This window comes from Phallusia mammillata, chromosome 5 (genome assembly GCF_965637545.1).
Source record: "Phallusia mammillata chromosome 5, kaPhaMamm4.hap1.1, whole genome shotgun sequence".
Lineage (NCBI taxonomy): Eukaryota > Metazoa > Chordata > Ascidiacea > Phlebobranchia > Ascidiidae > Phallusia > Phallusia mammillata.
The window spans coordinates 22,200,712-22,271,579 of NC_137256.1; the positions used below are offsets into that span (position 1 = coordinate 22,200,712).

Genomic DNA, 70,868 nt, shown 5'->3' on the forward strand with positions numbered 1-70,868 from the left:
TACTGGAAATAGTTGCTTATAATTTATTGAATATTCATTACGAAAAAAGCTTATCAAAGTTATTTTCCATTTATTGTTAGCTTTCAGTTGTTTGATATCACTCTTAGAAATTCAGAATTGAAGGAATATATTTCAAGCCAATATACTTGTAGTGGATGCTTTCTTTTTCCTGACTTAACAATGGACTGGTCTACTACATTCATTTAATTTAACTGGTAATTCATGGCTTAAAACGAGTTGAGAACCACTGGTTTAAGTTGTGTGGAATTTAGGATAAAAATTAAAACTTTTTTGATTGTAACTCATGCTCCGTTTGAGTGAATAAACCAGGAATACCTTATCTCACTATTTGTTTGTATTTATAAAAAAAGTGCAGAAGAATATCACCAGATTCGTTACTGTCTCGAGAAAAATTCGTAACCCTAATTGTTGTTACTACTATAGTGGCCGTTTAGGCTCAAATCCGCCGTTAAATAATTTGCTTTAACATACGCACGAGGCTTCATACCCCTACGCGTAATTAACTGCAATAAACGGGTTAATTGGTCACGAAACGACGATGTTTGACGCGTTGACAACCATAGGTAATAAGCACGTTTCGATCCCAATCGGGTTGTAACGCAATTACTGTCAATTCGCCGATTTAAATAAAGTTTAGTAATATGCGCGGCGCCAATAGTCGATTGCTCTACACAGCCCTACACGATGTAATTACGACTTCTCTCTGCCCAACCCGTGTTTCATTAAGTCTGCGTGTTGTGGTTTTAATCAACTGCAAATAGTAGATGTATTATTGATCAAAATTGTCACAGAGCAGGACTTTTATTTGTACTTATTAAAAAAATGTTACACCTTACTTTTTTATTGGTTCTATTTGAATTAGCGATTCTTTTAGCGTGCGTTTATTGTAGGTCAAACTTGACCAGTAAAACAGCGACTTCGTAGCAATCAGGTGTTTCTCGTTTCTGTAGCGCAGAGCAGGGTGTCAATTGCCGGCAAATACTCATAATAACGTCCGCAAATGCGTTTCTCATAACACAGAACAACATGTGGTTGCCTGCATTGCATGGAGACCCAGCCGCCCACAATCAAACGTTTGTCAGACGTAAATATATTGCAACAATTGGTTTGTGTCTTTGTGAATCAGGTGTTATTGCGTAGGTTTTGGTATATTACCATGCCGAAATGCGTAATTTGTATGGTCGTGCGTTTTTTCGTGCAATTATCACCTAGCAACATGCTCTGTGGTCATTTATTCAAGTTAGTTGGCATAATTGATTAATCTTGTGAACATTTCTGGAACTTTTCATGAGGTGTGGATAAAGTTGTACTGTTTTGCTATGAATGGTATGACGTCTTGCATAGAGTAATTGCAGCAAACTGTTGATGAGGTAAAGTTTTGTTTATGATATGAAAATTGGACCTAATTTTCTGTGAATTGGGTAATTTTTCTATTCAAAAGTGTGTTACAATAAAAACTAAATGGAAATTTTAACAAGTAACTACAGTAAACTTCGTTTAAACCGATTTATTTATCTGGGCAAAACTTAAGGCACAAATGATTTGTGATGTGGTAAAGCTTTAACTAATCAACATAGATTAATCCAGATCTTTGCCTTAACAGACAATTTTTTTGTTTCAAATGGGTCTGGATTAACCAAGGTTTATAGTACTTAGCACTATGTTGTTGCTCCTGAACCTGGGTTTACACCTGCACAAGATATCTATTTATTTCTAGCACATTCTTGTTCTAACGAAAGTAATCATTTTTAATTTTTTACAGTTGTTTTTGTACTTGGCCCCATGTGCTTAGCATGTGTAACACTGGGGGCTGCTTGTTGATTGTAAATTTAATTAATCGTCGACCGCACTATGCTGCACTAATGTGATGGTGAACGACAAGCAAAAGAATATGCTGACAAAGAATCTTATTAGTAGCATGTACACCCAACCCCATCACCAGCGAACAATTGCGGAACCCACAGGACATGTTGGCCTTCCTCCCATCAAAAACCAAGTGGTAACAGGACTAGGAGATTTATCCAATGGCCTCCAGGTTAGTATTTTGCATAAGTGATTCTGACAGCAAAACCAGAGTATAAAATATACACAATTTTCGGCTAAATTTTCTCACGTCAAACCATTATCCAAATTTAGAACCTAAAAATAGCGTATTGAGTGGATTATGCAAAGGTCGTTTTGTTTGCAATTTCATTCTGCATGTAATTTGCTTTGATTATGCAGAACGTGCCCTTTTTCTGGCAGCGTTAAATTCTCAAAGGTAACATACGTCAGATCAAATTTGTCACAGTAGTGTGATATGTATGTAATCAATTTATTTTCAATCGACATGACCTAAACCGAATGGCAATGTCTTTTGCTCTGCTACACTTATTACCATGAATTATTTAGCATTCTTAATGATCTTGATATATTATGCATGGCGGCACAATGTGACCACCTGACAGTTGCCTGTGGCAGTTTTTCGCCTCCTATTATCTTGTGTTTCCTGGGCTAAGTCTGCATTGTCAGTTCGTAGAAGGTAGACTGCGTTACAGACGTTTGTAGGTGTGTCAGCATAGCACTAAGGATAATTCAGGATTAGCGATTTGGTCAATGTGGGAAATTTTATTGGTTAAACTCAGTTTACTGTGGTATGTTGTTAACACACGATTATACTTTGTTATGGCAACACGATTTTAACTGCATGCCTCTAAACAGATCACAATAACTTTATAGTATCAGATCGGAGGGCAGGAATAATTTGTTGTGTTAAATTTACACTTGCAATTTTTTCTGTACATTCTAGTACACATCTATAGTTTTTTTTACCCTGTTTATCTTTTTGTAAGCACTATTGGGCTAAAAAACAAAAATATTATATATATTACTTTTAAAATTGTGATATTGGTGCTACTATTATGTAAAGGAATACAATGTACAAGGTTTATTAAATATTTAGGTCCAGCAATTGTTTGAAAGTCACCATGGCGACGCATCTGGTGTTCGTACATTGCCGAACGGAAATTTAGCTTCAATGCAGATGAAAAAGAACTCTTCGGCGCCCTCGTCTGGCACTGTGAAGCGCAGATCATCATTACCCTCAGTCAAAGATGGCCATGTAAGTCATACAAATTCACTAAGCAGGTTTTCTCTTTGTTGAAACTGGTAATATGATGGTTTTGTACATAATAAATGGTTAAATGTTGTGGCGTTGTTTCCAGTTTAGGTACTGTTGTAAATGGAGTTGATATCAGTGGTGGGATTCAGCCGGTTCGCACCGTTTCTATAAAAGTTGTCACAAAATTTTTGTGAGATCAGCGAACCGGTTAGCATTACTGGTTACTGTCAAATGACTTTTTGTAACAGAAACGGCTGAAAATTATGACTTTTGTGGTAGAACCATTTGAACTCCACCTTTGGTTGATATAAATGTCTTTCACCAAGCGAAATAAACATAGTCAGACTATAAAATTGCAAATTTTTTAGTTGTTACCAAAGAATAGTAAAATAACTACTAAACCACAATAGTTTAATGTACAACTTTGGGAGAAGATGCTGTCATGAGACAGTCATTATCTTTAATCATCAGTTTTATTGCATAATTGTTTATGCTACGTTATGTTTATTTTGGGTTTTACTAATATACACCTATTAGCATTAGACCATTAAAATATCCCGACATATTATGTTTATATGGAGGGAAGTTGCAAGGTAAAACGCAAACCTATCTTTACAATTTGTGCCCAGTGACGCAGTGCATTCACAAACGCTAACAAGCTTAAAATTATTACTTAGTATCATGCAGACCAAAATGACTTTATAATTTAGTCTCTTAAAACGCCAGTGCTTTGTCAGGAAAGGTTTATGTTTCATAGTTTGCAGTGACAAAGTTTGAACATGTTTTTATGTTTGTAGCTATATGCAAACTTTTGCTTCGGCAGGAATTATATGTAAATTAGTATTCTAGAAATTTATTCACGCTAAAATCTACAGTTTGAGTTTTTTTCCATAAGTAAGTTTTTATACATATCTTGTTTTTAGTATTTTTTTGAGAGCCAACTTGATGTGCTGTTAAGCCAAGTTATAACAATATAATTTATGAAGTGGTAAAAGTATGGATGCCTGGAACATTGTTTGGCAAAAAAAATTGTTTTTCATATGCTCCAGTTTTGCCCTTTCGACCGTAACTTTTTTGAACTTTTTCCAAAACTAAATTTAAAAAAGAGTAAATTATTGCTCAAACTTTCAATATAGCTAATTTAAAACCCAATAAAATAAATATTTGTTGTATCTAGAGCCACATGGTCTGCAGAATATTGGATATTTTGTTAAGTTTGCATATTGTTAAAGCTGTTTTGGAGTGCCCCAAATGAGTTCTCTTACATCAACAACACAAGGTTTAGTTAAAAATATCAAAACGAGATTTTAGGTTCTGCCTAATTTGGCCCAAACCGTCAGTCGGGTTCGGTGCATCACTAGTAAAAAATAGAAAAAAAATATATATTTGTAATAAATTAGCTGTACTTTTAGGGTAAAGACGGCAGCCAAGGAGGCTACACCGCTACACACCACCATACATCCCCTGCTCGTCGCGCCCTCGCCCCACAGCAACACAGGCGCGGTTCAGGCTTTCACGAAAGCGGTTCTACTGGTACAGGAGGCTCTGCGAAGTCCAAAGGATCCGAGGGCCAAGCTTACATGACACCCGAAACAGCTATGAAGCAATTCATGCATAAACTGACCTCGTACGAGCACCACGAAGTCTTCAGCTTTCCGCATGTCTATTTCACCGGCGCAGCAGCTAAGAAACGGCAAGGTGTTGTCGGTGGCAGCAATAACAACGGTTACGACGATGACCAGTGTTCTTATATCGCCGTTCCTCACGATCACATCTCATACCGCTACGAAGTGTTAAGAGTAATCGGCAAGGGCAGTTTTGGACAGGTACGTTTTTAGGATATTTGTTTAGTTGCCAAATGCCACGTTACGTAGGTTTATTTTTGAGGGATATCACTTTGAATTGAAACATATTGCCAGATAGCTTATATGCAAACAACATATTTGCGTCCAAAATCCGTCTGGACATGCCCAAGTTATTTTCTGCACAGTAATATCAACTATACATAAAAACAACGGGAGATTTTCGAATACACATTTACTCAGTGGTTCCCAACCTTTATCGGCGAATTCCTCAACTTAAAAATTTAAAACATTTTCGTTCCTCCCCAATAGACTACATAGTAGATGCTAAAACATACAAAGATCGTTTAAAATTGAATCTTTAAACAACTATATAGGTTATATTCCCATAGCTAAAGCGTCTATTTACAAACCACACGTAAAAATTAGAATAAATTCCTCCCTTAAGTTTTAAAATTTCTTTCCAGTTGGGAACCTCTGATTTAACCAATGCGTTGCCGATAACACGTATTTGTTTTGCTTTGGCTGCGACCTTTTACATGCAAATGCCGGCGCGTCGGTTGGGCATTTGGCTCACGCTTGCGCTAACCTGATCAATGACTGCTCTTTCGCATTGTGACGCCACAAAAACCGCTGTGATGTAATATTTGCGTTTTTGCGGCCTCCGCTGTAGAAGACCACGGCCAATAAAACAACAGCATTTGTAGGAACCCACAGTTATCTTAAGGTATATTATTCTATGACGCATTTGTAAGACACTTAACCCAGTTTTATAATTTCGTTAATGCGGTTCGTATATATAGAGCAGTGTTGGCCAACCTATGGGTCGCTTGAAAATTCTGTTGGGTCGCCTTTTTTATGACAATAAGAGATATTTGATTTGATTTTCACAAGTGGCGCAGTAATTTTAAAAAGCTTTCCTAATTTATAGCTACAATTTATAGCCTATAGGCAAAAATACAACCAAAATAGTAAGAATGTATGTCCATGGGTCGCGAGAAACCACAAAACAAAGTTTTTGGGTCGTGTGAAAAAAGGTCGGGAATCACTTATGTAGAGTACAGAGTCACAAGCTAAGGCGAAATCGAAAACCTACAACAATTTTGCCTAAGGCTGCATGTACGAACTCTTATCGAACTCGCCAAAACAAGCAATGTTTCATGCTTTATCTTTTATAGGTCATGTTTTTTCACTACCTCAGCCTGTATTGAATCCAATCATTTGCTTAATTTTGGCACAACGGTTAAAAAGTTTTGTGGTGTTTAAAATGCTGTGATTTAATTATTATGGGTCCCCTTCCCTGAAGGGGACACATATTGTTTTTGTCCGTATTTTTTTTTTTTTTTCTTTTTTCTATCTAACGCTGGCTTGTGAGACGTGTTTGGTCAAGAAAGAGTGCTCCAAATTTATTCAAATTTACAGAGATGTTAGTTAATAATCCAAATTTGATCCTCCTGAAGTTTGACCCCGATTGACCCAGCGGTTCACCCACAGGCCCCCAAAACGTAAATTTTTTAAAACGGCTTTACTGACTAAAGTACAGCATCTTGGAGTTTCATGCTTTGTTGTTTGGTGCAATGTAAAGTTTTTTAAAGAATTTTGTATCTTTTTTTCGGATTCACCCATTTTTTACCCTTTAAACCCCGAAATAATCGGTTTTAGTTTTAAGGCAGAAATACATGCCCTATGGTTCAGAAATATTTGAAAAAGTTAACAATTGTTTAAGCAGGGTATTCGTTTAGTATTTAAAATTTTGCCATTTACCTTTACAACCCATAATATGTGTACGCTATCAGTCAGATATAAGTCCCAAGGGAGGAATTCACTGGTTTACGATTAAGGCGGCAGAGCGGGAGTGCTCAGCTTGACGTCTGGACAGACGTTTTACGAGACAGTCGTTTCGGTCATTAGTAATCAGCTGTTTTTTTTGTGCAGCAATGCTGTGTCGTTTTATTGAGTCATCACGCGCATTTTCAGTTTTGGCGCAGGTTTTACACCTAAGACGTAATTCGAACTCGATAAACGTACTTCGGTTTCGTTTATGTCAGGCAAAACATCGTTGATCAACATAAATATGAAATTTAATAAACTTAACTTTTTCGAACGCCCCGATAAATGGTCTTTAAATTCTCGTTGTCAGCTTGGCCGTCTCATAACCACGGGTCACTAAAGGTCAACTTGTAGGCATTACAACACCGTTACGAATTTTTCATCATAACGTATCTTCTTTATTTTTGACAAATCAATTCAAGAATCAGTACTTAAGTCATGTATAAATTCGGCTGAATGGTATTGTTGAACACTAAGGACTGCATGCTATTAAAAACAGTGTCAAAAGGTCATTAAACGGTCGTTTTTGCGAAACAAAGTTAAGTGAAAAACAAGTTGTTATGTATACCTTTGTAGCAAACGACTTTTTTTATATAGTGTCTAATACAACTTTCTAGGAATATTTGTGTTTAAAAACTGTACTTGAACCACAATATCAAGGTCAAAGCAAGAGATTAAATTGAATGTATTTTCCCCGTTCTTTTTTCACGGATTTTTTGTAATTATATGACAATAATGATGCTAAAAGAATACGGAAAGGAACTTTTAAAGTTAAGTTTATGCTTTGTGAAAAATTTGTCCTTAAGAATATAAAAATAACCGCCACATAGGTTTACCGTAAATCCGCATAAACACGCGTGTGGGGACCCATTCGTTTTTGCTTGCAAAAACAATCGTGTATGTAGATAAAATTGTGTATAGTGTAGCAAATTGGTAAATATCGTATAGAATATATAAAATGGAAGTATATCAGAAAGCCAATTTTTATAGTTTATATCTATAATTTATAGCCTATAGGCAAAAATACAACCAAAATAGTAAGAATGTATGTCCATGGGTCGCGAGAAACCACAAAACAAAGTTTTTGGGTCGCGTGAAAAAAGGTCGGGAATCACTTATGTAGAGTACAGAGTCACCAGCTAAGGCGAAATGGAAAACCTACATGAATTTTGCCTAAGGCTGCATGTACGAACTCTCATCTAAAGCCAAAACAAGCAATGTTTCATGCTTTATCTTTTACAAATTACAGGCCAAGTTTTTTACTACCGCAGCCTGTAGTAAATCCAATCATTTGCTTAATTTTTGCACAACGGTTAAAAAGTTTTGTGGTGTTTAAAATGCTGTGATTTAATTATAGGTTAGATTGCTTTCGTCCATTTTTTATGTCCAACTCTGGTTTGTTCCAAGCGTTTGGTCAAGAAAGAGTGCTTCGAACCTATTTAAATTTACACACATTTTAGTTAGTTATCCAAGTTTAATCCTTCCGAAGTTTGACCCCGAATAACCCAGCGGTTCGCTCACAGGCCCCCGAAACGTAAAAACTGCTACGAACGCAGTTTGTGGTTTTAAAGTTTAAAACAGCTGTCAGTTTTGACGACAAAACCGAAAAATGCAACGCTTTAATGGCGTTTCGCTTTTGCTATAGTTTCCATTATAGCATCTTTGCTTTGTTTCGTATTGGTTTTCCTATTCACTAATAAAGTTGCAACCAAAGTGTCACTAAGTTACAAGGAAGTATATACGAAACCATTGGCAACCGAAACATTGTGTCATGACATTATTGAGCCTACCATGGACTAACAAACCAAGCCTCATATCTATATTTGTCGAGACGGGCGTGCAAAGAAATTGGGTTACAAAGGGTTGTCTCATGGGTAGTATTTCCGTAATTACGCACTGTTTAAACATTCTCAAAACGCAAGAAAATCTATGGTGTGCGAAAAAATTAACAAAAACATTATGTAAGTCAATCAATTGGACCAATACCCTTGCTCACAATGGTCCTCATAGTTCAAGCTTGGTTGTGTGCCTACAATTGCAGAAAAAGTTGCCCATACGGTTTTATATCGAATGTATCTTTGACAAAGACGTATTTGATAGTCAATTGTAAGAAATGTATTCTCTTTTTAATGGAACAAAATTATCAATTGAAGTTACTGAAATACTGGGTTTGTTGTTTTATGTTTAAACGACGCGTTTTTTGTGACTACAGCCAAAGTTTTTCCAAGTCAAAATTGCAACTTGAGTAACCTCGGTTAACACAGGCCCGTTTGGACCCTAAAAAAATTGTCAGGATTATGCAAAGATCCGGATTAGCCGATGTCGATTAGTTAAAGCCTTACCACATTACAAATCATATGTACCTCAAGTTTTGTCCGCATTAGGCGAACATCCGGATTAACCGAATCCGCTTTAACCGAAATTTACTGTATACCTTGTTTGCTTTTGATATACAAGTCATACAGTCTTAATTGGCACAAAAATAGCATATTACCCGAACAGTATGCATTTAGGTACGGTTTAAAAAACAGCAGCAGTTTTTAGTGTCTTTTTACCTCCCGGCTAATCACGACCCAATGTTATGTGAATTGGCAGGTACTGAAGGTGTACGACCACAAAAGCCAACAACATGTCGCCCTGAAAATCGTGAGAAACGAAAAGAGATTTCATCGACAGGCTGCTGAAGAAATCAGAATTTTGGAGCACTTACGAAAACAAGACAAGGTAGGCTTGACAATTTTGTTGGTAAGAAGTATAACAATGAATCTTTCGCCTAATGTTAAATATAACAGCCCCAAATAGGTGAATAGGCTTGAAAATTTTGTTGGTGAGAATGAATGTTTACCTTAATGACTAATATAAAGGCCTAAATAGGCGTAAAAAGCGACATGCTTTATTACTTAAACGTTTCGGCAAGTGCTTATAATGCCATCGTCAGTGATATGAGGAGCCACATTGAAAAATGATATAAAGGTGCTTTTTTAAGCTTTTTATAACTTTTTAATTTGTTGAATCTCAACGCCAAGTCAAAAATAAGTAAGTGTTCAAAAACGATTTACCGAATACAGTAAACATCGGTTAATCCTGGCCCGGGATAAAAATTAACCGATGTCGATTAGTTCAAGCCTTACACATTACAAATCGTTTGTATCTCGAGTTTTGTCCAAAAAGTGGTTTAACCCAGGTTTACTGTACTAAAAAATGTTACATACTGTTTTTATTACTTTACATTTTCATGATTCCCTGAATAGATGTGTCGAAGTAAACATAGTCCAAGGCCTAATAAACGTTGGTCTAAAACGAAAAGCATCGCCTAAATTTTTACAATACCTTGGTTATGGGGAATAAAAGTCATTTGAAGGTTCGTAATGTCTAAATTACAAACACGAATTTCAGCGTCATATAGCACTGAACGCAAACAACAACAGCACGCCAGGGCTACATTAGGCGTTATACAGTATCCAATCGGCCTTCTGAGCACACGGAATAGGTCTTAGAAAAATGGCCTTTAGTGCTTATTTTTGTGAACAGAACCTTAGGCCTTTTGGCGCCTTTGTTGCTATTTTAAGACGTTAATGTACTTTACAAATTTCGACTCTCCAAATTCGCTTTTCTTATTTCAAACTGCTAATTTTATTAAATATGTACCTTTTTTAATTAAAACCACATTAATATTTAACGGCGCCATACATGATAATGTCATGACTTTTATTATACACCAAATTAAAATGAAAACTATTCTACATCAAAATTCGTTTGAATGTCAACATTAAAAAAACAGTGCATTGTGACTTAACAATCAAACTTATGCATTGCAGGACAACGCTATGAATATCATCCATATGTTGGAGAGCTTCACGTTTCGAAACCACATCTGCATGACCTTTGAACTCCTCAGCATCAACCTCTACGAGTTGATCAAGAAAAACAAGTTTCAAGGCTTCTCCCTTCAGGTCAGCACACGCTTATGGGATTTTTATGGCTTGACATTCGACTGACGCGAAGTACGGTTTCGTAGAGGTCAAGTGTAATGATGTTTTGGTTCTAAATATTGCGGAAACTTCGTTATGTCCAGGCGAACATTTTAACCTTTGCGCACATTTTGATGACCATTTAAGTGTTAACCTATGCCAGTGGTTCCCAAACTGTGGACCATGGCCCAGAACTGGGCCCCCAAGACATTTTCAATGGGCCACAGAGCTATTTGAACAGATTCTACTGTTTTGTTATAGTGTAGATATTATGCGCTTTGTTTCGAAAAACGTAATTTTAGCAAAGAATTCCGAATCTTGTAGCCAAATTTCAGGAGCATGTATCTCATTAAAATAAATTGCTAGAAACCATTTCGCCTGTTTTTCAGTTATTTTTTTGTTTGTGCCCAAATTAACAGCACATGGTGGGCCACGAATCGCTATTCAATAGACATTTGGGCCACAGACCAAAAAAGTTTGGGAACCCCTGACCTATGCTTTAGCTACAGTTTTGTAGCTTTTAAACAGTGGTTTCTGTCAAGGGGTCGCCAGGCATTTACAAGGGGTCGCAAATTCAAAGCCAAAAAAACAAATTTAATCCTAGTTTTGCAACCGAATGCATTGTTTGTGACCAAAGAACAAAGGAGTTTTAGAGAAATGAATATTATTACACAACACCTTATTAGCATGTAACAAACTTTAATTCCACACCCCCCGAGGTCATTTTTACAATGATAGCTTAACTATTTTTTGGAAGGCTGCAAAAAAGTTGAATATGATAATTGCAACGAACTTTAGAGCAGTCGCTTTACTAGCCAATACGGCCTATGCCTAGTCACCAGCTGCACTAGTGGGACCTTATAGGTCGAAACAATGTGTTGTGTCTGTAGAGCAGTGGTTTCAAAACTTTTTATACCCGCGTACCACATAGTCAGTAGAGAACTTTTTGTTGCCTCATAAACGTTTAAAATGTGACAAAAAGTAATTATGGCACAAACGTGCACATTTATTAGCACACAAGTTTAAAAGGCGTACTACAGTTTTAGAACCCTTGCCATAGAGTAGACCAGTGGTTCCCAAACTGTGGGCCATGGCCTAGTCTAGGCCACCAAGACATTTTCATTGGGCCACAGAGCCATTTGAACAGCTTCTACTGTTTTGTTATACTGTAGATATTATGCGCTTTGTATTAAAAAACGTAATATTTGCAAAGAATTCCGAATCTTGTAGCTAAATTTCGGGAGTGTATCTCATTAAAAATAAATTGCTAGAAAATTTCGCCTGTTTTTGAGTTATTTTTTTGTTTGTGCCCAAATTTCAGCACGTGGTGAGCCACGAATCGTTAATAAATAGACATTTGGGCCACATACCAAAAAAGTTTGGGAACCTCTGGAGTAGACCAAAACCACTTATTCGCAAAACTCGAAAATCGGTTTGTTGGCATTCAAACATGCTTGGCTAAAAAAATAACACAATCAAACTTTTGTTTGTAGCTGGTGCGAAAGTTTGCCCACTCTATCTTGCAATGCCTTGAAGCTTTACAACGCAACCGAATCATCCACTGCGATTTAAAGCCAGAGAACATATTGCTTAAACAACAAGGCCGAAGCGGAATCAAGGTATTTATTTTTCTACATCGATTGATTTTCGTAATAACACAGGAAACGGATAAAATGCAACCTATTAGCTTAGATAAACAATCGTTTGGTCTCATCGACCTATCGTTTTTCCAGATGACTGAAATTTAAGGAGAAAATTTTAGGGTCAATTATTGTCTATGATTCTACTGCTGTATTTATATTTTTTGCATCAAATACAGTAAACCACGGTTAATTCGGACCCGTTTGGGCCAAAAATTTGGATTAACCGATGTGGGTTAGTTAATGCCTCACCACGTTACAAATCATAGGTTTACTGCATGAGCATTAACGCAATTTTAATAAAAATCTTAAACTCCATCAAATAAATCGATTTTTTTCATTTTTATTTTCAATAAACGGTTTTAATAGCTCATAACAGCAGTATCATCAATTTACCTTATTAAAGCCCAATGTTTACGCTTTTTGTACAAAATCATAATCGGTTCAAATTCGCAGGTCATTGACTTCGGTTCCTCATGCTACGAACACCAGCGGGTTTACACTTACATTCAATCTCGGTTTTACCGCGCTCCTGAAGTGATTCTGGGCAGCAGATACGGAATGCCGATTGATATGTGGAGTTTTGGCTGTATCCTGGCCGAACTACTCACCGGCTATCCTTTGCTACCTGGAGAGGACGAAGGAGACCAACTTGCCTGCGCTATCGAGCTGCTAGGCATGCCTCCACGCAGGTTACTTGACCAAGCTAAGCGAGCTAAGAATTTCATTAGCTCCAAAGGCTACCCCCGTTACTGTCAAGTAACTACAGTATCCGACGGCAGCACCGTACTGGGGCCCGGTCGCTCCCGTAGGGGCAAGCTTAGGGGACCTCCAGGCCAAAAGGAGTGGGTCACTGCACTTAAGGGGTGCGACGACCCCCTGTTTACGGACTTCCTCAAGCGCTGTTTGGAGTGGGACCCAGCTGCAAGGATGAACCCCTCCCAGGCCCTGCGACATGCTTGGTTACGGCGGCGGCTTCCCAAGCCTCCCGGTGCCCAGCGAGGAGACAACGCAACTTCGGGCATGAAAACCACCTCGTACAACCGCCAGAGCTCAGGCAAAGCCAAAGACGTCCACGTTGCCGTAGCAACAGCGACACGCACCGTTCTGCCTAGGATCGTTGGATGAGCGATGTGTGACAAAAAAAGCACTTGCTGTATGTTTTGGTTTTTAATTTTTTTTTACTTTTCTGTCGATTTCGCCTACCCCCCTTTCTTGTTTTTAATTCGGTTTCCACTTTACCTGACGCTCGGCGCGTTTCAATGACGTAACAAGTTTCAACCTCTCCCAACTGTGACGTCACTATTTTATGTTTTTTTTGTTTGATTTTTATGGGGTCACCTTCGATGACCTCTCACCTTTTTTACGCCCGGAATGAAATTGTCCTGTTCACGCGTTTTCATCACCTCTTCTCCGTTGCCACGGCAACTCCGGTATCGGTCGCTATGACGACCATCCTCCGCGCAACCGCCCAAGCCTGACGACAGCGGCATAGAGATTCTCGACTTAGGTGCTTTACCCCGCTTGCATTTGTCCGAGAAAATTGTTGTTTGTCAAATTTCCAGTTGCAAGCCGTTCGTCGCTTCCTTGTCATTCACGTACAGTTTTGTCCAGTTTTTATTCAACAACCAAACTCTAGGAAACAACACATCATAATTACACCTCATTTGAAGGCGCCTTTTTCTCAACAGTGCCTGTTCGATGGTTTAAAATAAAATACACATAAATTGAACTTAACACGTTTGGCGACGTCACTTTATGACGTCACACTTTGTTTACGTCGACAGCATATTTTATAGAATCCTTTAACGTTGTTTGCCTTTCTACCGAACACGTATACCTTTTCGCGTTTTCGCAGGCGACACAGATTTTCATTTGTTCATTTCATATATACCACGTTGTGTAACGCCGATTCGCGGCTATTCAGTCGCTTCAAGCCATGCGTAACTTAGTTTCTTAAAACGCCTTGCCCTCGGGCAGACCCTTGTTGCACGACGCTTCGTTCTGTTCTATTTTTCAGTTTGTTCTTTTTTATGACGTAGCTTTTGATGCCATTTCTCTCGGTTTTTAGCGAATGATGTGTTTGTACGAGCGCCCCCGTGTGTCGAAAGTTCCATGAACTCTTGCGCTCAAATACAAAGCGTCCGACCCATAATAGTTTTTGCTATTTAAGATTTACGGTTTTCCAGTGGTTTACTCAGCTGATAGACTAGGCTTGAAATTCTTGGTGTGGGAATTGAACAATTGCTGTAACCAAATACTATTGTTACATACAGGGTTAGTGTGTTGGCAAAATAAATCATTTCAATGTTGAATTACAGATACATTGATGTTACAATGCTTCATACATATTATTTAAAAGAGTGAGATCAAAGGAGGTCAGTACAAAATAACTTAAAGCATTGCTTATCAATTTTGAGTTCGTGAAACATTAAAGTTCACAACCACCTTAAATAAAGTTATGCCAATGCTCTAAGTGCCAGCGCCCCCGTTGGGTGTGCTGTACTAATAAATGGGAAGAAAATAAAGTGACAAGAAAATTTGGTCCTATATCTCTTCAATCGTCCAAATAAGTAATCTGGTGAGCTATTAACCACTATCAATATGCAAACCTGTGTTGACCATCAGATGTCATCCACGTTTTAAAAGGGCGTTTTGAAATCAACAATTTAATTTCAAATTAAAGTGATAGTTACACATGCGGCGGATTTATTTGTCTTCTAAAACCTTCATTGTACTTTGACAAAAATTTAGAATTTAGTATTATGTGCAGGGAGTCGAACCGCTTGTCATATGGGTTGAGGTTCGGCTCGGGTTCACTTGGTTTTGTTTTTAAAGGTTCGGGTTCGGTTCAGGTTTTAAAAAATGTATATTTTCGGGTTCGGGTTTTGTTCCGGTTCGGGCAAATTATCCGGTCCGAACCGGTTTGCGGTTTTTAAACCGGTTCAAATTTTTATTCATGTCAATTTAACTCAACCCATCATCTACCTGGCTATATCAAACTCCAAAAGAATTTTGCCCGTGCACTGTAATTTTTGACACGCCCTATAAGTGTTAGCTCGCGTATTAGTTTTGAATAAGATCACAACATATAAAACAGACTGCATTTTTTACTGGTTCGGTTCCGGTTCGGGTCCAACGCCAAACAAAATATGGGGTTCAACTCCGGTTCGGGTTTTTAGAAAATCGTAATTAGCGGTTCGGGTTCGGTTCGGGTTCGGTTCGGGTTTAATGAAATAAACCGCTCAAACCGGTTCGCGGGTTCGGGTTCAGTTCCGGTTCGACTCCCTGATTATGTGGCCACAAAACGAGTTAAATAATAGAACAAACAAACGATATGCGACACGCGACTTGCGACACCGGTTTTGCTAACATTTCACCTTGGTTGACGACAAAACATAAATTAGAAATCACGTTTTCATTTGCACTTTTCTAAATGCAAATGCTAGAAAATATGTAAATTATATTGAACAAATGGACCTGTCAGACATAAGAAAATTGTAAGACATGCAGAACACATTTAACACACACAAAATAAGTCATTTTTAAACAGTACGTATTTTTTTAAACTTACCGTTTTGTTTAAATTTGCAGTTTTCATTGCACAATATTACACCTAGGCGAAAAAGCAACTTCATATTAAACATAAACTTTGCGTTTGTTTATTTACTTTAAATTATGGCTTCTGTTTTGCGAAAAATACTTACAACACCCAAATCAGCACTTAATACTTTTAAGGTAAGTGTGCAATTGTGATTTGTTTATTTAAACACAGTTTAAAGACATTTGTTGGATCCATTGTTTGGAAACTACTTCCAAATCTTGAGCAGTTTATGTTTAAATTCCTTTTTTACATTTTTGACAAATGCTTTCTGTATTCCTGAAGGCAACTAAAGGCTTGTAGCTCTGTTTCTGATGCAGAAAAACAATTTACTTGCATTTATTTAACTCAATGAAAGGAATGATATGTGGCACAATTACACTAAAATATTCACCAAGATTGACATAATTGCTGACAGCTACAAAATAGCTTTTGTAATAATTCATGTTGCTATAAAAAAGAAAAAAGTGCAAAATGTTTTATAATGCTTTTCTTTGATAAAGAAATTAAATACAGTTTGCCAGATCGCATACAATACAATTTAGCCAATTATAAAAAATATATCCGACATTTTTAGGTCGTTTCGTCTTCTGTTAACCAACACCGCAAATTGTCACTGCACGAGTACATCAGTTTGGGAATATTAAAAGATGCTGGCATCGGGACACCGGAGGGAGGAGTTGCATCGACACCAGAGGAAGCATTTAATGTTGCAAAAACCCTAAGTATGTACTTTTTTAAGTATACATATAAATGGCATAAGGACTGTTGATTTAAAAGTTTTAACCCCTTGTTTTTTTGCTCAGAAACTAAAGATTCCGTAATAAAAGCCCAAGTTCTTGCTGGTGGAAGGGGGAAAGGAACTTTTGAAAGCGGACTACAGGGAGGTGTCAAGATTGTCTTCTCGTAAGGAATTTAATGATTAGTTAATAAATGAACTCTTTTTAATGAAACCTGAAAGCACAGGTTGATTATAGCTCATCTGTAATTTGGTGTACAGTTTTTTTCTGTCTAACGCTGGTTGTTATCTTTAAAAAAGCAATAAGACAGCTCACATTTTCACCTTTGCAAATTGTTGTGAAAGGAATGCATTATGACACTTGTAAACTGATGTAAGTAGTGTTAACATTTAGTTGAAATGTGGCTATTTTGCTACTCTTTCAGTCCCAAAGAAGCCAAAGAGATCGCAAGTCAAATGATTGGCAACAAGTTGTTCACCAAACAAACTGGCGAAATGGGAAGAATGTGCAATAAAGTGCTTGTTGTAGAACGGAGATATGCCAGAAGAGAGTTTTACTTTGCTATTACGATGGAAAGAGGTCTCGAAAGATTTGTAAGTTCGTTCATTTATGTGTTAACCTTTAGATGTAAAAATAATACAACCTGTTGACATGTGCTTGACATATGACACTGCTGTTAGTTTGTTTGTACTAGTTTGCATGGAACTAGTCAAACTTAAGCTGCAGACAGTGCAAACTGTTTCAGCCTATAAGGTCTCATCAATGCAGCTGGATGGCTACACTTGCTTATACAGCCAATCTCTTGTCACCAGCTGCGCTATTGAGTAGTGATGGGATGGGTACCGATTTCAGTGGTATCGATACTCATACTCGGTATCAAAATATTTTGCCTCAATGCCACCGTTCGATACCAATGACCGGTTTACACTATAAGAATACGGGCAACTTTTTCCCAATATTTGTTTCGCACAGCACAAATCGGGAAAAAGTTTCACCAGTTTATGTAAGTTTTTTTCGCTATTGTGTGAAAATCACATTTTTCTACATGTGTGTGTGTGCGTATGTACGCCGGCCATGGCAGATAAATCAGCTAGTAATATACAACTAAGTACAACACTATATTTAAGTACTCGGTAATCAGTATCGAAGGTATGTACACATGGTACTTGGTATCGGTACTCGCTTTAAAATCTGGTATCGTCCCATCACTACTATTGAGTCCTTATAGGCAGAAACAGTGCGCACTGTCTTCAGCTTATTATTTGGCGTGATGATTTTATATAGTCAAACATAGTTATGCCCTGTTTTGTAATTGCAGGGCCCTGTTTTGATTGGAAGTTCTCAAGGTGGTATGGACATTGAAGCAGTAGCTCAGAAGCAGCCTGAAGCTATATTGAAAGAATATGTGGACATCACAAAAGGTTTGCTAGTGCTTTAGTAAAATATGTAACTGAGTTTTCTTTGTGGTAAATAGTTCCTGCATATCAGACACTGTATGCGACATTAAGGGTATTAAAGTGTACTATGTTGTTAAATGTGGTTAACCACAGCAACAGCGTGACACATCTATGTTAACAGACACTTGTCATAGAAAAGTAAACACCTTACGTTATTTTACGCACTATCTGTGTGCTTTAGGTTGTGGCATGTTTGGTTGTGTCACAAAATCTTTGTGGTGTTGCTTGGTACACACATGTGATTCATGATTAATGCACACTTCTTAAGCAAAGCACCAAAAATGGACATGTGTTTAACCATAATTTGTTTTTAAGACATGTGTTACTAGTATACAGATATTCTTGCTTTAATTTTGAGACTTAGGTTAAACAAAGATTTATTAAAGCTAAGCTTAATAATCCATGGCTGTTTCATATCTTAGATATTATCACTGTTGTTCATACTGTTATCCAAGTTGTAATAACCCTGTATTCTTTAGTCGCCATTAACCCAATGTGACAACTTCTTAAGCCTAAGAATTTTTGCTACCTGCATAAACAACATGTATTGAAAAATATTTTTAGGTACGACAGATGAGCAGTGTTTACGCCTAGCAACCAGAATGGGGTTTTCAAAATCCAACCTCAACCAAGCAGCTGACTACATCAAGAAACTTTACAATCTGTTTGTAAAAATGGATGCAACACTAATCGAAATAAACCCTATGTCTGAAGACTCAGAAGGCGGTGGTAAGTCCCAAAACTATTCTTAATTTTCTTGCAATATCCTTACCTATTTTCATGGTGCCTTAATACGGTGGATTTTTTCTTTCTCAAAAGTATGCCAAATCTTTCGATACACAATTTTGAAATTAGGCCAAAATCTGATTAACAGTAGAGAAGGATGTGGTTAATCACATAATCTGTTTAATTGCAAAGAGATAGTAAATGCCAAGCATTTGTTAGTCCTGTTAATTGCATGAAAAAGCATTGCATATTGGTTATATGACTACCTAAACTATTCTGTACTTAGTAATAGGCAAACGTTTAAACATGGTTCAACTAAGTGTCTAAACAGAGCTCTAAGTGTGCTCTGTATGTTGCACAGTTTATCAAAAGCATCCAAATATGTACTGACACTGCGAATTTCAAGAACTTCCATTGTCAATTGCACAATCATATAACTTTGAAAAACTGCACATGAATTATCATGTGTTGTTTGTTACCACTGGAACAATTACGTGAATTAAATCTTTTTATTTTGTTTATTAGTGGTTTGCATGGATGCCAAGTTAAACTTTGATGACAATGCAAGTCACCGTCAGGCTGAAATCTTCGCACAGCGAGATTGGTCACAAGAGGATGAGAGAGATGTAGAGGCTGCACAACATAACCTCAATTACATTGGTCTTGATGGCAACATTGGATGTTTGGGTTAGCTAATCAATATCTTTGTGTAATGTACGATGATGGGTGTGTTATGTTGAATGTTTGTGGCAGCCTAAAATAGTTATGGCGTTAAATGTATGTCTACGAATTTTGTGATACATTTATGATATATCCCTGTAACTGGAAATTCAATAGATTTGATTTGAATAACATGCCTTAAAAGTTTGGATGATATACACATAAAAATACACGCAATAAAGAATGACTGTAGATTTTATTAATGCTTGCAGTCCATTTTAAATGAATTGTTTTTGACCTGATTTTTTCTGTCTAACACTGGTTTGTTCGAAGCCTTTGCTCAAGAAAGAGTGCTTTAAACTTATTCAAATTTACACTTATGTTCGTTAGTTATCCAAAGTTCATCCTTTCAAAGTTTGAAGCCGGATGACCCAGCAGTTCACCCACATGTCCCCACAACTTTTTATTATATTTTTAATTAGATCAAATTATTTTTTCATCAATCTTTATGTCATGGGTGTCACAGTGACCTGTTACACTTATATACTTGACTTTCACACAGTTAATGGGGCCGGCCTCGCCATGGCAACCATGGACATCATCAAGCTCCACGGAGGAGTCCCAGCCAACTTCCTGGATGTCGGAGGTGGAGCTACCTCAGAGCAAGTGGAGCAGGCTTTCAAACTAATTACCTCAGATTCGTCGGTAAGTTGCCCTTGCAATGCTGAATTGAGTTTATTTCGATTGGTGAAAGGGCCCATACGACACCATTGCATTAAACAATCACCAAGCTGGATATAGCTGCGCAACGTTAAAACGGCGTGGAGCGCAAAATAGTGCTGGGCACAATTGGTGGATCATGATTAAACGCGCTGCAGCTACACCGTATTATGAAGCGTTACGTGGCGGTAGCTCACAATAGAGTGAGTTTGGTGCACAGTGAGAGTAAAATACGACTCGGGCGAAACGTTGGTGGGTCTAGTTGAGTGGGCCCTATAACCTAGCCACCAATGTTAGGGTGGGGTGGGGTTCGACCGGAAAAAAAACAGATAGTTTCAAACCCTGGAAAAGATCACACACACAAAATAGTGCATTTCTACAGTATTTGTTTACTAAAATGCAGTTTTTTTTTACCCCTAATGACAGTTTTAATATACTTACCAATGAAATGTTTTTGAGCGTAGCATATAGGGTTGTAGAGTCGGTCCAAATTTCAGCACTTCGATTCCGACTTAACCGAAAACAAAGCACTTGTTTAATAACGAATATAACAGCCAAAATAAACGTAAAAAGCGACATGCTTTATTGTTCAAACGTTTCTACAAGTGCTCATGAGGGGCTACATCAGTTACACCCGGTTATAACCACTTGAGTCACATAAAAAATTAACAAAATGGTGCGAAACAGTTAGGCCTGTCGCTTTTTGCGTCTGTTTGAGCCGTGTATTAGTCATTAAACTTATGAACAGGTCCGTACTTATGTTCAAAACATGATATGTGTTCTGACGTAACATCTGCCATATTTTCCCAGGTCAACTCAATATTGGTGAATATATTCGGCGGGATCATGCGCTGTGATATCATCGCACAAGGAATTATTCAAGCTGCGCAAAGTCTTGACCTCAGGATTCCTATTATTGTCCGTCTTCAGGGTAAGCACAGTACTTATTGAATAAAAATGTACCCAATGCAACGCGGCTGTATCTGCTCACCAAGTACGATTTTGTATTGGACAAACCTAACGGTTTCGCATTGATCTGTCAAATCTTTGTGCGTTGCCACTCTTAGTTGGTTAGTGCGCCACAACCTGAGAAAAAAGACCGTTGCAAGCACATGCCTAAACAACATTATGTAAATATGTTTGATGTAGTACTTCGTTTGGTTTGTTCCACTAAATTAATGTAGATTTGAAGATCGACTGTCTCTATTGCTAAACAATAGCCTTTATTGCATGACAACAACAAAAATGAAATTGTTTGCGCCCAATCGTAATGTTTTTCTTGTCTGTAATGTCACAAATTGTCTTTGGATTACTATGAGTAATTTTGCACAACTAGCTAATATCCTGCAATACACTTTCGTTTTTCTAAAATACACCCCCAGGCTTAAGGACCGCGAGCCCTCGATAAAATGGCAAAGGGGCCGTTTTAAAAAAATGATAAAAAAGTTTGAGAACCACTGATTTAAATTTAAACACATGTTAGTTAGTTGTCCAAACTTGATCCTCTCAAAGTTTGACCCTGAATGACCCAGCGGTTCACCCACAGGCCCCCGAAACGTAAAATTTTTGATTTCTTCACATTATCATTACAGGAACTCAGGTTGAAGACGCTAAAGCCTTGATTGCCCAATCCCAACTTCGCATCCTTACTTGCGACAACCTCAATGAAGCTGCAAAGATGGTGAGCCAACCATAAAATTATCTTCAAGTACAACTTTTATATATTAGCCAATATACAGGCGATTCATGTTATGTCATACCCGATTTACCCAGCTTTTGTGCAATTAACCAGAATGTGCAATTACCCGGTCAAACCTGCGTAGGTTATATGGGATTTGCAATTCAGTTAAACCGAATATGCGATTATCCGCATTCGACTTATAATGGCAGGTTAGGAGTCTATAAGTTTAAGAAAGAATAACTTTACTTAAACGGTGGCACTACCTGCCTTCTACGGCAAAAGGTGTTGCCTAGGGGCCGTTAGGTGCTGTTTTTCACGCTTTTTCATTATTTTATATTTGCACAACGAAAGCATGTGCATTCAACGGTCCCTAGCATATCGGCCTTGTTGACTACCGTTAATAACGTTCGATTCCTACTTGTAATATTCTACCATTTATGATTTAAACCTTAACATTTCAGGCGGTAAAACTTTCCGATATTGTCAACTTGGCGAAGGAAGCATCAATCGATGTGAAATTTGAACTTCCAATTTGAAAACAAATCACTCAAGAGTACAAAAAATATTTTTCATCATATCTATATATTTTTGTTGTTGTTTTTTTCGTACCCAAAGTTCTAATGCCGGGTGTCCCGAAGTTCAGCACCATTTTTTGTGATCAAACCTAAATTGAGCAATTTCTACAAAAAAGTGAATTAATTTTCTCTGTGAAGTTCAAATTTTTCCTGTGCTATCTAAGCCTTTCGTAAAAAGGTTACTTGAGTTCAAGAAACTTTCCTTAGATGACGTCAAAAGGTTACTTAAGTTTAAGCAACTTTTTTTCTTGACGTCAAAAGGTTACTAAAGTTCAAGTAACCTTTTTTTGATTGTGTTAAAAGGTTACTAAAGTTCAAGTAGCTTATTTTTGCCCATACCTGCCTTTGCCTTATTTAGTTTCTCAAAAAAACAGGGTACAAAACTTTGAGTATATTTATGAGTAGATCAAAACGCACCATATTGCCTTTGGTGGCCATGTGTTTGACAGGTGGTAACGGTTCAATATTTCGACATAAATGGAGCGAAATTGCAAACTGTTCTGTATCCAGTTTTCTTAAACTTCAACGCCAACCATCAAGAGTAAGAACAATTTGCCAGCAGACCCTGCGGTTTTTGTGTCTGACTTCGGTTTGTGGTGATCCATGTTCGTCCAGCTATTGCACGTTCATTTGTGTAACTGTTTGTCCTCGGTTGCTGCGTGTATTTGTGTGTTGTATGTCAAGGGCGTGCAAACAAGGTTACGCGCGATATGCAAAGCTAGTGTTTTTGATTTCGTTTGTGCAGCGCATCTTTCTCAGCAACATTTAGAGCTCAGTGGTTCTCAAAATTTTTCATATTTAATTTCCCCACCCTCCAACGAAAATCACAAAAAAGATTTTCGGGTCACCGCAGTTACAGCAGAATTTTCTTGACGAATCTGCCTCAAAGTTGTTTTTTTACAAACTATAGTCTCGCAATGCCACTGCGAAAACGAAGTATGGATGAGTAAGTTACCTGGCAACATTGTGCTGCTAAGCTGTTGGAGTTTTTTTGTGTTAACAATAAAATGGTTTAAAATCGGTAAGTCGTTTTAGTATTCATAAACGTATGTTTTCTTATGTGTACTGCTACAGCGTTTCATCACTACACCTGCAATTAAGAACTTCCATAGTCACGGACTGACAACAATCTTATTCCAGTTCTGGCCAACTTGAAAATCAAGAGCAAAATGCCGGTAGTAGGCATATTTAGTAAATTTATATGACTTTGATTGAAAAGTGACAAAACCGTCATCGTAAACATTGAGAAAGAATTTAAAGTTTGGCTGAACCAAGGCCGTCATCGACTTAAACCTTGCCCTACATAACTGGTCAGAATGCGTGATTAATCTTGGTAAAAAGCTAATCTTGGTAGAGCTATTAACACCATAACGCACACGACATCCAAAGTCGATTTGGTTATATCTCCAAAAATGCTCACGGTGAGGGCTATTAGGGTCGGGGTAAGGTATTAGCACTTAAAATTCAATAAAACTAACCCAAAAAATTAGGTAATAATGTAAAAAATTTAAAAACTTATTTCCCAACCCAACCCATTTATAGCCGCTAAATAAAAAATTCAGCATTTTACGCTCCCTAATCGACTTTGGGTGTCGTGTGCGTTATGGTGTTAGTAGCTCTACCGTAAAAATGATACTTCATGTACAATAGAAGTTGGCTTTGACCATTTAATATCATCTAACTATTAGTATAAAATGAAAACAAGATCATCATTTTGTCCCGAGTGAATTAAAAATATTACAAAGAGCAAAAGTTGCAAATATAGTATCAACCATGCAATACGTCATGTTCCTGATCTCATACATTTCTTTTCTTTAATTTCTTCGTTCGCATTCTTTGTGAAAAAAAAAACGAACCGACCAACAAATGCGTTTGCCACATTTAAACAAGCTGTTATCAAGCCAATAAGCTGCCATATTTCTTGAATTGGGGGTGCGCAAGTGCTTTAAAATAAAAAAGGAAAGTCATTTTCACCACAAGACAGCCTTCCATAAATGAAATGGATTGTCTCGGGGTTTTTTTTGTTTTCTGTCGATTTGCACTGGCGGGCGGCGTATTAGATTTACTTTTTCGCCAGTGGTCGCTGTAAAGCAGCTACATAACAACAAGATTGCCGAGAGCCTGAAGAACAGTACGTTGACACATTCACTGCGCCAGCAGATAACTAAAGGTTGAATGTTATGGTTAAGAAATTAGGTTTGGCGTAGAAGAAGAAAAAAGTGTGTTTTTTTTGTTAGTTTTGTGTTTTACGTAACTCGCCTTTGTTCTGTAATGCGAAAGTGTACACATATTTGCTGCTGTAAAATTCACATGTGTTCAGGTTTGCAGACTCCGGTTTATAGTTCAAATTTGGAGGAATCACAGACATTTGGTTCTTTAAAGTAGCATATTTGTGTAATAAATATATATACTATTGCAAGTTGCAACCATACATTTAGTTCAATCTAGTTAGTTTTCTTAGTTTGTGTTTCTGACATTTTAGTATTTTACAGTTCCAGGAATATGAAGGAAAATATGGACATTTAAATGCAAAGGTATCAGGCTACTAACATGATCTGTACCAATGCAATCAAACATGAATGTTTTGCCCCTCTGGGTATGTAGAAATCTGCATGACCTCGGTGATGAAGGACTTAAAGGAGCTATTACAAACTGGACATATTACTCAAGTTTATTCCAACCTGAAAAGTATGATGTTGCATCAGAAAACACGGACACTATGTGTTATCCTCTGGCACATATGCTTGGCTCAAAGCAATGCTATATAGATGGCAGCCAATTCACTCAAAACAACCGTGTTGATGAAACAACTAATATAGATGAATTTAGGACTGTTACTAATTCAGATTACCAAATTACTATGAAATGTACATGTCACGCTCATCACCCTAAATCCAAGATGACGTTTTCCTCAGCTGCCCTACCATTGAGGTGCACGTTTCAAGAGAAAAGGACTCACTTTTATGTATTTCCTCGCGCACGCCACAAATGGGTTTATGGATCCTGTAACTATGGGCCCTTTCTTAATCCCCACTGCCTTGGGTTACTCTACAGGGGTTTTACACATGCTTATCGAGGTTTCCTTTTGTTCCTTATACTCTCCAGCATTTTGCACCCTGTGCATTCTTACCACCAAGCAAATGCTACTTCTACAAGAAGGAATTGCGAAACTGCAAGGATAACATACACAGACTTTTTTACTTCATCTTTGGAACTCGAATGTTTAACCTCGCATCCAGACCATTTCAGCACAGCCTACTATAACCAACTGAAATTTTGTGCACGCAACGAGATAGTGAAATTAAACGCATTACGACATAATAGGGAATTTTCCAACACTCCGAATGCTTCATATGGACAAAAAGAAGCGTCTTGTGGGCAATCCATGTCGAAACAGACATCATGGAATAGTACATTGTTTTGTAATCATTTTTCTTGGGAACATTTACTCTCGTGCAATTACAGCATGGGTAATTGCAACTTTTCTTGCAATCAAATGAAACCAGAAAACCAATACTGCAATGTTGAAAGAGTACTAGATAACGATTACACTGCCTATCAAGCGTATGTTGTCTTCAGAAACATGTTCCGAAAATACGCCACCCCTGATAATTACTCCATAAAAGGAAATGAATCAGAATGCTTGGTAAGTTATCTTTTTGTCTGTACTGGTAGTAATATTTAGTCTTTGGTAATTTATTCTAGCAGCAGGATAGTAAGATTACAGGCTATAAAAACACCTACTGTAACAATTGATTTTGGTTAAAAAAAATTTCTATGTTTGAGCTGTGGGTTGTCAAATGGTTTTCATAATGTTGTTAGAAACAAAATTCTACACTGATAAACACATCAGGAATAAAGGCATATTAATAGAAACAGAAATAGGAACAGAATCAAACAATATTTTTTGAAACATGTGGTAAAATAATTGTCCATTGCTCTCAATGTCTTGTTTACAATAGTGGTAAAAAGATTGTTTTTGGGCAAGTTTTTCCCTATGGCAATGGTGTTACAGCAATCATAAGTTTGAATGATGTAGAAATTTAAAACAATGTACATTTGGCACCAGTGGTACTTAAAATAGGCTGTTGGCCTAAAACATGGAAGTACATAATCCAAATAAATGCCAGAAAAAGACTGCTATTTCTGCATAAAAAAATTATGAGCCAGTTTTAATTTTTCAAAGAATTGACAGAAAAATGCGTACCAAAGCCCTGGAATGTAACCAAATCACCCGATAAAGCTGTAGATAAGACCTTTGGTGTGAGATATCTTCCTACTTAGGCGTACAAAAAGGGGAAATATTAGTTTGTATGCCAATTATTACAAGCGATACGAGAAAAAAGGGTTAATAATTATTGCCAATGCATATTTATTTCAATCAAATAGAAGTCCAACACTTTTATTACAAAAAAAAGTTAATTAGTAGTCACCAATAATGGGATGCCTAGTATTAAGAGAGAGATTTTGTGAAACATACTAATCTGCAACTACTTGAAATATATAGCTTTTTAGAATTTGTAACTTCTTTACTTTACTTTTTCGCTAAAATATGTAAAAATGTGACATTTACAACATATTTTTTGTACCTCAAGCATAGGAAAAAGTTGTCTTTAAATTTTATAATTGCAATGGTGTTAAATTGTAAAGGATATATATGTGATAAGTGATTTAAAATCCAATGGGAATAGTCATGACATTGTATAGAGCCTTTCCAATAACATTTACATGAGCAAAGGAACTCCCCCAAATCTCAATTTAATTTAAACAAAGTCCACACCACTAGGGTATAGCATTTACAGCCATTTTTTAAATTTCCATGATGACTTAAAGGTAAACCTATTCTTTCTCATTGTATTGATCACACTTTTCTGGCCTACTTGCAGTATTTATTGATCCAGTGCATTTGCTATTATTGTGTGCACTGCAAGAGTAGGTGCTCCCATCTGGAGCTTGTAGGTGCATTGGTTTTTTTGCTGATGGATTTTATGTCATCTGTGGCTCTTACTATTGCTGTAGAGAAACAAAACAATTATGGTGTGTTTCAGTAATGCCTTTCCCAACACAGAATTGGCCCTACTTAAGAAGATTTAGGGTTTTTTACTGTGAAACATTACAACCTGTATAAAACAGTTCTGTAAATCCAAATAGTTTGCATTTGACAAATCAAAATATGTCTTTAATTCAGTTCACTTTAATGTCTTAAATTCAGTTCACTTTAAAGACTTTTTATAATTGACCAACAGTGGCTATGCTATATAATATGTAAAAAAATGCCCATACTTTTTGGCGTAGAGGTTTGCACTTCATTTTTTTTGTTATAGCAAGAGCCCTTACAACTGCAAATTATTCTGTGATTTTGTTTGTATGGAAACTATAAAACGTCTTGATTATTTTATATTTCAAAATAATTTTATTCCACACAGCGAAAACCTGTCTTTCCAAATGCTTAGTTGATATTTTTTACCTGCATATCTTTATGTCATATTTTTTTATGTAAAACCTTCTTTTGCACAAATTAAATATTCCCCGAACATTTACAGTTTACGGCAACTCCTTGTTGCACTTCCACAAAGCAAACACAAGCTAATTAACTAGCGGCTGTATAAATTATTCATTGGACGTTGAATCACACAATTATTAAGAATCCTTGACAAGGTTGTAGTGCCAGAAAAACATTTTCTTGAATTTTCAGATAACCCTAATCTATAGTAGAGGTTTTACATGCTAAATGGCCCTGTGGGTCATACATTAAAATATACGCACTATTTTAGTTGCATATGTAAATGTCGAAGTGCGGCAAAAAGTTTAATGGTGAAAATAACGGCCCAAATAGACATAAAAAGTGCTTTATTTTTCAAACGTTTCGGCAAATGCTCATGCCATCATCAGTGATATGAAAGCCACATTTTACATCTATTTGGGCTGTTATTTTTATCATTAAACTTATGAACAGATCCGTACATAGTGTTTTACATCAAAAAGTAGTAGGAAAAAACTCAAACTTAAAGGCTTGATATGAACAAACTTCAAGTTTTAACATTGATATTAAGCAGTTATTGTATCTTTGCAGCACTCCTACAAGTCTTGGATATGCGCCCAACATCACAAACTTTATGGAACCGACGGAAATGGGACAAGAGCACCACTTGTACCATGTGACCGATACTGCCGTGAGGTCGAAGCCTCATGTCCATTTTTTAGAATATTCAATCGAACCAAGTTAAGAGGTGGCCAACCGACCTTTATCTGTAAAGGTGGGTAACTGAAACATCATGCTTGCACAGTAGCAAAATATTATAAATGCAGGGTCTTTATTTGTGTGGAATACATGGGTCATGCCATGTGTCAGGCTACCCAATGTTTTATTCATGCCCGACCTTTTCTAACCACTGTTGCCTTTGCCAAGCCTCAGTTGTAATATTATTTGACATTGAAAAAATATGCAAGCAACAATTGCATAACTAACTCATTCATAATGTGGTGTGTTATTAAAAAGTGGCCAATAGTTGCAGGTAATATATTTTAACATTAATTTCCCAATAGCAACACACAATTTTTTTTTATTGAAAGTATTAAAAAAAATGTTGTGCTGTAAAATTTCAACAGCAGCAAATTCATGCAATTTTAAATTATAAAATGTTTCAGAATGACACAATAGCGTGTAAAATAAAAAAAATGCCTCACAATCAACTAAAATTCATATAAATTCTGTCAACTGCATATATACCATGTTTCAAAGTTAAATAAGGCATAGGAATACAATCACCCAGTCTGTTTCTTGAATCTTACAGTGGTATATTTAAGCACAAAAACAAATAGGTCATTTGTTTTGCCAGTGTAAGAGCATTAAAAAGCGGTGTTCTTCAAATTCATACTTATGCAAGAACCGAAAATAGCTATATACATTAGCAAAGTTGCAGCAAGTGAAATACTTCCACAAGGATGTTCTTTCCGATATTTTTGGCTTTTCACTTGATGTTAAACTTGGTGTATATTTCCAGGTTATGACATTGAAAATCCAGCACCTCCTCGCACAAAAGGTTGTCACTACTTTGAGCTGGCCAACAGTGAAAGTGTTAATCAACCAGTGACTAGGAAAACACCTGAAACTTTCTCCCAAACTACTGTGTACAAAATCAGGAACACAGATCAAAGGCTTGCCTGTGCTGATTGTAATTCAACAACACTAGCCACAACCAATCAAGCGCTATCTAATTCTGTTGGTGTTTTTTTGCTTTTTTCATGTTTTACCACTTTTTCAATATGTGTGTTTCCGATTTAAGGTGTTTTTCGGCCGAAGCCATGTCCTGTACTGCTTGCGAGTTTCACACCATTTTTTTAAATAAAATAATCTTGTTGAAAAGCGGTTAACTGTTTGTAAGGGTTTGGTGTACAAATTTTACAATGATCAGGCCTGCTTATATTTTGCCTTTAATGAAATAGAGCATTTCCCTTGTTGGTGTACTATGTGTTGGTCAGGCCATTATAAAATGACACTTAAAAAGGGTTTTCAGGGTCCATCAGTTTTTCAGGTAACATCTTATCACCATATTAGCATTTTTGAACGACAGATACATGAGATAAAGGGTCTATATTTCAGAAGCAAGCATTTGTTTTATGTTTTCATTTTCAACGGCCTTGGGCAATTTTAAACCAATTGCTTCTCGATTGATTCGTTGTTATTTGAAACCGGCTTCCCAAGGGAAGCAACGACACGTAGTGGTCAATTGGACAAACGTCAGGGCTGACCGGTCATTTCACCAAAAAGAAATCTTGACCTATCAGCTCACCTAGACACAAACGCATACTTTAGGCAACGATACAGATATTGAATGTTGAAACAACTGTATAGAAGTTGAATTTGTTTTGTTTTTTTAATTGTAACACTACACACTGATCTGTTCATAGGTTTAATGGTAAAAATAACGGCCCAAATAGACGTAAAAAACGACATATTAAACTTATGTTTTTATTATTGTTTTGAAGTCGAAAATGGAAGAGACATGAGAGATAGGGTATTTATGGAACTGGTCAACAGTTTATTTAACTGTACTAGGGTATAATGCAGCATGTGCACAAAGAGTAAGACTGCAAAAACGAACATCAGGAAATTGAATATCCCGACCGCAGCACCCTGCCACAACGCAAGGGATCGATATTGCGGATCGATTTGTTTTGGGAATAATAGAGTTCGGCTCAGAGGCGTCTCCTTTTCTCCGGGCTTGATGCCGGCTGTCTTTTGCTTGAGGCCACAGGGGAACGTCGGAGCTTTGTCGGCCATCTTTTTCCCCTTTTGAAACAGAAAACGTGATTTTATGAACGACTCCGGCAATGTTTGTGACTGATAGATGGTACTTTTCCTTGCTGACGACATGGATTTATTTATTTTGTATGATGAATATTATCGAAACAAACTAAGTAAAATTATGTAAAAATGTTGTTGTCACATTATCGCTTTTCAGTTACTAAATCACGGTGAACTTTTAAAAGGCAAAAACTTGAATCCCTAACTAAAAGTTGTTTAATTGTATAGGCCCTACGTTTATTATCCGGTTTAATAATAGAGAATGTGGCTGTACATTGTTTTAGGTAGAATCCATAAAACAAAAGCGCACAATAAAATTTATAATCCCAAATAGAAAAGTATAGTTCTATCAAGTACCACCGAAGAGCGAAATATAGGCTATGTGGTTACTTCATTTATTGTGTGCCTTTCAACAATCGCTGTTGTCATGATCAGTGCAAGTTTAAAATGTTAACCATTGCTTAAACAGAAACCAAATGTCCGTGATCGAGTTTCATAGTGTCACTGTACAGTCACGCGCGTGAACTAGGTGCGTGATCGGATTTTAATATCGATTTTTACGTCAGAAGAAACTTCACTTGAAAGTCAATCGTAATGGAGATCTTCATTTGCTACCTAGGCCGACATATAGGCCTAGAGTATATCGGAAAATATCAAACAGTTTGGTCGATGACCTGTCAAAGTCTTTGGTGATCACGAAACAACCAATACAGCTTAAATGACACGAGATTAAGTTTGTGTAGAATAATTTGGCGGGACTGAATATAAAAATACCACTTGTAACTAAAAATTTAGGCTAGTTTAGTTTAATATCTTGACCTATACCATTTTGATAGGTTTTCGCACGGTTCCATGGAAATAGGCTTTTAATTATTTTTAAACGTTATATAATTTTTGCAATCGAAAGCTACAAACATTCTGCCATCTTTTTTGTTTTTAAATAGTCAACAAGTAATGTTTAAATACTTATTGTGGATAAAAAGTTAAGAATTTGAAACATGATATAGCCACGGATCTGTTCATAAGTTTAATGGTGAAAATAACGGCCCAAATAGATGTCAAAAGCGACATGCTTTATTGTTCAAACGTTTCGGCAAATGCTCATGCCATTATCAGTGATATCTCTGCCGAAACGTTTAAACAATAATGCATGTCGCTTTTTACATCTGTTTGGGCCGTTATTTTCACCATTAAAGCTAAGAATTAAGGTGGCATTTTGTCTCCCTCACGAAAAGTTATAATAAATCCTTAATTAGACCAGTGTGCTTTTTCTCTCTGGTGCATCCTTTGATAGTTTTTTTTTAATTTTTGTCCCATGTGATTAATGGAACAATTATCCGGCGCCTTTACTCGTTTTACACACGTGAAATAAGAACGTCAAGAAACGTACAAAAGTGACATTTTTAAAAGACGAAACGGTTTTGGAATATCTACACATGTTGTAATATATATTAAATTACTGCAACTTTTACACCGATATTATTTTGTTTTAATAAAATCTACTACTGACGCTATGGTGGCAAGCCCTTAGGCAGGGTTGCCATCGTCGTGGACCCCGAAATAAGGACAACCGAATAATTAAATTTTCATACGAAACGATATAAACGGTTCTAAACAAGTATTTGCATTTTTTACGAACCATGGCATATCACTATAGGGTTGGCCCGATACCTGGTTTTCACTTCGATACTATAGTACCCGATATTTTACACAAAAAGTAGCCTACTGCCCTATGATGCGATACGCGATAGTTTTAGTGATTACGTATAAATGTGCATTGTTCACTTTAAAAATCTCGTTTATTTTCTATCCCGTTTTTTTTATCTTGTATGAACACAACAAAAGAAAAGTGTTTTATTAGTCAATTTCTTGGGCAACATTAAAGAATCCAAGGTGTGCTGCTTGCAGCCACATTTAGATGTTGTTGTGCAGGTATATATTGACTATTCCAATTCAGTATCTAGTATGCGTTTGCATTTAGTTTCATCGAAACCCAATCCAAACTGACCTCAGCTCAAAGCACAATAACTTAACAATGCAGAGTAGACAGTACTTAACAAGTAAATAGCTTTCACTTTTATGTGTTCAACGTCCTTTTTACCCAACCATATAACGAATTGCAAATAAACGAATCGTCGTTAAAATTGCTGATTTGGCACATCGTTCGTTCGGCGTCTTCTATATGCTAACAGAGGCCGGACAAAGAAATTGTGATGCACTGGCGATTGAGTAAAAAGTCTGCGTCAAGTGATATTTAGACCGATATTGTGGCAAAAACGACAGGCAGGCCTAACCAGATTTTACTCGTTTATTATATAGTATCGGTTTTCGGTCTGATACCGCCAAAGCATCGGCCCTACATATCACACGTATTTTTTTTTCAGAAACAATCCGTTCCAGCAGCTACCTGTTTGTAGAAATTACTTTGTGCATGTCACGACAGCTAAAGGTCTAGGTTTACTTTTACTTGTATCAGGGATTTGTCTGTTATTGTAATCGGTCTGTTACCTGTAATTGTTTAAAATAAGACAAAAAACTTAGGTAAAAAAAAAACATTTCATAGAAATAAGGACAATAAACTTTTCCAAGGCATTGCCCTTTAAAGTAAGGTCAAATCTTAGAAATAAGGACGGTATGGCAACCCTGCCTATAGGGTACACTGGTAACGTCGTTGTAAAGTGCTGCAGAAGTCAACTGGTATGCTACGTTCGTAGAAAAGGAAATGAGAAAGGACACCTGAATAAGTCTTTAATTACATTAATAAATTTAATTCAATTTGAGAGGAAGATAGGATCAAATGCCACCAACAACAAAACACAAATGGTCCCGCTTTGCCTTCTGTTTTTGCTATGCGTATTTATGAGAATTGCTAATCGTTAGGGTTTCGGATTACGAAAAAGTTTTAGCACAATTAAGAAAGACAAGTTAATCCTTTTTCATTGTCACTTCATCACATTGTTATTGAGGAACGGCTACGTAAAACAACAAAGACACCGAAAGAAACATGGGTTATCGAGTCGTGTGTCCTGTTTTTTTGCGAGAACTGTGGTTAGTGATTTCAAAAATGTAGCCTACGTCAGTGCTCTTCAACCTTTTTTGGTTTTGTGAACCCTTAAAGTTGTAATGGCGAACTCATGCACCCTGTTTACTTAAAAAAATAAACTGAGGTAAAAAGCGATATGAAAGATTATTATGCACATCACCATGTCAATTACCTCCAAGCATATGATCGTGAATTTTCTATGCAAGATCGGCGAAAAAGCCAACACTCGACACCATCAAACTTGACACGGCCCGTGTAAAAACATTGAAAAAGATCACCTGGGTTATACATCAGTTGAAACCTACATTTTATAATGTCCAAAAGTCAAATATTAATGGTTCATTAACAGTTTGTGATGCACCCTTGTATACCTTTTCGTACTGGTGCACCCCGTGCATACCGGTTGAAGACCACTGGCCTACGTAACAGGCTGCTTGAAAAAATACCAACAGTCGTGACGTCGTGTTAATTTTCATGCAGTCCCCCTAAACGGTAGTCTTTTCACCCAAGGCCAAATACTAGCGTACAAAGAACCACGAAAAACTAAAATACATTTAACTAAAACCTTCTTTGTTTTCTAAAAAAATGGATTTATTGCTATTAAAAATGCTGAGACTACTTGGTAAGGTTGAATGCACTCAAAAATTTGGTTAGTTAGATTGTTTTATGCATACTGTAAATTGTTTTTTTACTTTTTTATTTGTTGTTTGTCGTAAACAAACAAACAAACAAATTCCTGCAGTGGTTTGGTCAAAGTGTGTCAATCTGCTATTGGTTCTTGGTTAGTAACAGCTGATTTGGGCAAATTCCCTTGTGACGCGAAAAGCTTATTCATTGTTTATTTGTCGGTAATGTCACGTAAATTTGTGTCAATTGTGAGATTATTTAGGTTTCACAGAACATTTTTATATCATTTGAAGTTTTTATTACGGTTTAGATTGTTGCATTCTATTTTTCAAAATTAAAACCTTGATTTGTTGTTCGTTTAACAGGTGTAATATATCGTAAAATTTTGTAGCCAAATTAAAACTGGACTTATTTCTGCATGTTTTGCGACATTACTGATGATTTGAGTCGCAAGTATCTAGCAACCTGTTGTGTTAAATCCAATTGTGATGAATCGTGATGCACATAACAGTCTGAAACTTTAAAAAGAGAAAATTTCCAAATATGGTAACATTTTTATGGTAACACCAAATAAAAACAATTACTTTGGCAAAACGGATTCTGTTTAAAACGTTAATGTACCTATTTTTGGCTTTATTTATGAAGGAATTACTAAACATTAAGTTAATTTGCATACTGTAAACTTCTGTTAAATCGCTTGAACCAAAAAAATAACTGTCCCGATTAGGCGAAGAGCCGAATTAAATGATGTATATTAAATAAAGTTTTAACACAGTACAAATCACTTTCAAAGTTTTGTCTGAATTATGCGAAGATGCAGATTAAACGATTCTGGTGTAACTGAGGTTTACTATTAAAAACAACAAACACAGGGTTGAAAAAGTTTTGTTTTTCAGCACAAACTGAAAGGCCCACAAAGAGAAAAAGTCCGGCAGTTCATTTCATTAACGAACTTGAGTGAAAAATCCGCAATATCATGTTTAGTCCACAACAACTGGAGACTTGATATTGCATCCGACAGTTTTTTCTCTCACCCTGAATCATACAGGGATTCAAGACAAGCCGTTGACAAACGAAAACTCGAAGCATTGTATAATTCATTAAAGGGTACATTACAATTTTTAGTTAAGACATCGATCAATACCAGGGATCAGCCCTGAAGCGTCGATGTAGACCAGCGATCATGTGTTTAAAAGGCCTGGTGTACTATGATTTCTATATAAATTTCTATGTTTTTTTTGCTTTCCAAATCTCAAACTGTAGCCTTTGATTAGTGGGTTATATGGATCATAAAGTATAGGTTCCCTCCTAACTTAATTAAAGAGGTCCATTAGTGGCCAAAGTAACCAAAACACATATTAGCAGTGCATTTTCAGAAACTATCAAATTAATGACTAGATAAGAACTAACAAATACAGGAACTGACATAACGTTGCGGCATAACAAGTGATGTAATAAAAATAATTTCATATGTATTGGATTTGATAAGCTTCTGTGTTAATGCATTGTACACATCAGCAAAATGTTGAGAGTTGACCACTCCTGTAAACTAACTAGGGTTGCCCATATTTTGTCTTTTTTATTTTGCACGGTACCTCGTTCCACTAGTATTATGGGTTCCCTTTTCTACAGTGGGTGGGTGGGCTGGCATATTGTTTTTGTCCTTGTTTTTTTGCTTTTTTCTGTCTAATATGGGTTTGTTCTCCGTGTTTTGTTCAGAATGAGTGGTTAAAACTTTTAGAAATTTACGCCCATGATAGGTAGTTAGTAAAAATTTTGCCTTTTAAAACTTGCTTCAATTGACCTTCTTGGTTACCTATAGGTCCAGTGGTGGGATTCAGCCGGTTTGCCCCGGTTCTATAGAACCGTCTCACAAAATTTTATGAGATCAGCGAACCGGTTAGCATTGCTGGTTACTGTCCATGGACTGTTTGTAACAGAACTGGCTGAAAAATATGACTTTTGTGATAGAACCGGCTGACAAAAAATTTGAATCCCACCACTGCATAGGTCCCCATAACAGTAAATTTTAATATCAATACATTTAGGTGAAAGGTTTCAATTTTGATTTTGTTCAGATACTGCGGACCATGATAAGATTGGAGTTGAAGGAATTTGCAGATTTTGTGATGAGCTACAAGTCGAGCCAACTAGCAGACTTGTCCTTATTATAGCGTGGAAATTTCATGCCGCCACGCAATGCGAGTTTACGAAAAAAGAATTCATGGATGGCATGATAGAGCTTGGGTAAAAAAGCAGAAATTTGTGTTTTGTGCTGTGTATACATAAAAACAAGTTTGTTTTGTGACCACAAACAGATGTGATGACTTTTCGAAACTGCGCATGAAACTACCCATCTTGGCGAATGAAATTACCGACAAAACTAAGTTCCGTGATTTTTACCAGTTCACATTCAACTTCGCCAAAAATCCTGGTCAGAAAGGCCTTGGTGAGTAGTGTTAATAATAACTTTTGTGTGAATGATAGGTTAATCTGGCATTCAACAGCTGTTAATACAGTTTACCATGTTAAGTAGGTCATGGATTATATTATGACTCTTTGTGTAAAGCTATTGGCAATTAATCACCTAGTTTTATTTTTACTATAAGCAAGTGCAGCTGGTAATGTATTGCCTTTTATACCCACCTATACATATATCCTAATATGCATTATAACTCATTTTTTTCAATTTTTTTTATTTACAGATTTTGATTAGGCATTAGAATTTTGGAATATACTTTAAGTGTATCTGAAAACTCATTACCTTTAACTCACATCTATACATTTATCCATCATAACTTGAATTTTCAATTTTTGCTTTGATTTACAGACCTTGATATGGCATTAGAATATTGGAATATACTCCTTGGAGACAGATTTAAATTCCTTGGTCTGTGGTCAGAATATTTACAGGTGGGCTATGTTGCAGTGGGCAAAAATATGTTTGATGTGACTTCATTGGTGTGCAGTAAAATGCATTTAGTTATAAACTAAGCACAATGCAAATGGACACCTCTTGCATTTTGAATACTTTAAATCTATGTATTTCCACATGTTTCTATTAACAGAACACACTTTACATCAAATTAAAAAAGGCTTCTTATGTTTTAGACCAGTGGTTCTCAACCTTATGTTTTAGACCAGTGTTTCTCAAGCTGATATATTTACAGAAGTTTTACCAGCGTGCCATTCCAAGAGATACTTGGAACCTACTTTTAGACTTTTCGCAGATGATTGCTGATGATATGGCCAACTACGATGAGGAAGGTAGCCAACTTAGTGTCTTACAGAATTTAAAACTGTTTTAATTTAACAAGCTGTGATTTAAACCTAAAAACTGGGCTGCAAAAAAAGTGGTTGGCATACATTAAGGGATTGCTTCATAACCCAACTTGTTTTCAAACAGCTGTAATTTTTCTATGTTATAATCCAGGGGCGTGCAACCGTTTATTGCATTGGGTCACAATCTGCATTTATAATGGTGCTGAGTGGTAGGTAATGAACAGACCTATTTTAATAGAAAATCATTCATTGCAGTGGTTTCCAAACTGCAGTTTGCGCCCTTAAGGATCTGTTGGTTGTTTCCACAGGTCTGAAAGGGCAAAAATTTGAACCAAGTTTCTATGAAGACCCTTTCTTTACCTTGTGAAACGTTGTTAAAAATGCCAATAATGCAGTTCAAATAATAACTTTGTACGATTTAACATACAAAACAATTGACTACTTCAGTGTGGGCCACCTAAATATCTGTTGCGTGCCATATGTTGCATGCACATGTTTGAATCAATCAAAATTACTTGGTTATTAGCAAAAACCACATTGCATTGTCCTCTATATGACATTGTGTTTTTCATGCAACAAATCTGCAAAACATTGCTCAAAAAACAAACCCGATTCATTTTGTATGAACCCAGAATAAATAATTCAATAATTTCCACCAGCAATTATATTGCCCAATTACGGCAATTAAAAAATATTTACATCCATAATAGCATGAAACCAAAAAATAATTAATCACTGTACCACCAAAATAATAAAATTTGTCAAATAAAATCAGAAATCCTGCTGGTAATGTGGTTTTGTATTATGCATTGAGGTATTTTCCCTAAATAAAAATGATACAGTCACATACAACTAACAGAAATTGTAAAAGTGTTTAAATGGTAAAAAAATCTGACGATAAGTTTCAGTATACAAAAATTGTTTATTAGTCTGATTAAAAATAGCAATACATATTAACAATACTGTACTTCATATTGTTGTGTTTTGCAATTTTAAGAGGTATAAAACTTGTATTATTTATAGGTGCCTGGCCAGTACTCATTGATGACTTTGTGGAATGGGCAAAACCTATAGTTCAACAAAACTTGATGTCAACCTGATTTTTTCCTCATTATTTGCGTCATAAACAACAAGCAGACAACGTAACCGGTTGTCACTTCCATATATTTCCGTCAATCCACAATATATTCAATTAAAGGCAGAAAGTCAATGCCTGTATATCACCATCAACAAGCGCTCAGCGAATGTTATATTTCCTGCTGTAAATTTACTTTTACCAGTTCGGCAGCGATTTTTGACCGATTTTGCCTTTATTTTTCGCCGACGCAGTGCAGCGCTCTTCGTTTTACTTGGCAATTTCGCCATATGCGCCAGCTAATTAAAACATACTGCGCTAAACATCATTGTTTTGCTATGCGTGGAAAGGTTTGTTTAAAGCAGTAGTTACTTTTTTTGCTGTGCCATGTACCTACCCCCAAACGCAAAATCCATTGCAGAGAGACAGGAAAAATTGGGTAACGGTTAGCCGAAGCTACAATGTAGGGCAGTGGTTCTCAACCTTTTTTACTATGCGACCCCCTTTAGAGATTTTCTAACACCACGCGACCCCTTTACACACGCACACACACAGGAAGTTTAACTACCAGCATGTGTTGATTGTGTTCATCACACATTTGCAATCTAACGTGGCTGCAATAGTTCGGCGTTTTGCTGTATTCCGGAAAACGCCTATTTTTCACTAACTATTTCACTACTTCGTGTTTTTTTTATGTTAAGAAAAACCAAAACCCGCAATTATAGAAGTATACAATCGCAAATATTGTTGCGCCCGTTCTAAATCAAACGGTCGTGTGAGTTACTATATGCTAAACAAAAGTCACAGGGAAAGTTTTTTTGATACAGATAAAATAATTCCGTGTTCGGTTGCGTCTCCGCGACCCCCTTAAAAGTGCTTGGCGACCCCTTGGGGGGTCGCGACCCCCAGGTTGAGAAACACTGATGTAGGGGCAAAACGGAGAAACTTGTAGTGAATTTAGTTACTGTATTAAGAAAAATAAAACCTGAACAGTTTGGGGAATAAAGATAAGATATGGTTATCAGATCAAAACAAACAATTTATGCTCGAAATAACGACCAAAAATTAAATAAAGCGAAAATACCAAACAAGTGGTAAAAAGGAATGTGTACTTCTGTGGCTAGTTTCAAAATATAAATGCAAGAAAAACAACCGCTGGATTTAAAATATATTCGCGGTGTCGTTGTTGATTGTTCAACTTCAGCAATTTGCAAAACGTGTTTTCTTTAAATTATATTTTATTTGTTGCGCTCTTTGTAGAGTATGCTTACCGCTTGTTGAATGATGTTTTTTTCAGTCCCCTGTTTTAGGTCAAAAATTAATGTTATTGGCTTTGCTGTAGTTCCAAAATTCATTTGTATATTCTTCTCAAAAGGAAAAATCAGTGCACGTTTTTTAGGACTAAAGCAGTTTGCTTTAAAGCAGTGTATGGTCCGATAGTGGTTAGGAAACACCGGGCAAATCAGTTTACATGCGACAATGCTACATTTTCACCTTACACTAATTATATAAATCTTAGAGAATCAGCTAAGTATGAATATTCAGCAGTTTTGCCAGAAAAATTCAGGTGTGTATCATTATCATTTTAGTTCTGTGAATTGTATAAGGTTGCCTAGGTCATCATCGGTCATCGCCAGGCAGCTCATGAGCTCAATGGCGGACACATTGTAATCATAACGCATTTAGGCGTTGCATGCCCACCGAGGATAAAAATGAAACATTGTTGTACACAACAATTACTGATGTTTTGCCTGGAGTAAGAAAAACAATAACGGTTTGGAAATTAAAATAATTGGCTCTATTTTAGTTATGACTTTGTTTGAAAGATTATGTGGTATCTTATTCAGCAGAAAAGACACATTTTTCGATGTGTGTTTGTAAAAGAATCTGTTTCAGGTTTCAGCAGAATTCCAAAAAATTATTTTGACAAAATTACTTCCTATAAAAATAAAAATTTTGGTTGAGTAAATTCGGCAAACAAAATTTTTAGTACGTACATAACTATTTCTAGTGATGGGACGATACCAGGTTTTGAAGCGAGTACTGATACCGAGTCTGAGTACCACATGCATATACCTTCGATACCAAGTACTTATGTGTAGTGTTGTACTTAGGCCTTCGGTACTCGCATGTTGGTATCAAAAACTGAGATAAATTTATTTCGATACCAAGTACGAGTATTGATACCACTGAAATCAATCGATACCATCGATACTGAGTACCGGGTACCCGTCCCATCACTAAGTATTTCACACACTTTTTAGGTATATATATTAAATAAAACCTCTTGTTGCTTTTCTTTAAAAAGATATGGAGTTGAATGCTTGTTCTAAACTTTCATTTCTTTCCAGTCGCATACAGGTTTTTAACATTTTCTGACAATTAGTGTGTAAATACTAAAAAATGGAAGAAAAAGTAAATATTTCAAGCAAATTGGAAGTTGAACAAGTGAAAGATGGCAACTCAAAGACTTGTTGTACATTTATAATGCACAATGAAGATCACACACTTGGAAATGCCCTGCGATATATCATTGCCAAAAACCCAGATGTGGAGTTCTGTGGCTATTCTATCCCCCATCCAGCAGAAAACAAGATAAACTTTCGAATTCAAACCAGAGGTGCAGCAGTGACTGAAGTTTTACGCAAGGGACTTGAAGATTTGCACAGCGTGTGTCAACATGTTTTGACAACATTTGAGAGTGCTGTTGAAGATTACAAACACAACACGGACCAGAATGTTGCATCTTAATTGCTACGAACTTTAGCCTGTCATTTATTATTTTTGTTCATGAAATATGGTCTTGAATTATGTCTCTTACCGAATCTGTTGTACAGTAAACCTTGGTTAATTCAGGCCCATTTGGATCAAAAAAATTGTCTGGATTAGACAAAGACCCGGATTAACTGATGTGGATTAGTTAAAGCCTTGTCACATCCAAAATTATTTTTCCCTTAAGTTTTGTTTGAATTTGGTGAAGATCGAGAATAACTAAATCCAGTTTAATGTATTTCAATCATAGTCCTATAGAAACTGCCAATTTGTGCATATTATGACAGACGAATGTGGTTAGTTGCATAACAAAGTTTTCAACCTATCGCAGGTTATGTAGTTAGGCAGACATTTTCCTAACAGGCGATAGGCTGCAGTTTTAAGGAGTTTAGCCAGTATGCAACTAGCCAGATTCATCTACATTTTTGGGTGTGTTTTGACATGACATTGTGTCTGACTTTTTGTTTTATGTTTGGCACACTTTCTGCCAATTTGTAATCCAAAGGACCTTTTTCACACACTGAAATTGCAATTTGTTCCTTTTTTGCTTTCAGCAGGGTTTAGCCCAAGTGCTAGGTTTTTGCTAACACAAAGTAATTATGATTGTTCACAAAAGGAAGTCTCAAAATTTTGGTGCTATCTTCAAGAATGGCAAGCTTGAGGGCAAGAGCTGGAGTGACATAGTTTCTCAATGGAAGGATGTTGAACTCTCCAGGGATCGTGTTGATAACCCAGTCTCTTCTGCTTATCAGATCAACTTGCAAGCTGTTACCGGTCTTCTCCAGCTGGTAAGCTTACTGATAGTTTTATTTAATGACTCCAAAATCCAGCTCTTTCCAGATATGCTTTGTTGGGGACAAATATGTTTTTTAGGGATTTCATTAACAGTTGAAATAGTTCTACCATAAACAGATGTGAAGCGAATCACTATGTTAAATGTATGGTTAAAGTTAGACATAAAATCTGGTCAATAGGCACGTGATGTGAAATGAGATAAGAGGTACTTCTCCACAGTTTTAATTTGGGAACAACAAACATGCGAGGACCCCATTTCTGAAACTACAACCTGTGATACAACCATTGATAGAAAAGGTTGCAAAACTTTGCTTTAAAAGCTTGGTGTGGTTAGCGCCATTACCGATATTGCATAAATTTGTTTATCATTTGGTTTTAGTGAAACATGGCTTGCCCCAGGGTTTTTTTAAGGTTTGGTTTGGGTGACCGCTAAGAAGTTTTAAGAGACCGCAAGTGTTTCATTTAAATACCAAAAAATAGCTATATTTGCTAAAACGAATTATATAAAATAATTTTGGGAAACCGCTGGAGAAATTTGGGGGACCGTTTCGGTCACCTTAAAAAAAACACTGGCTTGCCCCATCCCTAATTTTTATTATAATTACTATATCAATTGTAATTATACTATATAATTGTGTACCATGTAAAAATACTTGAAGAGTGGCTGACACTAAGTATATATTAGTTACATCATTTATTTACGAAATCAGAAGGCATTGCCAGTTTCCATCTAAATGAAAAGAACAATAAAAAGAAACATAAAAGCCATAAGGGTAATTACACATTGGGCTGTTATAGTTGCCACAAAGGATCATTAACATCAGACATATCTTTGTATGTAACCTGGGCCACTCTGCAAATGACAAAAATGCTCCTTAAAGTTAACAACACACTACCTCAGGACAGTGTCAATAATAAATCTTTTGATATTTGCCAAAGGAACAGATTACAGCAAATTTATTTCAGTTTAGAGCAGTCTTGAAGTACCCATAAAAAAGGACAGCAGATAGAAAAAAGGCTGAATGGACTCTCACATGTACTTGGGGGCAGGAATACTAAAGAAATGTTCATAGCACCTGTTATTGATCCCAAAGCAGCTTAAGCAGTTTTCAATTTAGCTGAATGGTGCTGAAGTCTGTGCTGAGTATAGTTAGTTTTAATAACATGCATACAGTTGGTCATGGCGAACAGAACAGTGTCCTTCAATTTAAAGGCAAATAAAGAGTTTTTTCACTCTAGTTGTACTGGTAAAGACTCAGAAATTGATGTGGCAATAACGAAGACAAAAACAGTCAAAAATGATAGGGCCACAAATATGAATACGGAGAAAAAAACTGTTGGCACAAATACTGAGACCAACAACAGAAGAAACCAAATAAAAGGGGCAGCTGCCAAGTGGAGAAAGCCTGCATTGAGTGCACATTTTTTAAGAAAACAAGGGTGTCATGGACTGTGGGCATTTCGCTTATCAAAGTTTGCTGATATTAGTGTGACTTGTGGCTTTCAACTGCATTTAATTTCTGCCAGCTGCCTAAATAAGGTTTGTTAATGTTAGGAGTTTTTTTGCGTGTGGTGAACTGGTGGGATATGGTTGGTAGTGTTTTGGGTTTGTTACATCATGTTATGCAACCAAACCAATAAAATGACACTTAGTCAAATAGCAGTGTGTCTAAAATTAAGTGATTTACAATTGTGCCACAAAATATTTATATCACGTTAAGGTTTTAAAAGTGAAAAACTGGTGTGCATTACAATGCTAGAACCTTAATTTTTAATTATAAATTCTTTTATTTTTGCAAAACTTTTTTTTTAGCTAGCAAAGCCACCAAAATAGTACATATAGCCAACACGCTATAAATGTTTGAAAAATGACTTCCATATGAAGGCTAATATTATTTTTGCCTGAATAAGTCAAGTGTATTTAAAGTGTCACTTCAAATTAACCCAAGATAATACACAAGTGCTTTTATAAATATAACCTACAAAGGATGTGTTTTAAGTATTTGTGGGAACTTTTTATTTAAAAAAAAATGTATTTTTTTTATGTTTAGAATGTCCTTGATGTTTACAATGCGACCTACCAAGCAAGAATCAGCATGTTCGATGTTTTGTATCATCGGTTCGTGGGCACAACATGGTGCAGCAAAGAGGTTTCCATCGGCAATCAACAATCTACTGTCACTTTTAACCAAGTAATCATTGCCAACTTTTTTATTCATCTTAATTTCTTAACTTTAAATTACACCGGACATGTTTTTTTTTTTCAAGCAGATTTTGTATTTGCTGTGATATTTTTGCAATAATGATTCTGTCAATGAAAATTCGGCTTTTGTGTGAAGATTTTTGTAATGTAACCAATGTTAAAACACAACAAACATTTGCTGATTGTTTTTTATTTTTTGCTCACTGAACTTGAAACAAAAGCCTGGCCTAGAAAATGTATGTTCCGAATAATTGCAAAATCTTCTTAATTATAGGAAAATAATTGGTGAGTGTAGTTGCTATACAGCAATTTTTATCTGCTTTTTTTACCTAATGAATGGCATACGCCAGGGGTCACCAAACTATGGCCCGCAACGACATATTTTGGTTTGTAAAGTCGTATTGATAACTTTGTAACGTTTAAAAATTGATCTGCTCCTTACTAAACTTGTCCTGTCACGATATTTAGAATTAATATTACCTAGTTTCATAGGATTGAAACGCCCAGGATGGATCCAAAGCCAGTTTGTTACGTCATAGACAAGACTACAAGTGTTAATTGTGCGCAAACAATTGCCTTTTTTGTTACCTGTGCCGTAATACACAAGCATTGCTCGTAAAATGAGACTAACTATCCAGTTTAACAGTCGCATCACAAGATTTTAAATGGGATTGTAGAAAGACCATATCTTGGCGCCCCTATAAAAATCGCCTTGTGGGCTAAGTTTGGAAAGACGGTGCTAGGGCATGTAAAGTATGCGGCCTTTGCAAACCATTATTAAACTTATCTGGCCCACAGTGAAAAAAGTTTGGTGACCCCTGGCATACGCAGTTAACCTGGATCATAGTAACTTTAATGTGTTTTATATAAATATACACAACTAAAATACATTTTTCTAATAATAGGCTACAGTTTGGGATTAAACATGCAAAAAAAGGTCTGCAGCTGATTTATGTATTTATGACTTTTTATTCAATGAATTTGTTATCAACAGACAGCATATTTTCACACACCAATTGTCGACTCAAACATGATATTTGCAATTGAATTTTTTGTTAACCAAACTCCTAAAGATCCTCTCCCCGGTGACAATGTTGCTGTTACCAAGCAACGGTCACTAGGCTGGACAGTCCTCCGTCCATTCACAGTTGGTTCTCAACTAAAGTCCTCAGCGGAGTCAGATCAGGCACCAAAAAAGTATGTTTTTGATTTTTGTTTACTTTTTTGAAGTAGTTTTGTGCCTTTTAGCCATATTTTGGAGCTGGTATACTGTGAGTTTGTAACAAAGGTTTTTGATATTAAAGAATGCATGACAATTTTATGGCATTAAAGTTGTGACTATAACAAGAGCAAAGATACTTTGAATTTTCTGCTAATGTTCTACTCAAAACACATGTTGTACAGCCTGGTGGGTACCTCTTGCCACATGCAACGTAAAAAGTAACATTGCACCTAACTCTTAGTAACAAATTCCTTTAGTTACCTTTGATTGTTGTGGACAGAATACCATTTATTTCAAAGCTTTAACATAAAATTAAAGTAAAAAATTCAGTAAACTTTACTTGAAATACTGTCATACAATTGTTTAAAGGTTAGATGTCTTCAAAGGCTCCCCTAGAGCCCTACTGTACATGGAAGATCCTATTGAAAGTAAGTTTTTTATTTATTTATTTATTCAGTAACAGACAACATATTGACATTTTGTTCTATCAAATAAAAAATAAACTGTACTACATCAGTGTTCCTCAACCCAGGTGCACAGATGCAGATCAGTGAGAGTTTTTGTGAGTCTTTTACCGCATGACATACAAAAATGTCTTCAAACACCATATATTCAGTGGTGGGATTCACATTTTTTGTCAGCCGGTTCTAGCACGAAAGTCATATTGTTCTGTTACAAAAAGTCCATTGACAGTAACCCGTAATACTAACCGGATCGCTGATCTCATAAAATTTTGTGAAACGGTTCTGTAGAACCAGTGCGAACCGGCTGAATCCCACCACTGCATATAGTACTTGCCATTAAAAGTTTAATGCGATCATTGGTTTTTGCTAAGGCGAAAATAGTCTGCTACCCAAAAATGTCGAGAACACTGCTTTACATGTATTTTTTCAGTAGTATAAACCAAAGCTTGTTTAGTTACCTGGGCATTTATCACAAGGGTGTCCTTGCCTGCTTGCAAGATTGAAGGTTGTTTGATGAATAAATGGGTAATTTGGGGGGCTGGAATAGGTGAAAATCTAGGCAGTCAGAACATATACTGTGTTAATAAAAATTTGGTTGTATTACCTCTTAAGGTGACATGAAAATCAATTTGATAAAATGTTAGAGTAATATTGACTACTTTTAACATAAAAAAGTTTGTAAACTATTGCCAGTGTAATCAAAATCAACAAGCTGTGAAGGGGGTAGTTCAGATTTTTAAAAAAATCTGACCTAATTGTTGTACAAAAAATAACATAGCTTTTTCTGTTTGTTTTTTAGGTAACCCAAACTTGAAACCTGTCCCAGGATGTCAGTTGACTTTTACATTAAGTCGACATCAAGAATTGAGCACAGCTCTCAATTTGTTGCCTGAAAACAGCTTAGTTTCAGCTGAACAACGCGTTCCGGGTTTAAGCGAAACAGCAATAAAAACTCCACAAGGTTTGAACTTTAATTTTGCTAAATTTTTTTTAGGTATTGTTTCATGAAATATGGTTTGTCAAGTATACATATTTTGTATAATAGTTGTACTGGTGAAAAACTGTGTGTTTGTGAACACTGTACAATAACTTATCCAGTTAATTGCATTCGGATCATAAAGCAGTAACTTATTACATGTTAGGAAAACTGGCTGTCTAAAATGCTTGGCAAATTTATCTTAAGCATAAGTTTGTATTCTGTAGCCTGCGGATCAAATTCTGACCAGATTAACGCTTCTTGTGCTAGTTTTTTTACTGAACAATATCTTTGCAATCACTTCCAAATTTTACTAGTAGCTGTTAGCTCAATAGAAACATGTGTGGTATAAAACAAAGTGAAGACATAAACTTGTTATTATGGTGTTTAAACGTACCACCCGCTGTCAATGTTTGGTAATCGCTTTTAGCCCATCAGGGTTAAAGGTTGCACACTCCTGAAATATTTTTTGTCTTGACTTTGTGTTTTATTGTATCATCAGGAAAGGACTTCTACATCAAGCCAAAACCATTGATACCTCATATCGGCTACATCGATAAACTTTCAGTCGATCTTGGTGTAACTGTTGATAAGTTTGAGGAGGAGTTATGTATAAAAGTGAATCAGGATCGATTGAAGAGAGACAGCATCACTGATGATGGAAAGAAAGTTACTGTGACCGAAAGACGACTAATGGTAAATGTTTTAATAATATCATAATACGCCAGGCCCATTGAACAGTGAATATTTATGTATGCCATTGTAGCTGGTCTGCATGGACGCTTCACGGCTGATCCCAGTATGAATGTATTAATCTTAGCTAATCTTTGATTGAGCTGGCAATCTACTGCCCTACTATGAAGCTGACATGTGCAGCTTACACGGCAGGCAACGGTGATTAAATTTTGACGTTCGATGGGCTCACCACTGAGTGTGTGTAGCTCAGTTGGTAGAGTGTGAGTCCTGGAAATACTAATGTCAAGATTGTTAAGTTATTTTATTATCTTATTCAAATAGAATCCATAAACAAGTTATTAATAAACATAAATATGAAACATACACAAGTGATTCACATAAGCTGCTCACACAAGTCAACACAAGAACTACTAAACTAAACATGCTGAGGGTGAGGTCAAACAAGTTGCCACATGTACAAAATCACTCAAGCATTGAAATCAGTCATGCATAAATAAACCAAATAAATAAATTTAATTGGGAAATAAAGTTAACAAACTCATTATGTTATTTTTCTTTTTTTATTTGTCCATCATCCAAAACTACTGACAAAGCTAACGAAGATGCAGTTTTCTTTGTCAAGCAATCTGCCAGTTGTTTTTCTGAAGACACCCATGATATGATAACATTGTGTTGTTCCATCATTTCCTTAACAGATCCAATATCTACCCGGAGCCTTTTATCTGACACACTTTTGCAGGAGTGCAAAGCAGCACATAATGAACAGCTATCTGTAAAAGCTTCAATAGGTAATCCTGGCAGTTTGTGACTACCAAACAAGACTTCATTCCATAAAGTGGTCAGAAAGAAAGCCGTTTCAAGGCCATCAGACATGGCTAATGTTTCAGCAGCTAGAGTGCTTCTTACAACTCTTCGAATTCTTTTTGATTGCCAACTTAAAAGATTGCACTGTCCTTTCTGTCCCATAAGAAACACCAAATAGGCACCTTGACTACCTCCATCTAACAGATTTGCAAAGGCCGCATCAGTATACACAACCACTTTTAGTTTAGAATTGTCACCAAGGTTTGAATATTTTAAAGTAACATGATCCGACTGAGCCTTTCGAATAATTTTATTGCAAGCAATTAAATCTCCAACAACAGCACTTTTGTAATGAGTTGCTGCAACACAAACATCAAAACTGAGATCTGGTCTGGTTTGAGTTGCAATCCAAAGTAGTTGTCCAATCTTAGATCGCAAAGTTTCTTTTTCCTCTGGTGTTAGTTCATCATCAGGATGTTTCTTACGGAACAGAGGGATTGCAATTTCCTGCAAATTTTTAACATAGCCGGATTGACTTACAGAAACACTGTCTTGACTCTGATCTACTTCAAGACCTATATACTTGAAATACTTTTGCTGTTCTTTGCCAACACAAAATGTTCTTCTTATTTCTTTGACTATAGTGTGCTCAAAATCATTGGAACCAGCCCATAAGAAATCATCCACATAAACAGAAATGTATCCATGAAGTACATTACCATCATGCCAATAAAATATTGCTCTGTCAAGTATACTGATTTTAGCACCATGATCAAGCATAAATTGTTTAACTCTTCTGTACCAAGATTTTGATGCATCTACTAAACCATAAACACACTTTTCAAGCTTCCAGATGACATCCTTAGAACAATTTGCTTCTCTTGGAGGCTTGACATAAATATTTCTGTCCAAAGTTTCACCTTGTAAAAAAGCTGTTTTGATATCAATCGACTTCAGTTCCCATTTCTGTTGTTTGGCAATGCTCAGAAGAACTCTTAGCCCATCTTTTGAACAAGTTGGTGATTCTCTATCTAAAGTGTCTCGATCAGTCTCCTCGAATCCCCTGGCAACAAGTCTAGCCTTTGCTTTTACTCCTTGTTCATGTTCTTTGGTAGTGCAAACCCAGCGTACAGAGATACACTTTTGATTTTTGTAAGGTACAGTTTTATACACACCATTTCTCTTCCAGCTTTTTAGTTCTTCTTCCTTTGCAACTTGAAAAGAAACATCTGTATGGTAAACTTCATCAATAATATCAACATTTTCTGGCAAAACACACAAGTCCTCTACATTATCAAAATTAACCCATGCCATTTTGCCTTTAAGGTCATCAGGAGTGACATATTCCACGTTAAATGAATTTTTAAACTTTCCAGTTGCCTTACCAGCTCTACTCAACACTTTAGCAGTGCAACATGTGCCTTTATCATTTAAAAACTGAACTGTTTTGTGCAAAACATTTTTTTCTTTAACTAACAATCCAGTTGATTCTGAAGTATGAGCCTGTGTGAGATTAGATACTTCATCATCACTTGAATCTTCGTTGTCGCCATGTATGCAATTAGAAGACGGACTGGGGATTGTGGGTTCATGTTGTATATCAGATTGATGATTCACTGGCGTGTTATGTGTTGCTTGCACACGACAAACATGAGCTTTAATAAACTGCCCACCATGCCTGATAAACACGACAGCCCCATCTTGACCTAACACTTTGCCCGGGCCCCTCCATTTTGCTTGATCGTCACGTTTGTAATACACTTGATCACCAATGTTGAAAATCTGTCCCGTTTGACGTGTTTGTTTACGCAATGCACGTCTAATTTTTTCTGAGGTTTGAGAGGTTACAAATGCTTTTCTTGCTGTATGTAATGCCGCCATGTGTGATTCCACTGTTCCATAGCCATCCTCTAGTGCTGAAAGACTGTCTGTTAAAATGGAAGGAAGGTGCGGATTTCTTCCAAACACAATTTGGTTAGGACTAAATCCATTATTGTTAATCATGGAGTTTTTAGCAGATAATGACCAGGTCAAACATGTGTCCCAATCACATGCTGATTCCATTTTTACTTTTTGCAGAATATTTGTTAGTATCATATTGTGTCTTTCGCAGACACCATTACTCCATGGAGAGTAGGCAGGAGTAGTTTTCACTGCAATTCCAAATTTTGCACACATGTCCCTAAATTCTTGATTATCAAATTCTCTTCCATTATCACTTAAGACATGCTTTGGTGCACCAAAAATGCTAATCCAGTATTTTAAAAAGTTTTTTACAATCACTGAAGAAGACTTGCTTTTAATTATAACAGCACAACTGAATCTTGAAAACAAATCTATCATATGATAATACCATAAGCCTGGTTCAATTTCGTGTAAATCCATTGCCACGGTTTCATTCACATCACTTGCCCATGGAAGCGAAACAACAGGTCTCGCAACAGGACGTTTATGTATGGCACATACTTCACAACTTTGGACCACATCACTAATTACAGTGGCATAATCCTTTTTCCATGCATTAGCATTTTTTAACAGCTTTAACAAATTTTCCTCCGAAGCATGACCAAACTGCACATGTAATTTCTTCAAGGCTTTTACAACTTCATCTTGAGATAAAGTGTCAGACAATAGCACATCATCACTTAAATTGACATTATTACACCGTGGTAATATTTCTATGCAATAATGACCGCTACTGGTCAAATGAACTTTGACAGGCTTCCCAAACATCTTAACTTTGTCCTGTGACAAGTCAAGCTGTGTTGATGCCTTTTTTAATGATGCCTTGCTCAACAAAAGTGGAATCTGTGATGCCACAATACACACTTTAATAGATAGCTTTTTACCAGCAATGAAAGCAGGAATAACAGCCTCTTTTGATGAAATCACCTTTTCTCCATCTCCGAATTTGAATACTGATCGCTTTTTACAAACTTTCACTTTTCCTTTCAAATTAGCTGCAAGATTGCTACAGTAGGAGTTAAACCATGTTTCTCCACACACAGTTCTGGTACAAGCTGTGTCCAATATCGCAGAATGTGAAGATTCAATTACAAAAATTTCATTGGAAGACAGGTTAGTAGCCAAGGTTAACTCAACCTCTTCACATTGATCCATATCTGCAGTAACAGCTTCTGCTACTTCTCCTACACAACGTGCATTGTTCCTGTGTGGACACTCAGGTGCCCAATGCATGGTAGATTCACAAATCCTACATCTTGTAGGTCGACCAGTTTTATCTGGAGGGTTTTGTTTAAAGCTTCCCTTGTTTATTCTTTTTTTCGCATACCTAGAACTACCAACATATGATTCTTCCTGAACATTGTTCAAAGGCTTAGGACTTTGAAAAATTCTTTTTAGAGCAGATTTCATTGTCTCGTATTTCAAGTCGCTTGCAACTGTTAAGGCCAGCTGCCGCTCATTTGGGCCAAGATTTGCCCCATCTAGTAGCCTAAAAGCTAATATTGTATTAGGCAACTTCATATCATGAAGTGCAAGCTTATGATTTAAATGTTCGAACTCCAAAACGTAGTCATTCATTGACATAAGTTCTTGTTTTGAAACTTGGGTGAAGTTTGTATAGGCAGTATATGCCTCATCAACTTTTTCGGTTTTAAAAGCAGTATCCATATGGGCAAACAAACGCAGCATTCCATTGTCATGGTGCAAATGTTCAGTACTTAATTCTGAAACAGCTCTCTCTGCTTTCGTATTACCCTCAAATGCTTCTAGTACAACAACAATTGCCTGTTCTTTTTTGGGAACTGGCGTGACCAATTGCCACATTTCCACCTTATTCTTCCAAAATGAATAAGGAGTGCCATCACAAAACTTGGGAGGCACCTTTTTAACCATCCTCTTGCTACCAATGTTAAGTTATTTTATTATCTTATTCAAATAGAATCCATAAACAAGTTATTAATAAACATAAATATGAAACATACACAAGTAATTCACATAAGCTGCTCACACAAGTCAACACAAGAACTACTAAACTAAACATGCTGAGGGTGAGGTCAAACAAGTTGCCACATGTACAAAATCACTCAAGCATTGAAATCAGTCATGCATAAATAAACCAAATAAATAAATTTAATTGGGAAATAAAGTTAACAAAGATGATTTCTTCTAGCTTGTACTTTACTTGATGGGAATACTTGGGAGACCGTCATGAATCGGTATAATCCCTACAATGGACCTGGAGTCATATGATGTTTAAAATGCCTTTCTCTGTAACATATTTTTTACCCATTAATTGCATGCTTTGATGTATCAAAGATAATATCAACTGTCACTGTTTGTATGCTATTGTTCATAGGTTGGTGTTCACAATGGATTTTGTTATGTGCAAAAACCCCAATACGTACATCTCGAGCCTGAAGCAGTAGTCGGTCATGGAAGGACACAGAGTTTTGGAAGAGGAAAGCGTAAAGATGTTTCAATCATAAGGTACGCTGGAAGTGCACAAACTTAGACTTTTCATGTCTCTACTTACTGTATTGTTTTTGTCCTTATCTTTTTTTTGTCTAATCATTAGACAGACTGTAACACATTACATTTAACAGAATTTGATGCATTGCAAGAATATTGCTAGCAAGAAGCAACGCAAATTTAGAAAACTGTATTTCTTACTTTTTCCTTATTTGTCTTTCCAAACAACATAAAAACACAGAATAAGTCATTACATTTGCCAGAAGAGCTCTACAAACTTGATATTATGCCTGGCAGCAATTGCTTGTATATAAGTCATAAGAGACGCAATTAAAAATAGTCTAAAAAGGTGTTTTTTTTTGAAGTATTGAAAATAATTTATGTGAAAAGCAATGGAATAGGATGTAGTATATCTAAATTGCAACTATATAGGAAAACCAGCTTTACTAATTATTTTGCATTGAATAAGACAACATTTTGTTGCAGTACAAGTCCAAGCAGCCGATTAGTTTTGCGGAGTCGACTACAGCTGAATGAGATGATTCCTGACCCCCGTGTTGCCATAGTGATGCAGTTAGAGTACGTTCTTGCAGTTCCACCAAATGATCAGCGCTTGATTAAAGGTACTGTCTAAAGGAGGGGTCCGCAAATACTTTTTGGCGCGACCCTAAAAAATTGCTCTAAATTCTCGCGACCCAAGCATTTTAGCATGTACGTTTGTGGAAAATACTAATCAACTAAATATCAATATTAAGACTGCTATTATGCTATTGTCAGTTGCTATTTTCACATAAAACAGTAGGTAAACGAACGTATTTATTCTAACAAATGAGAACTGTGGGCTCTGTGTTGAGAACACAGCTAATCAGAAAACGCATGCTTGCATAGGTGCGCTTAACTTTTTACATTGTTACATATACATTATGTCATAGTTACGTAGTCATATGGGACGATTATATTCATGTAGATGCGATGCTTATATTCATGGGACATTTAAAATATTTCGCGACCCAGAATGCAAGGTCTCGAGACCCAAATTTGGGTCGCGACCCACTATTTGCGGACCCCTGGTCTGAAGTTTTAATTAAACATTTTAAGTAGACAGCAAAATACAAGGACATTGCCTATAAAAATTTAACACATTTTTTTGTGTTTCCCTTTTTTTGCTGAAGGGGTGAAGTTTTTACTACTATTGTTCTATTCAGCCATGAATCCTTTTTTTGATGAAATTGCCATATTCTTGAAAAATTCTCAAACAAATTAATGGTTTTGGTTTTTAAATCCACTTTAGAACTTAGTTATGGACCCCCTTCCCGGAAGAGGCCACATATTGTTTTTGTCTATATTTTTTTTCTTATTTTTTGTAGATTTGTTCCCACGTTTTGGTCTAGAAAGAATGGTTCAAACTTTTTCAAATTTACACACATTATAGATATTGGTCTAAAGATAATCCATGTGAATTTTGACCCCATTTGATCCCTCAGTTCACCCACAGCCCCCCAAAACGTGAAATTTTTGAAACGGCTATACTTGCTAAAGCAGATGATTCTGGTGTTTCATACTTTTTTGATTGGTACATTGCAGCGTATTTTAAAGTATTTTGTAACTTGAAGTTGTATATATCCATTTTCACCCCTTTACCCCCAAATATTAGTGTGTCTGTTCACATGTTAATGAGGTCAGAAGTACAAGACTTAACCTGCTGAAATTTTATCACTAAATTGGGTTCAATCTAAGTAAAGTATGTTGATTCGTTCCCTTTCTGCATTTTATGTTAAATGTGTGTTCTTCACTTCCACCCAGCATTATCCTGAAGGCTTTTGGCCCAACGTATGACTTTTTTCTGGACTAAAAATAAAAAAGACAACCTATATGTTCAAATTTGAAAAAGGTTATTTATTGTGTGGTATAAAATATTTTTTTTTCCAAACAATCAGCAAATTACAACTATTACAAACCTAAAATTGTCAATACAATTACAATTCCATTTTTTAATCTTATTTCAAAGGATCAATGTCTTCGCTCCGAGCTCAACCATTCACTGTCATGTTGAGGTGGGCGGCTTGGTCTCCATACGAAAAACAAATGGCTTCTGATGTGGTTACTGTTAAGCTAAATGTAAGTATTAATAGCTTTTTGTGTTGGTGGTCCAATACCATGTACATTACAACAAGGCTTTAGGTCTTATATTACTACTTGATTGTTTGAAATTGTACATGCGTTTGTGTATTTGGAGTAGGGATGGGCCGAGCCGAGCCAGTACCCGAGTACTCGGTACCGAGCATCGCTGTTTTTAATGCTCGGTGCTCGGCGGAGCAGTTGCACAAACTGACCCGAGCGTTAAATTTGCATATTCATGCCCTGCTAACATATGTAACTAGTGTTCTAAACGGTGTCTATGAACAAAAACGAATGTTTTTTTAAATGTATTAGATGGTGGAAAAGCGCGTACTTAAGGGCATGTACAGCTTAATAAAACACCGCCGGTGACGTAAGACACCTTGTAGAGCTAAAACGTAGAAAGGGGATGTTTTTGTGACGTCATAATGCACCGAGCATTAAAGTGAGATGCTCGGTGCTCGACCAAACAGAACATTTGCAGTTTTGGCACATCCCTAGTTTGGAGTATGTCTTAAGTAAAGGATGTGCAATTTTTTATAACTTTTTTTGGCCAAAATACAATTACCAAATAAGACTGTGGACGGCACATTTATTAGAGACATGTTTTTCTACTTCTTGGCATATATACCCGTCATGCATGTACTGTGTTTATAACTACCTGTAAAATCTACAAGTAATTCTGTCTGCATTTAATTGGGTGTCACCAAATAGCACAAGAATTTAGACAGAAAAAACAAATAAACTCACTGCTAGCACTACATTGAAATAGTTTAGAAGTCTACACTTCATATTTAAAATGTTCTCTCCTTTATTTAACCTTTATTTAATAGGTCTCAGTTTGCACATGGCATGTGTGGTTATAGGTGGCACATAAAAACATCTGTACATTTGTCTCAATTGTTGTCAACGAAATATAAACACAAACAAACTGCAATTGTCATTGGTCATTTAACTTTCATGTACGGACTTTATGCAGTTTTTTTTTGCCAAGGGTCATCACATATTTTAATGGTGAAAATAGCGGCCCAAATAGACGTAAAAAAACGACATGCTTTATTATTCAAACGTTTCGGCAAATGCTCGTGCCATCATCAGTGATATGAGGGCCACATCAGTTACACCCGTTTATATACACTTACATCATTATATATCATCACATATTTTTGTGACTGTTTTTAGGGTGGATGTAAACCCAACCCTGACAGTCTTCTATTCTTCAAAAATCTGACCAACAGTGAAAATGAAGTCGTTAATGGAACGATCAGGTACCAATTGAACCTTCATAGTAACCTACATTCTGCCTCACAGACATGCTTGATAGATCTTAAGACAGTGGTTCCCAACCGGGGAGGAGTTCTATGAGTTCAGGGGAGGAGTTGCATGAAAACTGCCAAAAAATTACATTGGAAATGTTACAGAATATTTCTGTATGTACATTATTATGTCTATTATAATTTGGACCCGGTTCACATTTGGTAAAGGATTCAGAATGGACATCCCTAATTATAAGGTCTATTTCAAATTGCTATAATTTTTTATGTTATATTTGTTTTTCTTCTTATGGGGAGGAATGAATAGTTCGAAAATGGGCAAAGGGAGGAATGTGACAAAAAAGGTTGAGAACCACTGTCTTAAGAGATAGCTTTTTACGTGTTTCACTTGGTGCAGAGCTGGTGTATTGTTATTCGTATAGTATGCCAAGCCTATTGTAGTCGTCATACCGAATCTAGCTGGTTTTTGCAAGCTTTTTTACATGGTAAGACATAAGCGAGGAAAATCGAGCCTGCGTTGGGATTCGGACCCACGACAGGAGTGTGTTTAGTCCTGGCGCTCTACCAACTGAACTACACGAGCTCCGTGCTCCGGGTTCGGTCAAAAAGTCGAATCACAAGCAACAATGCCTGCCTTTTATGCTGCACATGTCGGCTTCGTAGTAGGGGATTTATTAGTTCGACCATTGTTTAGCTAAGATGAACTTTTATTTGTTGCTGGGATCAGCAGTAAAGTGTCATGCAGACCAGCGACAACGGCTTACTCGTACATAAATTATAATGCCCCAGCCTACTAAAGGCATTGTAATTATTCGCCTTTCGGCGGGCTTACCACAAAGCCTGTGTTCAAATAGGATGCAGTCATGGGTTCGAATCCCACCACAGACTACATTTTTTGGCGTATACCGTGCCACAAGGGAAGGGTTTGGTAACCTCAAATGAAGCCTGTATACTTAAATCAGTCTATGTTTTTCATTGTGCAAGTAGTAAACGTAATTTTGTCGCTATAATGGCATCCTCACTTCTAAACAAGACACAAAAGTTTTGTATTACGCTTTAGTCGGGCTGTCGTATGTTAATTTTGGCCCCCTTCCCTGAAGGGACGGCAATATCTAGGTCAAAGCAAGAGATTAAATGGAAAGTAATTTTCGTTTTTTTTACTGTTTTTGTAATTATATGACAATAATAATCCGTAAATCCGCACAAATACGCGTGTGGGCACCGATTTGTTTTTGTTTGCAAAAACAATCATTTGTGTGGATCAAATGATTTGTATAGTAAATTGTTAAAATAGGACATATAATATACAAAATGGAAGTATATTAGAAAGCTACCTTTCTAGTATATTGCGGTAGTGTGTTCATATTTGGACTGATATCGCAGGTTATCGTATCTCACAACCGACCAACCACCTTCACCCATCAGTGTGACCTCGTTCGTGGAAGATGCAGTGTCGATGCTGTCGCCCAGTGCCAAGAAACCACCGACTGGGGCTTCCCCAAAACCACAACCGCGTGCCACCAAAAAGGTTAGAGTTCTGTGAATGAATTGAAAATCCGTATCAGAATATATTACTGGCGTAAAAACCGAATCGTTGATAAATTTACTGATTTAGTACATAAAGTCGTAACGAGCTAATAAAAATTTGTCAAATTTGGGTATAATATCATTTCTCTCGATTTTTAGGATTTGCCGTTTTTTCGTAAAAGGGTTTTTGGTCGAAATCTTCCCTTTAAATATTTCCTACTCTGCCACAAAAACGAAGAGTCACCTGTCCTACAAGAAATGTAATAAAACAATTTTAGACAGTGCAAATGTCTATTTAATATCGTTCACTCACACTGCATTTACGTTTTGCCTTGGTCCTTATACCTAAACGCAAAGAAATTAGCCAATACACTATTTATGTAAGCAAATTGCATTACGTTATTCATTAGGGCTGTAAAAATCGGTTAATCGCAATTGGATTGTGTGCTAATTCCGATTTATTGCACACTGATTACCAAACTAAAACTAAATTCTATCATTGGTTTTTGTAGAAAATAATTCGAATAACTTCAAGAAAAACCTCATAAAGCTCTGGTCGCTTACCATTCATTTGTACTTAATTTATTTAAATGTATTGTTTTTATAGATCGACGATAGTTTTGAAGGTTATTCCCTTGAGGTTCGTCATCTTGATACGAGTGGTGAACTTCTACCTGTTCATGCACCACCAATTCGACCAGTGGCGCAGAGGTGGGAAACTTATGTGAATAAAATATTTTTATTCAAACCAGGCAATACTGAAGTATTCAATAATGGGGTTGTCTTGTTAGAGCGATTTTACCCATAGATGTAAATAAGCCAAAACGTTTCGATAAAGAATTATTGCCGGAACAACGTCCCACTAAGAGGCTCAACGTATTAGTTACACTATAAATCTATCAGTACCCTGCTATTTTTCGTATTCTCTTGCTAATCTCTACAATATTTTGTTTCAGATGTTTATAAACATGTTACCTAGCTTTCAATGGTTGTTTTTATTTCTACGACTTTGCTTCAGCTTATGATAAAATTTGGGAAATATATTGACAAATGACCTGATCTTTTGAGTAAGATTTTTTTTTCTACTTACATCACTGCTGTTGGCACCCATGCAAAATACCATTGTTTAATACAGGGCCGGGCAACAATACAGGCGCGACGGGATTTTGAGCGGCCCGCAAACAGTTTCAGGTCTTACATGATAATGTGGCCCGCGGCCACAGTCGGCCGCAATCCCCCACTACTTGCTTACTGCGTCAAATTATAGTTATAAATGTAACGGACAGTAACGCTCCCCAATAGCAAAAAACTTTCCCGCCGTTGTTACCATTGCACCATACGTCCATTGTTACGACATAACTGCCAACCTAGTGTGTGGCCTGCTTTCACGGTTTTCTTTGTTTCCACACGTGTAGCCTAGTTAGTGTTTCAGCAGCATCTAAGTCTGTGGTGTATGCATTAAATTTGCTGTGGTGAATAATTTTATGTTGTATCAGTTAGATTGTTTGGACTGTATTGTATTTGTGATGTTCTTGAATGTATTTGGTTTAACTTTAGGTGGTCAAAAATCCGTTTTAAATCACTGGATAAATACGCGATTAATGTGTATTGGTTCAGGAATCCGGCCCGCCAAGTACTTCATTTTCCCATATCAGGCCCGCCGACTGGAGAAGTTGCCCGCCCCTGCTTTAATAAGTAAGCTGCATACAGAGCACACTATTTCGGCCTGTAATGTCTCATCAGTGCAGCTGGTGACAAGACATTGATAAATATAGGCTAGTGACGCCAAATTACGTCATTATAGTTTGCTGGGAGTTACAAATTCAAAGGATCCTGTCATTTGTAACGGAAATGTTGACATTTTTGCATTTTCCGGTTAATCGCAAGACAGGGCCTAATTAAAAGGAGTTGCAATTAACCAGACTCGACGGTATTAAAAATCGTGCCTTTATATTTATACAGTGCACCAGGTCTCACACGAGCTTCATATGCGAGATTGTATTCTGCTGGATTTCCCGATATACTCGATAAAAACGGGGAACCGGCCGTTGTCGTGGATGCGAGTGACGTCATGTTTAAGCCAAACTTGGACAGCGAAGTTTCCGACCCTCTTCAGGTAATCTTAAATGTTGTGTGAATTATTTCGCTGAAATTCTTTAGATCACCGAAAGTTTATTTAACTTTGTTTTTAACGGGCATTAATGCCTGCTTTTAGCGTTTTCGTACAGTTATCCGCATTTTTTGGTATAAAATGTGTATGAGATATATATACATTGATGTTTATGGACGAAATCTTGCTAAAAATGGCCAAGTCGTTAACGCAGCCACCTTGTGCTCACAAAGTCGTTTCTTCTAATCCAGTCTCGGTCGCTTGTGTTTCCTTAAGAAAAAAAAATTCAGCGGCATTGCTGCCCTCCAGTGGAAACTGATGCGTTAAATTAAAGTCATCAATTTCCTAAGTGTTATTAATGACAGTCAGCTCGACGCAGAGTTGTAAACGGGCCTGAAATTGGAGCCCGAAACCCGGCCCGAACCCGAAATCAAGTCTCTTTAGGCCCGAAAGTTTGATTAACAGGCTCATGCAATAAAGCCTCAGGAAAGACCAGTACAACAAACACAATAGACAATTGGTCTTGGACAAGGCGTTTTAGGGCTGTTTGACATTAGATTAGGTCGACGGCGGACCCATTGTGAGCATAACACATTCTTACCGAGAATAAAAATAAAACAAACAAACAAATGTTTTTGGTTGAAAAATATGCTGTTCAAATATCAGTTCAAATAAAAAACCCACACATAACAAACCTATATATTTCCGCAGGCAAATGAAATCGTTCTTCAGTTTCTGGCGTTCACCAACCCCGTGGCTGCAGCGAACGAAAGCTCGCCCCTTCCAATTCACTCCATGTTTTTCTCCTTTCAATTTTATCGATTCCCGTCCGTAACCACACAACGGTTGGCGCTGCTACGTAAGGAGAACGGACAGTCACGTGACCCGTGTGTGTTGCGTAAGATCGAGAGCGGAGAGCAGCTAGACGAAGGTGAACATTTTTTTGGCCGTTACATGGTATGGTTTGTTGCTGTGGCAACAAAATGTCATAAGTTGGCTACAGAATTTTTGCAGTAAGTGAAGTCCTTGAAAAACTCCAGTTCTTGCTTTCGATGAGGTTTTAACTTTCTGCAGAAAGCTGGACATTGTGTTTTCAATATACAAATGTTTTTAACTGTAAAATTTCCCATTTGTTACTGGGATAAAAGAGGCGTTGTTAAAGTTATTTTTGCCCACTGTGAAATTAATTTTACCCGTAATTAGTAAGAAATGGATCTAATGGATGATAGAAAACGGTTATACGGCCAAATTTAATGTTCACCTTATTTTCTTTTGGCGATTTAGTTCAAAGAAATTATTTCTTTACCTAACCAAGGGTTCACAACATATAAGCTATCTTCGACCCCGGTTACGAGTTCCTATTCCACTAACGTAAACCTGAGGCGAAACCCTGGAGCTGGACGTGTGTGTTTACTTGGCTTGTTTTCTACTGTACCATAATGTCCTTATACAACAGTTTCAAAAAGAGTAGCAAGTTTTAGAAGAGTTTTATTCATGTACCACCGCCAGTGTATACAGTTAAATAACGTATTTACTTTTTAGCTGCATGTTGTGATTGTAAACACTATTGTTTCATAATACGAATAAACTAGGAACCTTTGTTGACAACTAATCCATTTAAGTTTAGGTAAACCAGGACTTGAGGTGAAATACCACGTCGATCCAGCTCACTTGAAAATTGGCGAGAATGCTTCATTTCTTCGTTACATCGCCACACATAACTTGCATGTAGATGTATGGGACGGAGAGTCTCTTCTTTTGCTTGGTTCATTGTCTGTCCCACTAAAGGTAAGTTTTGTCTTATTTATTGTTTGTAGAACCATAGTACGCCAGGCCTATAAAAGGCGTTGTACCGAATCAGCTGGTCTCCCAAGCATTCCCATATGGCAAGAGTCTTTCCGGGACTCGCGCTCTACCAATTTTTATCGATATGTATGCCGTGATCGCTGGTCTGCATCGACGCGTCAGGGCTGATCCCAGTATGAATATGTTCATCTTAGTTGATTGTATTTGTAGAACAAAAATGACAAAATATTGCTAGGCTTTTCCAAGTTCTATATTGTACTGGGTTATAGCAACTATAATTCGAAAACAATTGCTTAAAATGCTTATTTGTTATCTTTGTCTTAAATTTTTTTGAACATGGCGACTTTTGGTAAAAACTACAGTCCTTATAGCAGTGGTTCCCAAACTTTTTTCTTTTAAGGCGCATTTTAGAAAAAACAAAAATTATTTGGCGCACTTCGAACATTTGAATAAAAAAGTATGTTTGAAATTTTTTATTTCACTTTAAAACGGCCCAGCAAATTAGCTGACAAAGGCACTAACTATGAGGTGATAAAGTCGCTATACAGGTCACTCTCATTGTTAAATAGCCTAGTTGAACATCTCAGAGACGTGGAGCATGTTGGCCTAGTGGTCTTAGCACCTGGTACTACTACTCTACTTGATTGATTTTAATTTCAATATTTTTTACGGCACACCTAATGACATCTCGCGGCACAACAGTGTGCCGCGGCGCATAATTTGGGAACCACGTCCTTATAGTTCATATCGTACGTTTTAATGTTGTGTAATTACACTTTAACAAACATACATAACGTAATGAATTAAAATCCTGAGCTTGGTAAGCAAAACTTGGCGGAAAATGTAATCATCGAAAGGTCAAGGATAAACGAAACAAAAAGATTTGAGTACCTTTAATAAGTGGTAAGATTCGAATTTTTTGTCAGTCGGTTCCATCACAAAAGTCATATTTTTCAGTCGGTTCTATTACAAAAAATCCATTGACAGTAACCAGTAATGCTAACCGGTACGCCGATCTCATAAAATTTCGTGAGACGGTTCTATAGAACCAGTGCGAACCGGCTGAATCCCACCACTGCCTTTAATGTATGTTAATATGTTTATTCGTGGTATCAATTGGCTGCACCAATAGGCCTATTGTAACATATTTACCCCTATACAGCATCTATTGAGAGGTGGTCAACCCGCCGTGGCTGCAAATCACGAAACTGACGTCATATTTTCCGAACACTGCGAAACCACTCTGACTGGAGATCTCACCACTGGAGGCAGTGTACGACCGCTCGGTTTGTCCAAGCTATTCCGAGGCAAACTTCATGTTAGGTATAACTTTGTTTGTCTGCTTCTTAGCTTCGTAACAGCACGATAAATTTACATGTACGAACTGTTTCTATAGCTCTGTGGTTCAGACCTTAACGTGCAATGCAGAATTTTTGAAACTGTGAAGCAGCGATTCTCAAACTGGGGTCCGGGGTCACGCCAATAGTTTGTAGTTGTAGTTCGACCTCTGTTTCGATTTTTGCTAAATCTGTGCGAATCAAGGTAGAGTTTAGGGGCTGTATCTATTGCTGAACAAAAAATACAAATGTTGTCGCACAATGTAGATGTTTATCTGTGATGTCACAAAGTGCCTCGGGACCGCTATGAAAATATAATTGAAAAGCGATATATTTTTATTATAATTGAAAAAAAAACACTGTTATAAAGTTTTTTTTTTTCGTTACGTTCAACGACTCATTTAAGCCCCGCGAACCCCGGTTTAGTAGTGAAGGTAAATGTAATTTTTTGACGTTTTTGCAATCACCAAACGATGCACCATTTGTAAATACCTTGTTTTAGTTATTTATTTGCAGTGACACGGGGTATACCATCGTGCCTTTTTTAGCGTTTCCACGATCAAATTGCAGCAAAAGCTTAATATGTCATTTTTAACGCAAGTCTTTACAGGTTTGGTAACGTTGGTTTTCCGTCGGAATCTAAAACCGCTGCTATGACTCTCCTGAAGAAAAGCCACCTAGTGGTCGCTGATATGACTGGGTGTGGTTTTCCTGGTGGCAGTTTGTCCTCTGTACAAACTGGAAAGCAAAAAAGTAATATACCAAGACAGCTAAAATTAAGCGCATTGTGTCTGCCAAACCTTTTTTATTTTATTTCTTTGCTAAAAGCGGCCATATTTTATCTCTGTGCGTTTCTTTCCCTATATGGCATCCAACAGAATAGGTGAGGCATGGCTTTTAAGCCCGTTACTCCCAACAAACTGGAGTGCCGTTGCCAATACGGCCGATCTCTCGTCACCAGCTCCAGTGATGAGACCTTATAGGTCAAAACAGTGTGCACTGTCCGTAGCCTAACTCATGCCCCTTGTTGAATAAAATTGTAAATATTTTTGACAATGTTGCATCGTTTTGAGACGCGCGCCAGAAATAACGTTGCAATCCCCCTTCAGCATAAACGTTATCCCATTCCAAAAACATCTGTTATTGTACAGCAAAATTCTTTACAGATGGCTACACCCCAGTTCGTGTGCGTGCAAAGAGAATGGCTGAATCGAACCAGGAATTATCAGAACTCTTGCTCGTGAGTGCCACCAAGGAGAAAAACGCCGATGTCGATGCAAGGTACGGATTTGCAGTTAATCGCACATTCCATTTTATTTCATACTGAATCCTAAACTATAACGTACCGTTTGTAAAACAACTATTACGTTTAATTGTATATTTTGTAATTGGTGTAACTGGGAATATTGGTGACGTGATTTCGCTTAGTTTTGGGCTTAATTCTGGCATTACCAGAGCTTGAAAGAAGTGTTTTGAAAGCTCATACAAAAATAAATTTGTAATTTTTAACACTTTAGTTGCTCTTGAGGCCAAAATAGTTTGAGAACTAAAAAGTTTAGGAAAAGCAGGATAATGCATTTGTGAGGCGTAAAGGTTAAGAACCACTGGCATTATATTTCAAAACAATGTTTTCACTTTATTACAGCGACAAAGAAAATATTGCCCAGTTAAGTCCGGACGTAAGAGCTGATAGAAAGCGTAAAATTGCCCGCATGGTGGCAGTACGCACAATGGAACAAAGCAACGACTCTTCCGTGACAAAACAAACCACAGGACAACGAGCATTGGTAAAATCATTTATCTGTTTTCTAGTTTGAATAAAACTTTTGTTTGATTTAAACACATCCTTTAAAAAACCAATTCTTATTACGTCACAACTACAACTTCATTACGTCACCACTACAACTTCATTACGTCACAATTATAACTTTATTACGTAACAACTACAACATTATTACGTCACAATTATAACTTTATTATGTCAGGTGTATAACAACTTTTTTCTTGTTACGTAGCAACTAAAGCTTTATTACGTCACAACCACAACTTTATTACGTCACAATTATAACTTTATTATGTCACAATTACAACTTAATTACGTCACAGTTATAACTTTATTCCGTCAGATGTATAACAACCTATTTTCTTGTTACGTAGCAACTAAAGCTTTATTATGTCACAACCACAACTTTATTACATCACAACTACAACTTTATTACGTCACAATTATAACTTTATTACGTCACAACTACAACTTTATTACGTCACAATTATAGCTTGATTACGTCACAACTACAACTTTATTATGTCACAGTTATATCTTTATTACATCACAACTACAATTTTATTACGTCACAACTACAACTTTATTACGTCAACAGGTCCACGCGCAAGAACACAACATGAAATTGCGGGATCTTCGCACTGTAGCTGAGTACAGGGATCGTTTGAAGGAAGATAATATCATGGAAATCCTTCTCCTGTCCATCACTACTCGACACATCCTCCGTCCAACACTAGGTGTCGCTGAGTTCGTCGAGTTTCAGTTGAAAAATCCATTCTCGAAGCAGCAGACCGTGACGATCGAGTGTGACTCGGACGAACTCAGGTGCGCCCTTTCAAGCGTGACGATCATTTTTTTAAATTACAAATTGAGACTTTTTCATATATTATCGCAATTCTATGGACGTATGTGCATTTTTGGCTGTTTGGCGCTGTTTTGCGAAAACTGTCAAAAATAATAATCAAACAGTAAACCTCGGTTAATCCGGACCAGTTTGGACCGAAAAATTTGTCCTGATTAGGTTAAGATCTGGTTTGACCGATGTCGATTAGTTAAAACTCGTACCACATTAAAATTCTTTTGTGCTTTAAGTTTTGTCCGAATTAGGCGAATATCGGGATTAACCGAGTTTTACCGTGCGTCCAAAAATGCTCATTAAGAGCTTTTTGGGAACACTACACACGGACTTGAAAAGTAGTTTAATCACAAACATTACTGCCAAGGTAGTGGTGTATATAGAATACATCGTTCAGACGTTTCGACAATCTCTGTTGTCATCATCAGTGCAAGAGCTTTTTGGTTGTAATAAGTTGCTGACATCTTTTATCTCAGGGTTATCACCGATGCTAGGGAATGGAGATATTTTAAATCCCTGGTCGGTATCCACACACCGGTTGAAGAAAACATGTTCAACTTTGACCCCAACTCCACCCTTCCTCAGGTTTGTAAAATCGATTAAACTTTTGTTTTGTTTTTTGTTTTGTTAATTTCAATCAAGTGGCAATTTGAAACGGTTCGTTTGTTTAAGATATCTATGGCCGTATTACATAACTAAATGATGCTGTATGAGTGCGTTTCAGAATGATTTGAAGTTCAAACTAGATTATCTCACAGTGACACTGAGCCGACATCACTTTGGTTCCCAATTAGTTGCTAGGCCATTGTGAGCCAGTTTCCTCTGTGGTGTATGCGTAGTTGTGGCATCGCACTGACTAGGTGAGGCATGGGTTTTTACCCTGTTGCTCCCAACAAACTGGAGTGCCATTTGGATGGCTACACTAGTCAATACAGCCGATCTCTCGAGGAGACCTATTAGGTCGAATCTGCAGCTTAGATTGAGACAGTTGTGCATGAATTTGAGAAAGTTTTTAAACCACTGTACAACCAGATAATGTCATTTTGCAAAAAAAGGGATACTACTCCAACCGTTTCTGTGAATTCCACAGATTTTTCTTCGTCCAAAAGAAACCGTTTTCATCCCACTCTGTTACCAAGGTTACCAGGCTGACCACAAGGTAGCGACACAGAACCCCGGTCAGCAGTTCAAACCCACTGCAACGTCACTACAACCCACCAAGACCCCGTCAAGTTGTGGAACCATCAGATCAAAGGTCGTCAAGGTAAACAGGTTATTATAGTACAAACTGCATACATTTCCATATTTTGAGAGTCGTAAGCGGCCCTCTTATTGTGGGACCCGGCCCTAACCCGATTTGTTTTCATAAGCAAGGTCTGAATTAGACCCGAAAGTTAGTGCACATTGTGTTGAATGTGAAGACAGGCCCGAATCAAGTTCCTTTAACTCAAGCTAAAGCCAGAACACGAGCAAAAAGTTCTGCCGGACTTATAACACTGTCGTATCTTGTTTATTTTGACTTTTCTAATTTTTTTTCATTTAGGGATTTTAAAATATTTTTGAGTTCTTTTTTATTGCAGAACTGTTTATGTTTTTTCGCCAAAATGAAATATTTTGAGCCACACCAGGTTAAAAAGTCAATTCGTTTTATTGTATGCTAAATCCACAATCGATAATAAACTTTCCTCCGGTGTGTAAATGTGAGAAATAAATACCCATTGGGCAGCTTTTATATAGGTATGCAAAATCAGTGTTTTAAAAGATCAATGTGTTAGAGCAGTGGTTCTTAACCTTTTTGGTGTGGTTTCCCACTAAAGTCAACCACCAACCTCGAATTTCCCATTTGTTATTTTTATAATGATGTTTTGTGCCCCACGTTAACAAAAAAATTAATCTTTAAATGAAATAATCTCGTGAAGCCATTTGGTCTTGACCTTAAAGGTATACTGCAATCTCATTTAGTTTAAATAGTGCTTCTGTGAGAGATTAAACTTTTTGGAATATTAAGTAGTCTCTTCTGCTTGTATTAGTCATTTATTGCATCACAATCAACCAAGGAAAGGCTTTTATTAGCAAAATAGCAAAGTCATTTATACTTTTAGTCTTGTCTGTGATGTAACAAACGCGGCCTTTGGATTTCTATGTGTCTTGTAAACCTTGCTGAAATTAATCTTACATGTTGTTGCGGAAATTTTTTTGTAAAGTAACTTTCAGCGGTTAATTCAAAGCCGGATTCGACCGTCGGGCCCGAGTTTGGTTACCCGACTTACATAATTTCCCCATGAAAACATTGAAATTTCCCACTAGTGGGAAATTTCCCACCGGTTAAGAACCACTGTGTTAGAGTAATCTGCCCAAAACTATACGGGAAAAATGGTGCAGGCTTTTATTTGCAAAGGTTTTAAGAAATGTTTAAGACGTACTTTTTTGCTTTCATTCCACAGGCCGTTCTCCGCACATTGGAAGGTCGACCTTTATCCGTCCTTCAACTTTCAATCGACCCTCAACCTCACGTTGTCGATCAAACATTTCGATTCTACAATCCCGAACATACTTTTCTCAAGAAATGCATTCGCCTTCCACCATTCCGCAGTAACTCAACGACTCAAGGTATTTTTTTGCAATAAATGTAAACAAATGAACCGAGTCATAACTTGAATACTCGGTAGCAAGTATTACCTTTTTTGGGACAAGTTTTTCAATACTGATGAGATAATACGAACAGCACTTTTGTCATCTATCTTTACTGTTTATAACTATTAGTATTAACGGACATTCTTTACAAATGTATTTTGTCTGTAACCCCTGAACCCCCTTTTAGAAACTTTACAAACCTATTAGGGGGCCACACACCAACGTTGACGAATGTTGGTACTAAACACCGTATGGTACCTCCTGTCACCGCATGGTACTACTAATAAACAGAAATTTGTTGTCGGTTAGGGCTATTCGGGTTTTTAGTAAAGGTTTGTAATTAAAATAACATCATTAACTTCAGATGCTATTTTTAGCCTTCTATCATCACATGCGGAAAACCATGCGGTGTTTAGTACCACCCGTTCAGAAACACTGCTTTAAACGTCAACTGGTTTCATATCCAGAGCAGTACTGTAAAACCCCTACAAACATTATTTTAGCGGTGTAACGGCATAATAATACACATATTTAACTAAATGTGTTAAATTTCAGACGAACAATTTCACGTGATCTGCAGCGATCCCGAAGTGGTATGCCAAACGCGGTCGCTCGGCCGCGACGAACCACGTGAGATATTCATAAAAGCACCGTGCGGGGAATCACCATCGATCCGTCGATTTTACGTCTCTGTTTACAAGTAAGTTGTGCATGAAACGTTGTGACAAAATACAGCATCGGACCGTATATTGAAAGACTAAACTCAACCAAAGAGATCACAAAGCACATGCGACCGGCAGTGGCGTAGATGTTTCAATTTTAGGCGCATATTTTGACCGAAACTCAGTTGGTAGAGCGCGAGCTTTGTCACTGTCGTGGGTTCGAATCCCAGCGCAAGCTGGTTTATCCTAACCTCAATGCCGCATTGAAATGTTTGAAGATCGCCTTGATTAAGTGTAACTCTTCTTACGGGCCTTGTGTGCTATGATTTATGTATGTGTGCTGGTACCGTCGGTGATTATTTAAGCTAGTGACTCCCTACCGGGGAGGAATTTTAAGACCCATAGGAGATGAATTTACTTTAATTTTTCCATGTGCTTTGTAAATAGACACTCTAGCTATGGGAATGTAACCTGTGAAGTTGATAAGATACCCAATTTTAAATTATCTTTGTATGGTTTAGCATCTACTATGTAGTCTATTTTGGAGGAACGAAAATGTTTTTAGTTGTTAATTGAGGAATTTGTCGATAATGGTTTGGAACCACTTGAACCGGCAAGCTGCATTTTAAAACTGTCTGCAGTAAATTTGTCATTGTCAAAAGGGTTACGTATATAACAGCAAGGAGATGGACAAATACATATGTTACAGAGTCAAGTGTTCTTAGTTTTAAAATTATTTAACATCAAGTGAAAGCAGGTTACCTTAAAACCCTTGTTTTTTCAGTGATTCGTTCCTAGCCGTCCCGGTCCAAATCTGGCAGTTTTACGTCCATGCTCTGCAGCGTGTTGATGTGAATTGTGTTCTTGGACAAACCAGTCGTTTCTCTCTCGTCCTAAGGGGGATGCAAACCGGCCGCTTGGTGCGCTGTTTCTCCTCGCACCCCCAAGAACTGCAGGTGGGTCCTGGCTTATACGAATAATATCTCACAAATATTTCTACTTTTTCACAAATGGCAGCTAGTGTGTCCATTGAGCCTATAGTATAGAACTATAGATAAAACAGTCCAGCACAGTGGTTCTTAACCAGGGCCCATGCTCCAAGTATTGGCTACATCGTAGGTCTGTACAAAACCCCTGAATATTCGTAATACTCTTATGGTGATCTCTACAGTGTTTTGTCTCAGTAATATTTTATGTTACATCCACTTTAAATGGTATTTCTATTTCTGCGGCTTTTCTGTGAGCAATTCGGGCATTTTGGGACTATGCAGTAACCCTCGGTTGATCCGGACCCGTTTGGACCAAAATATTTGACCGGATTAGACGAACATCCGGATTAACTGATGTCGATTAGTTAAAAGCCTTACCACAGTAGTACAGTACAAATCATATGTTCCTCAAGTTATGTCTGAATTAGGCGATGATCTGGATTAACCCAATCCGGTTTAACCCAGGTTTACTGTATATGTTATCCTTCCGACAAGAAAATATCTTGCTTTCATCAAGGTTACATGCCCTAGTATACCGCAACCATTC

At 36.9% G+C, this 70,868-nt stretch overlaps 6 protein-coding genes across 7 annotated transcripts in view; all 6 read left to right on the forward strand.

The window, feature by feature from the left end:
* Positions 1–1,749: 1,749 nt before the first annotated feature.
* LOC145228327 (dual specificity tyrosine-phosphorylation-regulated kinase 2-like) lies at positions 1,750–14,519 on the forward strand. The gene is made up of 7 exons (XM_080093349.1): positions 1,750–2,056; positions 2,963–3,121; positions 4,534–4,947; positions 9,349–9,477; positions 10,572–10,706; positions 12,218–12,343; positions 12,821–14,519. The coding sequence occupies exons 1-7, from the start codon at positions 1,889–1,891 to the stop codon at positions 13,490–13,492; spliced, it is 1,803 nt and encodes a 600-aa protein (XP_079949475.1). The 5' UTR covers positions 1,750–1,888; the 3' UTR covers positions 13,493–14,519.
* A 1,420-nt stretch (positions 14,520–15,939) lies between these two features.
* LOC145230051 (succinate--CoA ligase [ADP-forming] subunit beta, mitochondrial-like) lies at positions 15,940–22,916 on the forward strand. Of its 2 annotated transcripts, XR_013860545.1 has the most exons (12): positions 15,940–16,102; positions 16,543–16,690; positions 16,772–16,871; positions 17,130–17,298; positions 18,024–18,126; positions 18,727–18,891; positions 19,414–19,575; positions 20,111–20,253; positions 21,079–21,199; positions 21,861–21,949; positions 22,411–22,702; positions 22,745–22,916. XR_013860545.1 is itself a non-coding variant. In XM_080095416.1 (11 exons), exons 1-11 carry the CDS (start codon positions 16,043–16,045, stop codon positions 22,483–22,485), a joined length of 1,335 nt encoding a protein of 444 aa, XP_079951542.1. In that variant the 5' UTR covers positions 15,940–16,042; the 3' UTR covers positions 22,486–22,916. The 2 variants fall into 2 exon arrangements, 1 of the variants encoding a protein (XP_079951542.1); XM_080095416.1 differs by having other exon boundaries at positions 22,411–22,916.
* Positions 22,917–24,992: 2,076 nt separating this feature from the next.
* On the forward strand, positions 24,993–29,890 carry LOC145230232 (uncharacterized). Its single transcript, XM_080095613.1, has 3 exons — positions 24,993–26,170; positions 28,598–28,781; positions 29,529–29,890. The coding sequence occupies exons 1-3, from the start codon at positions 25,088–25,090 to the stop codon at positions 29,807–29,809; spliced, it is 1,548 nt and encodes a 515-aa protein (XP_079951739.1). The 5' UTR covers positions 24,993–25,087; the 3' UTR covers positions 29,810–29,890.
* Positions 29,891–34,841: 4,951 nt separating this feature from the next.
* Positions 34,842–39,182, forward strand: LOC145230120 (DCN1-like protein 2). Its single transcript, XM_080095498.1, has 7 exons — positions 34,842–35,048; positions 35,399–35,609; positions 36,581–36,749; positions 36,821–36,951; positions 37,333–37,415; positions 37,673–37,769; positions 38,808–39,182. The coding sequence occupies exons 1-7, from the start codon at positions 35,046–35,048 to the stop codon at positions 38,882–38,884; spliced, it is 771 nt and encodes a 256-aa protein (XP_079951624.1). The 5' UTR covers positions 34,842–35,045; the 3' UTR covers positions 38,885–39,182.
* Positions 39,183–41,191: 2,009 nt separating this feature from the next.
* Positions 41,192–42,185, forward strand: LOC145227703 (DNA-directed RNA polymerases I and III subunit RPAC2-like). The gene has a single exon (XM_080092592.1). It carries the CDS (start codon positions 41,263–41,265, stop codon positions 41,608–41,610), a length of 348 nt encoding a protein of 115 aa, XP_079948718.1. The 5' UTR covers positions 41,192–41,262; the 3' UTR covers positions 41,611–42,185.
* A 3-nt stretch (positions 42,186–42,188) lies between these two features.
* The window catches only part of LOC145227701 (nephrocystin-4-like), a 31,008-nt gene continuing 2,328 nt past the window's right edge, over positions 42,189–70,868 (forward strand). The window contains exons 1-25 of the mRNA XM_080092590.1: positions 42,189–42,419; positions 44,478–44,618; positions 45,624–45,826; positions 46,221–46,279; positions 47,115–47,276; positions 47,794–47,987; positions 53,113–53,243; positions 53,712–53,848; positions 55,234–55,343; positions 56,526–56,611; positions 58,001–58,145; positions 58,752–58,855; positions 60,107–60,260; positions 60,966–61,185; positions 61,882–62,042; positions 63,223–63,383; positions 64,008–64,150; positions 64,564–64,678; positions 65,043–65,184; positions 65,779–66,005; positions 66,513–66,621; positions 67,127–67,300; positions 68,481–68,646; positions 69,226–69,370; positions 70,117–70,288. Coding sequence (XP_079948716.1) covers positions 42,231–42,419; positions 44,478–44,618; positions 45,624–45,826; positions 46,221–46,279; positions 47,115–47,276; positions 47,794–47,987; positions 53,113–53,243; positions 53,712–53,848; positions 55,234–55,343; positions 56,526–56,611; positions 58,001–58,145; positions 58,752–58,855; positions 60,107–60,260; positions 60,966–61,185; positions 61,882–62,042; positions 63,223–63,383; positions 64,008–64,150; positions 64,564–64,678; positions 65,043–65,184; positions 65,779–66,005; positions 66,513–66,621; positions 67,127–67,300; positions 68,481–68,646; positions 69,226–69,370; positions 70,117–70,288 — 3,750 coding nt within the window. The 5' untranslated portion in view covers positions 42,189–42,230. The remainder of the gene's footprint in view (positions 42,420–44,477; positions 44,619–45,623; positions 45,827–46,220; positions 46,280–47,114; positions 47,277–47,793; positions 47,988–53,112; positions 53,244–53,711; positions 53,849–55,233; positions 55,344–56,525; positions 56,612–58,000; positions 58,146–58,751; positions 58,856–60,106; positions 60,261–60,965; positions 61,186–61,881; positions 62,043–63,222; positions 63,384–64,007; positions 64,151–64,563; positions 64,679–65,042; positions 65,185–65,778; positions 66,006–66,512; positions 66,622–67,126; positions 67,301–68,480; positions 68,647–69,225; positions 69,371–70,116; positions 70,289–70,868) is intronic.

Coding starts and splice junctions, on each gene's coding strand:
- LOC145228327 (XM_080093349.1), top strand. CDS start 1,889: ATGGTGAACGACAAGCAAAAGAATATGCTGACAAAGAATCTTATTAGT. Junction 10,707..12,217: donor TTCAAGGCTTCTCCCTTCAG/GTCAGCACACGC, acceptor TTTTGTTTGTAG/CTGGTGCGAAAGTTTGCCCA. Junction 12,344..12,820: donor AAGGCCGAAGCGGAATCAAG/GTATTTATTTTT, acceptor TCAAATTCGCAG/GTCATTGACTTCGGTTCCTC.
- LOC145230051 (XM_080095416.1), top strand. CDS start 16,043: ATGGCTTCTGTTTTGCGAAAAATACTTACAACACCCAAATCAGCACTT. Junction 16,691..16,771: donor TAATGTTGCAAAAACCCTAA/GTATGTACTTTT, acceptor TTTTTTGCTCAG/AAACTAAAGATTCCGTAATA. Junction 16,872..17,129: donor GGTGTCAAGATTGTCTTCTC/GTAAGGAATTTA, acceptor CTACTCTTTCAG/TCCCAAAGAAGCCAAAGAGA.
- LOC145227703 (XM_080092592.1), top strand. CDS start 41,263: ATGGAAGAAAAAGTAAATATTTCAAGCAAATTGGAAGTTGAACAAGTG.
- LOC145230232 (XM_080095613.1), top strand. CDS start 25,088: ATGCAATCAAACATGAATGTTTTGCCCCTCTGGGTATGTAGAAATCTG. Junction 26,171..28,597: donor GAAATGAATCAGAATGCTTG/GTAAGTTATCTT, acceptor GTATCTTTGCAG/CACTCCTACAAGTCTTGGAT. Junction 28,782..29,528: donor ACCGACCTTTATCTGTAAAG/GTGGGTAACTGA, acceptor GTATATTTCCAG/GTTATGACATTGAAAATCCA.
- LOC145230120 (XM_080095498.1), top strand. Junction 36,750..36,820: donor GATGGCATGATAGAGCTTGG/GTAAAAAAGCAG, acceptor GACCACAAACAG/ATGTGATGACTTTTCGAAAC. Junction 37,770..38,807: donor GGCCAACTACGATGAGGAAG/GTAGCCAACTTA, acceptor TATTATTTATAG/GTGCCTGGCCAGTACTCATT.